General features: G+C 36.9%; 2 pseudogenes; one reads left to right on the forward strand and one right to left on the reverse strand.

Annotated features, from left to right (window-relative positions):
- The first annotated feature begins 35,757 nt into the window (after positions 1 to 35,757).
- On the forward strand, positions 35,758 to 55,998 carry LOC100394013 (general transcription factor 3C polypeptide 6 pseudogene; annotated as a pseudogene).
- A 945-nt stretch (positions 55,999 to 56,943) lies between these two features.
- Positions 56,944 to 57,952, reverse strand: LOC100393291 (E3 ubiquitin-protein ligase RING2 pseudogene; annotated as a pseudogene).
- Between the last annotated feature and the right edge of the window lie 14,137 nt (positions 57,953 to 72,089).

The following is a 72,089-nucleotide window of genomic DNA, read 5'->3' on the forward strand; positions in this document are numbered from 1 at the left end:
TTTTAGTAATGACAAGGTTTCACCATATTGGTCAGGCTTCTCTCGAACTCCAGACCTTGGGATCCCCCAGCCTCAGCCTCCCAAAGAGCTGGGATTATAGGCGTGAGCCACCTCACCCTGCCTTGGAAATTTACAACACGAAACTCCTCTTTAGAATAGTAGAAAGGGAGAAAAGGAGGGAAAAGATGGCAGAATAGAAAACTCCATGGATCATCCCCCACCCAATCCCCAGCAAGGACACCAAGTTTACAATTAGCTGTCGAGAAAAAACACCTTCATAAGAAGCAAAAGTCAGGTGAGCATTCACTGTACCTGGTTTTAACTTCATATCACTGAAAGAGGCACTTAAGAGATAGAAAAAACAGTCCTGAGTCTCTGAATCCACCCCTCCCTTCCCCTCATCTGTAGCAGGGTGGTCCAGAGAACATCTCTAGGTGCTGGGGGAGGGTAACACAGCAATTGTGAGGCATTGAGCTCACTGCTCTTTTATTAGAGCAGAGAGAAAAACTGGACAAAACTCAGCTGACACTCGTCCTTGGAGAAAGCACTTAAACCAGACCTGGTCAGAGGGGAATCACCAATCTTAGCGGTCAGAATTTCAGTGCCTGCAAACTTTGCCAAGGAAGATTACAGTACTCTGTATCTTCAAGTAAACTTGAAAAGCAGTTTAGACCATAACAAATGCAATTCTTAGGGAAGTTCTACGGCTGAACTCAGCCCAGAAGCAGTGGACTGGGAAGACATGCAACCTACTAAGAAACCAGTTGAGACAGCCAAGGGAATGCTGGAATCACCCCTCCACACTGCAGATTGCACAGCTGACTCCTCTGAAAAAGACAACTTTTCAACTTGAGGAGAGGATAAGGAAAAGTGGGGTGGACTTTGTCTTCTTTTTTTTTTTTTTTAATTTTTTATTGGATTATAGGTTTTGGGGTACATGAGCAGAGCATGCAAGACAGTTGCGTAGGTACACACATGGCAGTGTGCTTTGCTTTTCTTCTCCCCTTCACCCACATTTGGCATTTCTCCCCAGGCTATCCCTCCCCACCTCCCCCTCCCACTGGCCCTCCCCTTTTCCCCCCAATAGACCCCACTGTTTAGTACTCCCCTTTCTGTGTCCATGTGTTCTCATTTTTCATCACCCACCTATGAGTGAGAATATGCGGTGTTTCATTTTCTGTTCTTGTGTCAGTTTGCTGAGGATGATGTTTTCCAGATTCATCCATGTCCCTACAAACGACACAAACTCATCATTTCTGATTGCTGCATAATATTCCATGGTGTATATGTGCCACATTTTTCCAATCCAGTCTATCATCAATGGGCATTTGGGCTGATTCCAGGTCTTTGCTATTGTAAACAGTGCTGCAATGAACATTCGTGTACATGTGTCCTTATAGTAGAACGATTTATAGTCTTTTGGATATATACCCAGTAATGGGATTGCTGGGTCAAATGGAATTTCTATTTCTAAGGCCTTGAGGAATAGCCACACCGTCTTCCACAATGGTTGAACTAATTTACACTCCCACCAACAGTGTAAAAGTGTTCCTTTTTCTCCACATCCTCTCCAGCATCTGTTGTCTCCAGATTTTTTAATGATCGCCATTCTAACTGGCGTGAGATGGTATCTCAATGTGGTTTTGATTTGCATCTCTCTGATGACCAGTGACGATGAGCATTTTTTCATATGATTGTTGGCCTCATATATGTCTTCTTTCGTAAAGTAGCTGTTCATATCCTTTGCCCACTTTTGAATGGGCTTGTTTGTTTTTTTCCTGTAAATCTGCTTGAGTTGTTTGTAAATTCTGGATATCAGCCCTTTGTCAGATGGGTAGACTGCGAAAATTTTTTCCCATTCTGTTGGTTGCCGATCCACTCTAGTGACTGTTTCTTTTTCCGTGCAGAAGCTGTGGAGTTTCATTAGGTCCCATTTGTCTATTTTGGCTTTTGTTGCCAATGCTCTTGGTGTTTTGTTCATGAAGTCCTTGCCTACTCCTATGTCCTGGATAGTTTTGCCTAGATTTCCTTCTAGGGTTTTTATGGTGCCAGGTCTTATGTTTAAGTCTTTAATCCATCTGGAGTTAATTTTAGTGTAAGGTGTCAGGAAGGGGTCCAGTTTCTGCTTTCTGCACATGGCTAGCCAGTTTTCCCAACACCATTTGTTAAACATGGAATCCTTGCCCCATTGCTTGTTTTTGTCAGGTTTATCAAAGATTGTATAGTTGTATGTATGTTGTGTTGCCTCCGGTGCCTCTGTTTTGTTCCATTGGTCTATATCTCTGTTTTGGTACCAGTACCATGCTGTTTTGATTACTGTAGCCTTGTAGTATAGTTTGAAATCCGGTAGTGTGATGCCCCCCGCTGTGTTCTTTTTGCTTAGAATTGACTTGGCTATGCGGGCTCTCTTTTGGTTTCATATGAAGTTCATGGTGGTTTTTTCCAGTTCTGTGAAGAAAGTCAATGGTAGCTTGATGGGGATAGCGTTGATTCTGTAAATTACTTTGAACAGTATAGCCATTTTCACGATATTAATTCTTCCTAACCATGAACATGGAATGTTTCTCCATCTGTTTGTGTCCTCTCTGATTTCGTTGAGCAGTGGTTTGTAGTTCTCCTTGAAGAGGTCCCTTACGTTCCTTGTGAGTTGTATTCCAAGGTATTTTATTCTTTTTGTAGCAATTGCGAATGGCAGTTCGCTCTTGATTTGGCTTTCTTTAAGTCTGTTATTGGTGTAGACGAATGCTTCTGATTTTTGCACATTGATTTTATATCCTGAGACTTTGCTGAAGTTGTTTATCAGTTTCAGGAGTTTTTGGGCTGAGGCAATGGGGTCTTCTAGGTATACTATCATGTCGTCTGCAAATAGAGACAATTTGGCTTCCACCTTTCCAATTTGAATACCCTTTATTTCTTTTTCTTGCCTGATTGCTCTGGCTAGAACTTCCAGTACTATATTGAATAGGAGTGGTGAGAGAGGGCATCCTTGTCTAGTACCAGATTTCAAAGGGAATGCTTCCAGTTTTTGCCCATTCAGTATGATATTGGCTGTTGGTTTGTCATAAATAGCTTTTATTACTTTGAGATACGTTCCATCGATACCGAGTTTATTGAGGGTTTTTAGCATAAAGGGCTGTTGAATTTTGTCAAATGCCTTCTCTGCGTCAATTGAGATAATCATGTGGTTTTTGTTTTTGGTTCTGTTTATGTGGTGAATTACGTTGATAGACTTGCGTATGTTGAACCAGCCTTGCATCCCTGGGATGAATCCTACTTGATCATGATGAATAAGTTTTTTGATTTGCTGTTGCAATCGGCTTGCCAATATTTTATTGAAGATTTTTGCATCTATGTTCATCATGGATATTGGCCTGAAGTTTTCTTTTCTCGTTGGGTCTTTGCCGGGTTTTGGTATCAGGATGATGTTGGTCTCATAAAATGATTTGGGAAGGATTTCCTCTTTTTGGATTGTTTGAAATAGTTTTAGAAGGAATGGTACCAGCTCCTCCTTGTGTGTCTGGTAGAATTCGGCTGTGAACCCATCTGGACCTGGGCTTTTTTTGTGAGGTAGGCTCTTAATTGCTGCCTCCACTTCAGACCTTGTTATTGGTCTATTCATAGTTTCAGCTTCCTCCTGGTTTAGGCTTGGGAAGACACAGGAGTCCAGGAATTTATCCATTTCTTCCAGGTTTACTAGTTTATGTGCATAGAGTTGTTTGTAATATTCTCTGATGATGGTCTGAATTTCTGTGGAATCTGTGGTGATTTCCCCTTTATCATTTTTTATTGCATCTATTTGGTTGTTCTCTCTTTTATTTTTAATCAATCTGGCTAGTGGTCTGTCTATTTTGTTGATCTTTTCAAAAAACCAGCTCTTGGATTTATTGATTTTTTGAAGGGTTTTTCGTGTCTCAATCTCCTTCAGCTCAGCTCTGATCTTAGTAATTTCTTGTCTTCTGCTGGGTTTTGAGTTTTTTTGATCTTGCTCCTCTAGCTCTTTCAATTTTGACGATAGGGTGTCAATTTTGGATCTCTCCATTCTCCTCATATGGGCACTTATTGCTATATACTTTCCTCTAGAGACTGCTTTAAATGTGTCCCAGAGGTTCTGGCACATTGTGTCTTCATTCTCATTGGTTTCGAAGAACTTCTTTATTTCTGCCTTCATTTCGTTGTTTACCCAGTCAACATTCAAGAGCCAGTTGTTCAGTTTCCATGAAGTTGTGCGGTTCTGGGTCGGTTTCTGAATTCTGAGTTCTAACTTGATTGCACTATGGTCTGAGAGGCTGTTTGTTATGATTTCAGTTGTTTTGCATTTGTTGAGCAGTGCTTTACTTCCAATTATGTGGTCAATTTTAGAGTAGGTGTGATGTGGTGCTGAGAAGAATGTGTATTCTGTGGATTTGGGGTGGAGAGTTCTGTAAATGTCTATCAGGTTTGCTTGCTCCAGGTCTGAGTTCAAGCCCTGGGTATCCTTGTTGATTTTCTGTCTGGTTGATCTGTCTAGTATTGACAGTGGAGTGTTAAAGTCTCCCACTATTATTGTGTGGGAGTCTAAGTCCTTCTGTAAGTCATTAAGAACTTGCCTTATGTATCTGGGTGCTCCTGTGTTGGGTCCATATATGTTTAGGATCGTTAGCTCTTCTTGTTTTATCGATCCTTTTACCATTATGTAATGGCCTTCTTTGTCTCTTTTGATCTTTGTTGCTTTAAAGTCTATTTTATCAGAGATGAGAATTGCAACTCCTGCTTTTTTTTGCTTTCCATTAGCTTGGTAAATCTTCCTCCATCCCTTTATTTTGAGCCTTTGTGTATCCTTGCATGTGACATGGGTTTCCTGGATACAGCACACTGATGGGTTTTGGATTTTTATCCAATTTGCCAGTCTGTGTCTTTTGATTGGTGCATTTAGTCCATTTACATTTAGGGTTAGTATTGTTATGTGTGAATTTGATACTGCCATTTTGATTCTAAGTGGCTGTTTTGCCTGTTAGTTGTTGTAGATTCTTCATTATGTTGAAGCTCTTTAGCATTCAGTGTGATTTTGGAATGGCTGGTACTGATTGATCCTTTCTATGTGTAGTGCCTCTTTTAGGAGCTCTTGTAAAGCAGGCCTGGTGGTGACAAAATCTCTGAGTACTTGCTTGTTCGCAAAGGATTTTATTCTTCCTTCACTTCTGAAGCTCAGTTTGGCTGGATATGAAATTCTGGGTTGAAAGTTCTTTTCTTTAAGAATGTTGAATATTGGCCCCCACTCTCTTCTGGCTTGTAGTGTTTCTGCCGAGAGATCTGCTGTGAGTCTGATGGGCTTCCCTTTGTGGGTGACCCGACCTTTCTCTCTGGCTGCCCTTAGTATTCTCTCCTTTATTTCAACCCTGTTGAATCTGACGATTATGTGCCTTGGGGTTGCTCTTCTTGCGGAATATCTTTGTGGTGTTCTCTGTATTTCCTGCAATTGAGTGTTGGCTTGTCTTGCTAGGTGGGGGAAATTTTCCTGGATGATGTCCTGAAGAGTATTTTCCAGCTGGGATTCATTCTCTTCGTCCCCTTCTGGTACACCTATCAAACGTAGGTTAGGTCTTTTCACATAGTCCCACATTTCTTGGAGACTTTGTTCATTCCTTTTTGCGCTTTTTTCTCTGATCTTGGTTTCTCGTTTTATTTCATTGAGTTGATCTTCGACTTCAGATATTCTTTCTTCTGCTTGGTCAATTCGGCTATTGAAACTTGTGTTTGCTTCGCGAAGTTCTCGTATTGTGTTTTTCAGCTCCTTTAATTCATTCATATTCCTCTCTAAGGTATCCATTCTTGTTATCATTTCCTCGAATCTTTTTTCAAATCTTTTTTCAAGGTTCTTAGTTTCTTTGCATTGATTTAATACATGATCTTTTAGCTCACAAAAGTTTCTCATTATCCATCTTCTGAAGTCTAATTCTGTCATTTCGTCACAGTCATTCTCCGTCCAGCTTTGGTCCCTTGCTGGTGAGGAGTCTTGGTCCTTTCTAGGAGGCGATGTGTTCCGGTTTCGGGTGTTTTCCTCCTTTTTGCACTGGTTTCTTCCCATCTTTGTTGATTTGTCCGCTGGTCGTCTGCGTAGTTGCTGACTTTTCGTTTGGGTCTCTGAGTGGACACCCAGAATGTTGATGATGAAGTATTTCTGTTGCTTGGTTTTCCTTCTACCAGTCTAGCCCCTTCGCTGTACGACTGTTGAGGTCCGCTCCAGACCCTGCTTGTCTGGGGTGCACCTCTAGTAGCCGTGGCACAGCGAGGGATGCTACCAGTTTCTTTTTCTGCTCTCTTTGTCCCAGGATGATGCCTGCCTAATGACAGTCTTTTGGATATAGAGGGGTCAGGGAGCTGCTTGAGGAGACAGTTTGTACTTTATAGGGGTTTAATTGCTGAGCTGTGTACTCTGTTGTTCATTCAGGGCTGTTAGGCTGCTATGTTTGATTCTGCTGCAACACAGCTCATTAAACAACCCTTTTTTTTTTTCTCAAATGCTCTGTGTTGAGGGGTTTGGGCTTTATTTTTGGATGTCCGATCAGGTGTCCTGCCCAGCTCGAAGGCAGACTAGCCACTGTTTGGCTGCCGAGGCTCCGCCCTGCTGTTGTGTGATTCGCGCTGTTCCTGCCGGCTCTGCTGTTGTCTCTGCCTCGCCCTGCGGCGGAGTCTCTTCGTTGTAGCGTGTTGCCTCAGCAACGGCAGGCTGCGTCAGCAGTGGGCGTGTATTTCAGTAGGGACGGGTTGCCTCGGCAATGGCTGGCTGCGTCAGCAGTGGGCGTGTATCTCAGTTGGGGCGGGTTGCCTCGGCAACGGCTGGCTGCCTCAGCAGTGGGCGTGTATATCAGTTGGGGCAGGTTGCCTCCGTAGTGGTGGACGCCCCTCCCCCACAGAGCGTCTCGGACCGTCTGCCCGGGATAGTTTGAAATCGCGGTTTTGTTCGTCCCACTGGGTATCCCAAGCGATCTGTCCCTGCAATCCCCTGGGCTGGGCTACTGTGCAAGTCTCGTTCAGTCTCAAGTCCAGCCCTCTCAAGTCTCAGGTTGCCGGTTCAACAAGGCACCCGGACAAGCGCGCCCTGTGGGGATTGCTGGGTAGGGCCGGCCGCCGCCGCCCCGGCTGCCGGCTTCGCCAGGCAGACCTACTGCCTGGCGTCCCGTGTCTTTTTATACTTGGGAGTTTCCCCGTTCTGTGGGCAACAAAGATCAGTCTGGAAATGTAGCACTGACTCACCGTTTGCGAATTCAACGCGGGCTCCAATCCTGGGTTGTTCTCACAGCGCCATCTTGAGTCCCCTCTCGGACTTTGTCTTCTATATTAAATACCAGCTTGACCACAGCATGATAGGATACCAGCCAGAGTAGTGAGACACCTGTCCCAGGACTTAGCTCCCAGATGACATTTGTAGACACACCCTGGGCTAGAGGGGAACCTGCTGCCTTGAGGAAAGGTCCTAGTCATGGCAGCATTCATCACCTGCTAACTAAAGATCCTTTGGGCTCTGAATAATCATCAGTGATACCTAGGTACTACATTGATGCCCTTGGCTGAGCCTCTGAGACTTGCCAGCTTTAGGTGAGACTCAGTACATTACCAGCTGTGGTGGCTACAGGAAGAAACTTTATCTGCTTGAGAAAAGCAGAGGGAAAAGTAAAGGGGACTTTGTCTTGTACCTTAGGTACAAGCGTGGCCACAGAAGGTTAGAGCATCAAAAGAACCCTTGGAGTTTCTGATTCCAGAACTCGATACTTGGCATTTTGGGACCTTCCCTGGGCCAGAGGGGAGCCCACTGCCCTGAAGCGTTAGCCCCAGAACAGGCAACATTTACTACAGGCTGACTTAAGAGACCTTAACCGTTAAGGGAACATTGGTAGTCTGGCAGTATTCCTCATAACATGGAGTGGCAGTAGTTATATAGTGAGACTCCTCTCCTTTTGGAGAAGACAGAAGAGTGGGAAGGCATGCCTCTTGGGTTTTGTATGTCAGCTCAGCCTGAATACAATAGAATGCCATGTAGACTTCTATGGTTTTTTTTAATCTTGTCCCTGACGTTCAGACAATACATTTGGACTCATCTAGGTCCTGAGAAACCTTGCCATACTGAAGGGAAAGACACAAGCCTGGCTGGCTCTGCCACATGCTGATTGTAAAGCCACAGGGCCTTGAGTGAACATAGGCAATAACCAGTAAGTGGTTATAACAAGCCTTGGGTGAGACCCAGTGCTATGCTACCTTCAGGTCTGACCCAGTGCTGTCACAGTGGTGGGTTACACACCACAGGGGTGCTTGTGTAGCTCCACCCCCAGCTTTAGGTGGGAGAAAGTAAGGGAAGAAAAAAAGAGCCTCTGTCTGGTAATCCAAGGAATTATTCCAGATTGTATTCAAGACTATCAAGTCAATACCTCTGCAAGTCTGCAAGAAACAAAACATTACTGGGCTTGGAGTAGTAAAGCAGATGCACCTTGTATCACAACAACCAAGTCTTTTCAAATATCTGGAAAGCCTTCCAACTTGGGTGGGTAAAAACAAGCCCAGACAGTGAAGACTACAATAAATACCAAACTCTCCAATGATGAGACTCAGACAAACATCAACACGTATCAAGATAAGCCAGGAAAACATGACCTCATCAAATGAACTAAATAAGCCCCCAGAGACAAACCCTCGAGAAACAGAAACATATTATCTTTTAAACAGAGATTTCAAAATAGCTATGTAGAGAAAATTCAAAGAAATTCAAGATAACACAGAGAAGGAATTCATACTTCTATCAGATACATTTAACAAAGAGATTAAAATAATTAAAAAGAATCAAGCAAAAACTCTGGAGTTGAAAAATTCAGTAGGTATATTAAAGAATAAATCAGAGGATTTCCATAGCAGAATGTATTAAGCAGAAGAAAGCAAGGGTGAGCTTCAAAAGAGGCTACTTGAAAACACAGTGTCAGAGGAGAAAAAATAAAAAAAGAATAAAAAAATAAAGCACACAAAAAAGTGTCTAGAGAAAAGCCTTAAAGGGGCAGATCTAAAAGTTAATTGGCCTTAAAGAGGAAGTAGAGAAAGAGATAGGGTTAGAAAATGTATTTGACTAAAATCAACTCCAGATGGATTAAAGACTTCAACATAAGACCTAACACCATAAAAACCCTAGAAGAAAATCTTGGCAAAACCATTCAGGACATAGGAGAAGGCAAGGACTTCATGACCAAAACATCAAAAGCATTGGCAACAAAAGCCAAAATAGATAAATGGGACCTAATCAAACTCCACAGCTTCTGCATGGCAAAAGAAACAGTCATTAGAGTGAATCAGCAACAAACAGAATGGGAAAAAATTTTCGCAGTTTACCCATCTGACAAAGGGCTGATATCCAGAATTTACAAAGAACTCAAACAGATTTACAAAAAAAAAAAACAAACAAGCCCATTCAAACGTGGGCAAAGGATATGAACAGACACTTTACAAAAGAAGACATACATCAGGCCATCATCACTGGTCATTAGAGAAATGCAAATCAAAACTACATTGAGATACCATCTCACGCCAGTTAGAATGGTGATCATTAAAAAATCTGGAGACAACAGATGCTGGAGAGGATGTGGAGAAATAGGAACAATTTTACATTGCTGGTGGGAGTGTAAATTAGTTCCACTGTTGTGGAAGACAGTGTGGCGATTCCTCAAGGACCTAGAAATAGAAATTCCATTTGACCCAGCAATCCCATTACTGGGTATATATCCAAAGGACTATAAATCGTTCTACTATAAGGACACATGCACACAAATGTTCATTGCAGCACTGTTTACAATAGCAAAGACATGGAATCAACCCAAATGCCCATCGATGATAGGCTGGACAGGGAAAATGTGGCACATATACATCATGGAATATTATGCAACAATCAAAAATGATGCGTTCGTGTCCTTTGTAGGGACATGGATGAACCTGGAGAACATCATTCTCAGCAAACTGATACAAGAACAGAAAATGAAATACCACATGTTCTCACTCATAGGTGGGTGTTGAACAATGAGAACACATGGAAACAGAGAGGGGGGCACTACACACTGGGGTCTCTTGGGGGGAATAGGGGAGGCACAGTGGGGGGTGGGGAGTTAGGGAGAGATAGCATGGGGAGAAATGCCAGATATAGGTGAAGGGGAGGAAGGCAGCAAATCACACTGCCATGTGTGTACCTATGCAACTATCTTGCATGTTTTCTACCTGTACCCCAAAACCTAAAATCTCATAAAAATAAATAAATAAATATAAAAAAAGAAAATGTATTTCAAAGGGATAATAACAAAGAACGTCCCAAACTGAGAGAACAATGTCAATTTCCATGTACAAGAAGGTTATTGAACACTAAGCAGATTTAACCAAAAGAAAACTACCTTAAGGAATTCAATAATTAAAATTCCAAAAGTCAAGAATAAAGAAAGAATCCTAAGAGTGGAAAGAGAAAAGAAACAAATAACATAAAATGGAGCTCCAAAACATCTGGCAGCAGGCTTTTCAGCAGAAACCTTACAGGCCAGGTGAGAGGGGCATGACATATTAAAGTGCTGAAGGAAATATCTTTTACCCTAGAATAGTATATCTGGTGAAAATATTCTTCAAACATGAAGGAGAAGTTGCAGACAAACAAAAGCTGAGGAATTTCATCAATACCAGATCTGTCCTACCAGGAATGCTAAATGAGAACTTCAATCAGACAGAAAAGGATATTAATGAGCAATAAATAATCAGCCAAATGTACAAAACTCACTGGTAATAGTAAGTACACAGAAAGACACAGAATATTTTAACACTGTAACTGTGGTGTGTAAACTACTTTTATCCTAATTAGAAAGACTAAATAATTTAACAATCAAAAATAATAACTGTTTTCAAAACAAAATCAGTACAATAAGAAAAAATATCAACAACAAAATTAAAAAGGGAAAAGAAGCTAAGGCATAGATTTTATTAGTTTTCATTTTGCTTGTTTGCTTGTTTACATAAATTGTGTTAAGTTGTTATCAGGTTAAAATGATGGGTTATAATATAGTTATTTGCAATCCTTATTGAAACTTCACACCAAAATCATACAATCACTATAAAAAAAATAAAAAGCAATAAATGAAATCATATAGCCAGAAAAAATAATCTTCACTAGAGGAAGATAGACAGAAAGGAAAGAAAGAAGGAAGAGAAGACTACAAAACAACCAGAAAACAAACAGCAAAATGACAGGAGTAAGTCCTTATCAATATTAACATTGAATGTAACTGAAGCAAACTCTCCAATCAAAAGGCATAGACTGGCTGAAAGAATGAAAAAACAATTTAGATCTTTTGTCTAAAAAAAAAAGTTCACCTACAAAGACACATATAGACTGAAAACAAAGATATAAAAAAGATATTCAATGCCAGTGAACCAAAAAGGAGCAGAAGTCACTAAACTTTTGTCAGACAAAATATATGTTTAAAAATCTTTAAAAAGAAACAAAGAAGGTCACTATATCATGATAAAGGTGTCAAGTCAGAAAGAGACTTCAACGATTTTAAGTATGAATGCACTCAACACTAAAGCACCTATATAAAGCAAATATTATTAGAGGTAAAGAGAGATAGGATCCAATACAATAATAGCTGGAGAAGTCAACACCCCCTTCACTCCCATTTCAACAATGGACAGATCTTCCAGATAGAAAATCAGCAAACATCACACTTAATCTGCACTATAGACCAACTAAACCTAATAGATATTAAAGAACATTTACATTGTTTTCCCCAGAATACACATTCTTTTCCTCAGCACATAAATCCTCCTCAAGAATACACCATATGTTATGTCACAAAACAAGTCTGAAAACATTCAAAAACAGTTGATATAATATCAAGAGTATTTCCTGATCATTATGAAATAAAAATAGAAATTAGTAACAAGAGAAATATTGGACACTATACAAATACAGGAAAATTAAATGATATTCTCCAGAATATTATAATGGAAACACAACATAACAAAACCTATAGGATACAGCAAAAGCAGTAGTAAAAAAGAAGTTTATAGCTATAATCACCTATATCAAGAACAACAACAAATTCAAATAAACAATTTAATGATATAGCTTTAAAAATTTGATAAAGCAGGAGGAAAAAAAACCCAAAATTAGAAGATAAATTATAAATATCAGGGAAGAAATAAATGAAGAAAACAATACAAAAGATCAATAAAACCAAAAGTTTGTTTTTTGAAAAGTTAAACAAAATCGATAAAATTTTAGCCTAATTAAGAAACAAGATAAAAGATCCAAATAAAATTAGAAATGAAAAAGGAGATAAGTGATACTGCAGAAATCAAGGGATCATTAGTAGCTACTATGAGCAAGTATATGCCAATAATTTGGAAAATCTAGAAAAAAAATTGAGAAATTCCTAGACACATACAGCCTATCAAGATTGAGCCAGGAAAAGATCTCAAACCTGTACAGGCCAATAACAAACATAAAGATCAAAGTCATAATAAAATGTCTTCAGGTAAAGAAAGGCCTGGAACCTGATGGCTTCACTGCTAAATTCTACCAAAGATGTAAAGTACTTATACCAATTCTACTGAAACTATTTCACAAAATAGAGGAGGAGGAAATACTTCCAAGCTCATTCTATGCTGCCACTATTACCATGACACCAAAAACACACACACCAAAAAAAGAAAACTACAGGACAATATTTCTGATAAACCTTGATGCAGAAATCCTCAACAAAATACTAGCAAATCAAATTCAACCACACATTAGAAAGCTTATTCACATTACCAAGAGGGATTTATCCCTGGAATGTGAGGATGCTTCAGCTCAACATATGAAAATCAATTAATGTGATACATCATATGAACATAATGAAGGATAAAAACCATATGATTATTTTAATTGACACTGAAAAAGCATTTCATAAAATTCAAAATTCCTTCATGATATAAACTCTTAGAAAATTGGATTTAGGAGAACCATACCTCAACATAATAAAAGCCATATACAACAGATCCATAGCTAGTATTATACTGAATGGCTAAAAACTGAAAGCCTTTACTCTAAGATCTGGAACATGACAATGATGCCTACTGTTACTACTGTAATTTAACATAGTACTAGAGGTTCTAGCCAGAGCAATCAGAAAAAAACAAAGACATAAGGGGCATTTAAATTTGAAAGAAATAAGTCAAATTATCCTTGTTTGCAGATGGTATAATCTTATATTTAGTATAACGTAAGAGCTCCATGAATAAACCATTAGAACTAATGAACAATTTCAGTAAATTTGCAGAATATAGAATCAACAAAAAAATTTGTATATACCAACAGTGATCAATGTGAAAAAAAGTAATCCCATTTACAATAGCCACACATAAAATTAAATACCTAATAAATTGAATAGAACACAGAAAATAAAAACAAATTCTATGTTCATGGATTGGAATAATCAATATTAGTAAAATGTCCGTCCATTCTGCCTATAGAAATCTACTGGTTCAATGCAATCCTTATCAAAATACCAATGAAATTCTTTACATAAGAAGAAAACACAATCTTAAAATATATTTGGAACTACATGAGACCCAGAATAGCCAAAGCTATCCTAAGCAAAAAGAACAAAACGGGAGTAATTACATTACCTGATTTCAAATTGTACTACAGAGACATAGTTGCGAAAACAGCATGGTACTGGCACAAAAACACATAGATGAATGGAACAGAATAAAGAAACCAGAAACAAATCCACACATCTACAGTGAATTTGTTTTTGAGAAAGGTACCAAGAACATACACTGGAGAAAAGACAATCTCTTCAATAAATGATGCTGGGAAAACTGGATACTCATATGCAGAAGAATGAAACTAAACCCCTATCTTTTGCCATCTACAAACATTAAATCAAAGTGGATTAAGAACTTAAATCTAGGAGCTCAAATTCTGAAACTAATACAAGAAAACATATTGGAAAATCTTCAGGACATTGGCAAAAATTTCTTGAGCAATAACCCACAAACTCAGGCAACCAAAAAAAAAATTGTGACAAAAGAGGTCACGTAAAGTTTAAAAACTTATGCACAACAAAGAATACAATCAAAGACATGAAGAAATGACCCACAGAATGGGAGAAAATATTTGCAAACTACCCATTTGAAAAGTGATTTATAATACGACTATATAAGGAGCTTAAATAAGTGTAGGAAAAACATCTAATGATCTGATCAAAACATGAGCAAAATATTTGAATAGACATTTCTTGAAAGAAGACATACAAATGTCAAGCAGGCATATGAAAATGTGCTCAACCCCATGGATCATCAATAAAATGCAAGTCAGAACTATAATGAGATATCATCTCATCGCAGTTAAAATTACTTATATGCCAAAGACAGCAATAATAAATACTGGTGAGGATGCATAAAAAAGGAAACACTTGTACACTGTTGATGGGAATGTAAATTAGTACAACCACTATGGAAAAGAGTTTGGAGTTTCCTCATAAACTAAAAATTGAGCTACCTTATGATCTAGCACTTCCTCTGTTGGGTATATACCCAAAACAATGGAATTCAGTATATGAAAGTGATATCTGCCCTCCCATGTTTGTTGCAGCACTGTTTACAATAGCTAAGATTTGGAAGCAACCTAAGTGACCATCAACAGATAAATCGATAAAGAAAATGAAATATATATACATATTGGAGTATTGGACAGCCATAAAATGGAATGCTATCGTCATTTGCAATGGCATGAATGAAACCGGAGATTATTTTGTTAAGTAAAATAAGCCAGGCACAGAAAGACAAACACCGCATTTTTTTTCATTATTTGTAAGTTCTAAAATTGAAAACGAACTCATGGGCATGAATGGTAGAAGGATGGTTACCAGAAGTTGGGAAGGGTAGTCAGGGGCTGGGGAGATAGAGGTGGGGATGGTTAATTGGTACAATAAGTAGTTAAATAGAATGAATAAAATCTACTATTTGATAGCACAATAGGATAATAGTGGATAATAATAGTACATTCAAAAAATAAAGAGTATAATTGGATTGTTCTTAACTCAAATGATAAATGCTTGAGGAGACGAATACCCCATTCTCTATGATGTGCTTATTTCACATTGCATTCCTGTATCAAAACATCTCATTTACCCCATAAATATATATACCCACTATGCAGCCACAAAAATTAAAAATTAACAAAAAAATAGAAAATAAAAAAAATAGTAGAAAAATTGTAAACTAAAGACTTTACCTTCTACTTTTGGAAACTAGAAAAAGAAGAGGAAATTAAACCTAAAATAAAGCAAGAAAGAAAATAGTAAAGATCAAAACAGGAAGCAACAGAATAGATACCAGAGAAAGATTTTTTTAAAATTTCCATTAAGAAGACCAATAAAATTGATAAAAGTCAAGTATAACATGACTAAGTGGTATTTACCCCAAGAATGCAAGGCTGCTTTAATATTAGAAAAACATATTACCATATTAAAGAAAACAAAATAATGTTATTACTTCAATAGACTCAGAAAAAGCTTTTGAAAATATCAGTAACCACTAGTCATTTTTTAAAAAAAGACTTTTCAGCCAATTGAGGAAAAAAAAAAAAAAGAAACTTCTTCAACATGATGAAGAAAGGCCTCATACAAAAAAAAATTGCAGCTAACATTGCATTTAATGGTTACAGATTAATAATTTCATTCTAAGACCAGGAATGAGACAATATGCCTGCTCTCCTACTTCTATTCAATATTGTACTGGATGTTCTTGCCAGAAAAAAAAAAGGCAAGAAAAAGAAATAAAAATAATACAATATGAGAAAAGAAGAAGCAAATCAATTTTTCTTTGAAGATCATATGGACGTCTCTGCAGAAAAGCTGGCATTCACACAAAAGTAGCTACTAGAACCAATAAACTAACTTAGTAAGGGTGCAATGTAAAAAAACAATCTATTGTGATCAATTGCCAGACTGTTGGAGTGAGAAGTACAGCATACAATAAACAACAATTTAACTGGAGAAAATGATTTTAAAATTATTTAATATTTCCAAAAAATTGTCCTAAGAGCTACACCAGATGGAGAAACATGCATTCAAGAAAATATACTAGATCGTAGTAAAATAGTGAGAATTTTTGCATTTTAGCCATGGACAATCCATTACCTCCACCTCCGTGTCCATGTTATAGACACTGTACCCCATGTTTTCGTAGCCAAGAAGATGGGGCTCACTCTCCTTCTCTTCCCGGGTCTAAGGCTATATTTTCTCTTAGGAGGATGTAGGTTATTGGCATTTCCCACCTTCTGGTTACCTGTTGTAGAAGCTCTATTCCAGGCAAACCCAAATAAGAGGTCTGAGGGTTTCTTCTTCCACACAAACTTCACTTGGAGGGTGAGAAGCTCTGCCTCAAGGCACAGCAGATAGACAGTACTGGGCTTTAATTACCCCAACCCCAGATCTCTGACAGGGTTGAGGTTTTATGCTGGGAGAGTCAAGACAAGAAGACCAAGGTTTACCACAACTCCCAGCATCTGATCAAACAGCAGAGTGACACTTTAGCAGAATTAGGCTTCTGTCCCCACCCCCAGCTCTGGTTCAGTGGAGCAGAGATTCTTCCTAGGATGAAAAATAGGCCATAAGGAAAAAGAACTCTGCAGTTATGTCTGAGAGGACTGACTTTATATGGAACGAGGAAGAACTTCATGCCTAATGGCATAATAAAAAACAATGCAGATCTTGGTGGAGAGCAGTTACAAGGGCAATCCTATCTCCATTATACTAGCAGCAACAAGTCAAATATCAGATGAGTAAGAAGTTTAACAGAGGGACTAATAAAAAAAACAGCCAAGAAAGCCCCTCCTGGGACCACAGGCAATGCTGGGAGTCAGAAAGTCTGTGCACAAGTGATACCTAGGCTACGCCCACTAAGGGCCAATAGAAAAATTATGTAGGCAGACTTGAAATTATTTCCCAAGTCATACATAGATCAATCAAAGAAGGTTGAAAAATCTCCCTGGCACTAGGCACTTAAGCCACAATCATTTATCAAACAGTGCCTGAACAATAAGCTCCTTGAATTCAGAAGCAACTTCAAGAAATCCAAATAAAAATATGAAATCAGATGCATCCTGGGCTGTTTGGAAAACTATGTGATGCCTGAAGTTGCATCCTTTCATGAAAAAATAATTTATTGGTCTATTACGGAACATGGGGCAAAAACCAAAAACTCCCTTAATAGCATTCTCCAACCCGCTCACATACCCAATGGTAAAAGACAAAAATATGACCAGAAAGGCAGCTTAAGCACAACCTTTGACCAGTGAGAGGCTGATGGCAACACAGGGCTTAGATAACCAGGATATAATATAAAAACACAAAAAAAATTTTGAACATGGTTGTCAGAGGTCATACACACTGTGAAGTAAATTGATTTCACAACATTAGTTCTACCAAGTCATAAAACAAATAAATAAATATCCAATCAAACAATAACAACACTCCCCAGTGGGGAATGGGATGGACCGATATTCAAGTTGCTAAAATATCCAGTATTAAACAAAAAAAGTATGAGGCATGAAAAAGAAACAGGAAAGTATGGCCCATACAGAGGGAAAAAAAAAAAACCTTTAGTAGAAATTGCCCAATGAGGAAGCCTAGACATCGGGCTTAGAAGACAAAGACAGCTATCGGGTGTCATAAATATATTCAGTAAACTACAGGAAACTATGTCTAAAGAATTATAGTATGAGAACAATGGCTCTGCAAATACAGGATATAGAGACAGAGATAATGCAAAACAATCAAATAGAAACTCTGCAGTTTAAAAACTAAATGAAAATTCACCAGGGGAGCTCAACAGGAGATGTAATTATACAGAAGAAAGAATCAATGAACCGCAGGCTGGGAAACGTGATAAGACCCTTTCTGTACAAAAAAAAAAAAATAGACAAGTGTAGTAGCATATGCCTGTGGTCTCAGCTACTGAGAGGCTGAGGCAGGAGACTCACTTGAGTCCCAGAAGTCAAGGCTGCAGTGATCTGCATTCATTGCTCTGCACTCCGACCTGTTTGACAGAGTGAGACCCTGATGGGTAAAAAAATAGAATCAATGAACGAGATGGATCAATTGATAGGCAAAAACAGAAGAAGTAGAATGAAATATAAAGAAACAATTCCATTGTCAAACTTTTGAAAACCTTATGTACAGTGTTAAACAAAATTATAGGATGTCATTGTTTTGGACTGAGCTCATATATTAGGCCAAAACAGACCAGATCACATCAAAATGAAGTAACTCATGTTAAATGTGACATAATCAAAGTGAACCTTTAAAAAAGCAGATAGGTACTAAAACAGACTAGGTTTTGTTTTTCTCATGTAAACAGAAGATTCTGACACAAGGAGGTCCTCTAACTCTTATTAAAGATTTATCTAATGTCTTTGTTCCCACCTTATAAAATCCATTGTTCTGCTATTTTTCAATCGACTTTGAAACAAAAAAATTTGAATTTGTCACAATGGTGACAGGGTGACAGAGTGACATCAATGTGTAAAAATTTGGTCAATATATAAAAACTGAGAGGATGACCAAAAGGGGACAACTTGTAAATTAAGTTGAGCTTAAGGTTGCCTCCTTACATAATCTAAATTCAGCCTAAAGGTTTCTTTCTGCATAGAGGAGGGTACCCTAATTGTATGTGTAAACAGACTGTAATTTACTCCTGTGCCAAGCACTGAGTTCTGCCAATCAGAGGCAGCTAGCTGTTCAAACCATGTTCAAATAAGACAAACAGCAGGCTGAAACCAATCCCGCTGTTTCTGTATTTTACTGCCATTTACTGTGCATCACTTTGTTTTTCTTGTCCATACATCTTCCACCACGTGGCTACACTGGAGATTCCCTGAGCCTACTCTGGTTCAATAGGCCACCAGATTCATGAATTGCTCTTTGCTCAATTAAATTCTGTTATATTTAATTTGCATAAGGCTTTCCTTTTAACATATTTCACATGGAGGAACACATTGGGTATTATAGTGATTCATTTGTAGGTGAATGAATGTACAGTCTTCTTGGTTAAAGGAGTATATCTAGCTCATTCTTTGATATGTTTTATTTTAGTTGTTTTGGTTCATGGAAACCTGAGCTAAGGAGGATACTTCAAATTCTTGGTATTATCCTCCTGATAGTCATAATAATAGTCTCCTTGGTGCACTGTATTCTCTCTAAAGTTTTGAATGTTTGCCTGCAGTCATCTCTAGAATGTTAAATGGTATCTCTTCAAATGGAATGACAAAAACTCAAAGAAATGTATGAGAACACTATAACGAATGAATTACCTGCTGAGACCAGAAACCCAAAATGATGGTAACTAAGAGTGGTATGAAGGCTCTAAGTTTGTTCACAGTCTCACCTAAGTGAGAACTTAAACAAGATGGGGAAATTGTTAAACAAATTATGAGAGGCCATTTTTTTGGATGAAGTTCATGTACTAGGCCCCAACATATCAGATCCAACTGAAATGGAATCACTCATGCTAAATGTGAAACAATCAAACTAAAATTTTGAAGAAGCAGATAGGTCCTAAAACCAACCAGGTTGTGTTTTCCTCCAATTTAGGTATGTAGCCCTGAGAAAATTTGACTTGAACCTTGAAGTTTATTTGAATTGCACATCTAAACAATTTCAGTACTGGATAATTCAGCATGAAAATCTGGGAAAGTATTTTGTTGATGTTCAAATACTTCGCCAGATTTTCATCTGGCTTTGGAGTTTTATAAACCAGTGAGTCTCTTCATAGGAGTTTCAGGAATCCTTAAACCATCCAAACAACATGATCTTAAAGTTATCAGAAACCTGTGTTTAAGAGTGCTTGTCAGGGTCCTTTTCATTCTTTTCGTGAACCTCATTGAAGACACAGTAATCTTAGCATTTTGCTTGCTTGTGAAGTTTTAAGAAATGGCATCGTAATAAGTAAGTAATAAGCAATTAACTGTGGAAATAATAAAATAGTCATAAAGGTAGAATTGACCAGGAAATTTGGTTATTTCTGTGGCCTATAATAATTTACCATGGTTCTGAGTGATAGCATATACCCAGACATATCAGAATTTTCAGAATCCTATACAATATTGGAAGATATATTAATAACATTTTCATTAAAATATAACTCAAAGAGGGTTTAATTTATTTGACAATGTTTCCCATAAAATCTAACATACTAAATAATCCTCTTTATCAATCTTTTGAATGCTGCAGGGGCACTCTGTAGCATTCCAAATTTAAAGGTCAATAAATGACTTAGTTTTAAAATTGAAATTTGATTTTGGGAATCCTGTCAAATACATTAAAGGTTTAAAACACTTGATGAAAATAGGATTGTAGGTAACCAAAAAGCAATAGTCATTCATTTAGCTAAATTGTTAATAAGATTTTTTTAAGAAAGAAAACCTTTACTCTTTGATAGAGGAGATACAGGTTTCCAAACAAAGCACCTAAGAAAGGCAGCATAAGACAGAAGATGTCTTTTTTTCTCTTTTTTATTTTTCTTTTTTGCAATTTACTCAGAAGGTGAGCAAAATATTTTACTTTTTTATTAGAAATGCATGAAATCTTTGTTCAAAAGATAAAACCAAATTTTATTTTGTATTAGTATATTATCAATACTAAATGTAATTTTAACAAAATCTTATAAATAAGTCTATCAAATCTGTCATCTTTTGACTACATGAGATTTCCATAAATCTTTTATACTCTCTCTAAATTTTTAAAATTCTCCTTTTTAAACTTTGTACATTTTAGGTTTATCTATAGCGTTTTTATTATTTGATTTGAAATAACCTTTAAGTAACTTCAAACTAGAGAAATTTTTTAACAAACAAACATTTTCATGACTTTATAATTTTCCTTACCAAAAGCATTTCTTACTTTGGTTTATACAGAATTTTCTTACATCTAGCAGTTTCAACTACATATATTAACTACATTAACTCTCAGTTACCATAATTTCTAGAGAAATTTCTAGAAAGTAATTTTGAACTGTTTTATATCAGTATTTGTAGAAGAAAACCATTTCAAAACTTATTTGAAATTTATTCTTACAAATTTTTATTTGTTAACAGATCTAAATATAATTACCTTTTATATATGATAATAAAATTACCTTTCAAGGTATATAAACTTAAACTCATGTTTCATAATTAATATTTTGGTGGGGCCCAATGGCTCATACCTGTAATCCCAGCACTTTGGGGGACCGAGGTGGGTCCTGAGGTCAGAAGTTTGAGACCAGACTGACCAACATGGAGAAACACCATCTCTACTAAAAGTACAAAATTGGCAGGGTGTGGTGGTGCATGCCTGTAATCCCAGCTACTAGGGAGGCTGAGGCACAAGAATTGCTTAAACCCAGGAGGCGGAGGTTGCAGTGAACCAATATGGTGCCATTGCACTCCAGCCTGGGCAACAAGAGCAAAATTCCATCTCAAAAAATAATATTTCAGTATTTTAACTTATAAATGACTCAGACATTTTATGATTATCTACTACTTGATTTTAGATAACATATCCTGACTTTATTATTTTAAATTACTGAAAATAATTTTGGAAAATATGATGCAATACCCTCCATAATATCTTCCCCAGTCATCCTGGGTTTTAAGTAGCCATGTGGCATCCAAGATGGCAGGATCTCTCTTAGCCCTGAATTTATATATCTGGTGTGGAGCTGATAACAGAAGGGAGAGCTGTGAAAATAATGCCTGGAAGATCAAACCTCTCTCAGAATAGCCAGGAAGCAAAGCTGGGGCAGTGAAGAAGGAACCACATTGGATTTGATTCTGACTTGTAACTGCTGGTCTAGCCACTGAGAACATATCTTCAGACCTTACCATGGTCACCTATACAGGCCCCTGAATCCAGAGGCTCAAGACACAAAACATAAGCTCACAGTCATATCAAGCAAGTATAAAATTATATTTAATTGATAATTTGAAGCTGTTGCTACTTTGCCAACAACTTAAAAATCTAGCTTTATATACCAAATACTATAAAATACACATAACATACATAGACATGCAAACACACAAACTGAAGCAGATCTTAATAGCTTTCATAAAGGATTCTCATTTGCCCACTCTTAAATAGTTTTTTTCCCCATTCAGACTATCAGTATTCCAATTACATGTTTAATTGATCTAAACAATAGTTAACTAAACAATCCTAAATTTACATTTCTGAAGAGACCATTCTTAGGTGAAACACGGTAGACAATTTACATCTCAAAAGCACAGAGGTAAGACCTCAGGCCTAAATATTGTATCATTTGGTCGACACAACTAGAAAATGGTGTAAGTAAAATTTTAGTTAAGACAAGATGGCCAAAAAAAATCACCTTAAACAATGTTATGACTAGATATGTAAATTTAAAACAATGATAAGAATTTCTAATACCCTTAATGGGTATTAGTTGGTAATGCCATCTAATTAATATTAGATCAATATTTAGTGGTATTACCATTAGGGTATTAGAAACTCTTAAGGGTAAGGGTATTAGATATATAGTAATTTACATCTATAAAGGATATCTCCACTTGTAAGGGTATTTAAATCCATTACAAGTGGAGATATCCTTTGCAGATTTAAATTTCTTTTGCAGAAGGGTTTAAAGATAGCCAGTTAAATACCAGAAAGGCGTATTTTTTTTGATAGATAGTCTTTTTAACTTTGCTACTGATTCTTAGCTAAAATTATTGAATTCAGAGTAGAGCCCATTAAAGAATAGGGCAAATAAAGCATTCTCTGTGTCAGCATGTAGCATGGACAGATCTGAAAAAGAAGCAAGCTTACTTTATCTGAGGGTCTATCTTTTATAAACACTTTATCTAGGATAGCTTTCTTTTCATCTTTGGGGAGGGATAATAATTAAGCCAAAAGATTAGTATTTAATTTTTCTTGTCAATTAGTCACTTAATCTTTTTATTTGCCTTTCATAAATTATTTTTTTAAAGTAGTAAAAATATTGAAATCTTTTTAGAAGCTTTTGCACATCTATAGGCATCCCTAAATGAAATAAATTCAGGGGCTTTTATTTTTAAATGCACTTTTTAAAGTGCAGTGTTGCTCATATGAAGTATTCCACTATAATTCTAAATTACATTTAGTAAGATTTTGCCATTTATGTAAGTATTTGCTGTTTCCAGGAACTAATACTTACACATGCATAAGCCAGAAGGTAGAGTACTCAGTTACTTAGAAATTAAGGATCTCATTTTTATTTGAATATTGACTTTGGTTCTCAGATCTCCTTGATCAACTTAGCTAATATATTTTTTCTCCCAACTTAAGCATGCAAGAAAAAGAAACAAGGGGGTAGAACACAAAAGTCTCTGTGAATTTCCAAAATGTGAAGTTTGTACCCCATGCAGGATTCTTATTTACTACCAGTTTCTGTCTGACCCTGTCAGATATTGGAAGCCTCTAACTAAATTCAAGCCAGTTAATTCCTGAATCAAATTTTCTCCTGGACTCAGTCCAGTTTCTAATGTAAATTTTAAACTCAGTTTGGATAAAAAATTTGCTCAAACAAACTCAGATACCTCAAACACAAATTGGTGGAGCTTCAGAATTTAAGATAATTAACCCGCAATCCTCCACTGCTACAAAAAAGTAAGGAATGCAATGGGCCTGGCAAGAATCTCATTTGATCACTCCATGATCTTGGTGATTGCTAGAATCTTTACTTCAAAACTCACTTCTGACACAATTTGTTAAAAGAAAAACCTTAAATGAATCAAATTTAACAGAGTTTAATTGGGCAAAGAATAATTCATGAATCAAGCAGCCCCGAAAATCAGAGTACGCTCATAGAGACTCCAGTGTAGCCACATGTTGGAAGAGGATTAATAGACAGAAAAAGGAAAGTGATGTACAGAAAATGGAAATGAGATACAGAAAAAGCAGAATTGGTTACAGACTGGTGTTTTCCTTATTTAAACATGGTTTGAACAGTTGGCTACCTTTGCTATGCCAAAATTTGGTGATTGGCAAATGAATAGGTTATAGTCTGTTTACACTTCTACTTCAGTTACAGTTCACTATGTACAGAGAAATCTTTAGGTAGAACTTAGAATATGTAAAGAGGCAGCTTCAGGCTAAATTTAGTCTAACAAGGGTAAACTTATAAGAGTAATAGCTGATCTCTCCTTAAAAACGATAGAGACCAGAGTAAGTTGGACAACATATTGAAAGTGCTGGAAACAGACCAAGAATATTATATCCAGAAAAATTATACTTCCAAAATAAAGGCAAAATAAAGACATTTCTAGATTAATAAAATCAAGAAAATTTTTCAGCAGCAAACCTAGCTTTAAAACATTACTGAGGGAAGATTTAAGTTTAGTGCAAGTGATGGCAACCATTTATCCAAATTCACACAAAAACAAAAAGCACCAGCAAAGGCAATTATGTAGGCAATTAAACAGATGCTATAATTGCATATTTATTCTTCTATCTTAACTGATTTAAAAAAGTAACTTCATAAACAACAGGCAGTAAATTTCATTAAAAAGATAAAAATATATAAAAATATATTTGACAATAAAATAACAAAGGAAGTAGGTAGCAGAACAGCTGTATTGAAAATTTTAAAAATAATACAATATAGTAACTCTATTCCACAGAGCTAGAAGGGTTAAATAAGAAGGTTAATGTAAAAAAACCTATAAATTTATACCTGTTTTCCTTTCTTCACTCAACTTTTTCAAATTACATATAAAGAAATTATGTAAAGTAATAATAAGATATTATTGGGTTTATGATATGTATAATTACATATAGATAGCAATAATAACATGAAAGGGGCAGTGAATAGAGCTATATGTTATTAAAGTTTCTATTTCATTGGCACTGTTAATATAAGTGTGAAGCAGTTTTTGACAAGTTAACGTGTATATTCTAAGTTTGAGAGCATTTACTAGGAATTAATTTTAAAATAAAATGTTACGCTAAAATATTTACTTAATACCAAAAAAAGTAGTAAAGAAGGAAGAGAAGAACAAAAAATGACATTAAATATATAGGGGAAAAATGATAGATATAAATCTGTGGGGAAAATCCCTCATAACAACAACCTGTCCAGAGGCTAAGGCATTAGAAGGGCTACTAAGAAAAGGACAAAGGAACTATCCAAGGGGCAGAGTATCAGAGAAGGACTTATGTGTTTATGTGTTTTAACTAAGCAGCATAGCAGGAGTCTCTGTGTCAGTTCTGAAGGGCAACAGCCTCTTGGGAGTCTTCATGTCCTGGGGCTTATCTTATCTGCTGCTAGCAGAATGTTGGGTGCAATTTTGTGGGCTATACAGAGCAGACAGTCTCTAAAGGGCTAAAAATGTGTTAATTTAGACTGTGTTTAAAAATCACTGATTTGTAAAAAATTGTTTGGTGCCAGTTGGGTTTTGAGCTAAAAGCTAACATGTCTCAGCCTTCAGTGAATAAACAACCTAGAAGCCAATGCACAGAAACCACCTTTGATTCACTTATATAACAATAATTTATTCAAAAGGAAGAAATTATCAGAATGGATTTTTTTTTTTAAAAAAGACAAGATTCAACTATGTATTATTTAGAGGAGACATTCTCTAGATTCAGACATACAAACACTTTGAGAGTAAAAGTGAGTAAAAGTAAATTCCATGCAAACAGCAATCATAACAGAGCTAGAGTGATTATAACAATATAAGACAATACAGCTTTTAAGACAAAATTATTACTATAGATGATAAAAGAATCAACCCATCCACAGAAAAAAAAATGATAAACATATCCACGTAACCACAGAACCCCAGAATGCCTGAAGCAAAAATGAACAGAATTGATGGGATAAATAGACAATGCAGCAATTCCAGCTAGAGTTGGAGACTTTATTCCTCCACTTACAGTAATGGGTAAAACAACTAAATGGAAGATCAGCAAGAAAATAGAAGACTTGAATGACACCATAATTCAAGTAGATCTAATGGATATTTATAGGACACTGCACCCAATAACAGCAGAAGACATATTCTTCACAAGTGCAAATGACTATATTGTAGACCAGAAAATAAGCCACAATTAATTTAAAAGAATCGAAATCAATAACAGAAAGAAAATTTGGAAAATTCACAAATATATGAAGGTTAAATAACATATTTGTAAATGACAAATGAGTCAAAAAAATTACAAGAAATTACAAAGTACTTTGAGATTAATGGAAATAATGGAAATAATGTTGTGTTTACAACATACCAAAACTTACAGGTTGCATCTGAAGTGAAGTTTATAGAAAGATTTATAGCTGAAAATGCCTATATTAAAATAGAATGCAGATATCAAATACATAACTTTCAACCTTAACACATCAGAAATGGAGCAAACTGAACTTAATGCAATGAAAAGGAAGAAGAAAATGTACAAATGCAGAAAAAAAGAGACAATATAAATAGAGAAAAATCAAGAAAACCAAAAGAAAGTTTTGACAAAATCAACAAAATTGACAAACCCATAAAATATTAATGAACTTCAAAAATATTATGCCAAGAGAAAGAAGACAGACACAAAAATAACATAGTACATGATTTCATTTATGTAAAATATTCAGATTATGTGAATTTATAAAAAATAAACCATAATAATACTTGCTTGGGTGTATGGGGAAGGAGGAGTGGAGAATGACTACTTAATGGGTGTTGGGTTGTATTTTGGAGTGATTAAAATATTTTGGAACCATATAGAAGAGGTTTTTTTTATAACATTGTGAATGTACTCAATGCCAGTGAATTGATTACTTTAAAATGGGTAAGTTTATTTTGAATTTCATCTCAAATTTTTTAAAAAAGGAAGAAACACTAAGATATAGTGTTTGGATAGGCTGACAAGAAGAAAAAACTATCAAATTCACACAAATCACAAATGAAAGAGGGAACATTACTACCAACCTTACAGAAATAAAAAAAAAGATTATAAGGAAATATAAATATTATGAACAACAAAATATATGCAGACAAATTAGATTAATTAAATGGACAAATTCCAAAAAGAACAAACTAACGAAGGAATAGAAAATCTATATAAATCTATAATAAGTAGAGAGATGAGTTTTGTAATTTTTAAAAGCATCTTAGAAATAAAACACAAACCTAGATATATTTACAGGTTACATCCACAAAACATTTAAAGAATAATTAATACTAAACTTTCACAAAGTTTTTTTAAAAAAAATAGAAACGGAAAGATTGCTACTCAAATCATTTTATGAAGCCATTAAAATCATTTTATGAAGCCACCCCAAAACCGGAAGCAGATAAATATATAAAAAAAGTAAAACTAAAGACCAATATGTCTTATGAATATAAACACAAAACATTCAACAAAATGGTAAGAAAAGTAATGAGCAACATTATCAATATGATTATACACCATGTCCAAGGAGAACATTCACATTTCCAGATTTCAGCAGGTACTACACAGCTGCAATATTTAAGAGAGTGTGGTACTGGCATATTGATAGACATATAGATAAATAAAATAGAATTGAGAGTCCAAAAATAAATTTCATGTGTCTATCTATGATCAGCTGATTTGTCTATTTTTGACAGAGTTGCTAAAACAATTTAATGGAGAAAATAGTGAAAGTAGCCTTTTCAACAAATGATGATGGGGCCACTAGATATCCATATGCAAAAGAATAAGCTTAAACCTTTTCTTTATACCATACTAAAAATTAACTTAAAATGTATTATACACCTAATGTAAAAGTTAAAACTATTAAACTCCTAGAAGAAAACATAAAAGTAAATCTTCACAACCTTGGATTAGGTAATAGTTTCTTAAATAGGACACCAAAAGCATAAAAAACAAAGGAAAAAGAGATAAATTGAGTTACATAATAATTATTAATAAAAAGTTCAGCACTGGAAATTATTGATAGAATTAAGCAAGTGATATTACAACATACAGAATGACATGAAATATTTGCAAATCATATACCTGATAAGAAACTAATATTCAGAATATAAAGTATTCTTATAACTCAAAAATAAAAATATAACAAATAGAGTAAAAAGATGGCAACCAGAGGCTGGGAAGGGTAATAGAGGATGGCAGGGTAAGGATGGCTAATAGGAAAAATAAATAGAAAGAAAGACTAAGGCTACAGTAATCAAAACAGCATGGTACTGGTACCAAAACAGAGATATAGACCAATGGAACAAAACAGAGGCACCGGAGGCAACACAACATACATACAACTATACAATCTTTGATAAACCTGACAAAAACAAGCAATGGGGCAAGGATTCCATGTTTAACAAATGGTGTTGGGAAAACTGGCTAGCCATGTGCAGAAAGCAGAAACTGGACCCCTTCCTGACACCTTACACTAAAATTAACTCCAGATGGATTAAAGACTTAAACATAAGACCTGGCACCATAAAAACCCTAGAAGGAAATCTAGGCAAAACTATCCAGGACATAGGAGTAGGCAAGGACTTCATGAACAAAACACCAAGAGCATTGGCAACAAAAGCCAAAATAGACAAATGGGACCTAATGAAACTCCACAGCTTCTGCACGGAAAAAGAAACAGTCACTAGAGTGGATCGGCAACCAACAGAATGGGAAAAAATTTTCGCAGTCTACCCATCTGACAAAGGGCTGATATCCAGAATTTACAAACAACTCAAGCAGATTTACAGGAAAAAAACAAACAAGCCCATTCAAAAGTGGGCAAAGGATATGAACAGCTACTTTACGAAAGAAGACATATATGAGGCCAACAATCATATGAAAAAATGCTCATCGTCACTGGTCATCAGAGAGATGCAAATCAAAACCACATTGAGATACCATCTCACGCCAGTTAGAATGGCGATCATTAAAAAATCTGGAGACAACAGATGCTGGAGAGGATGTGGAGAAAAAGGAACACTTTTACACTGTTGGTGGGAGTGTAAATTAGTTCAACCATTGTGGAAGACAGTGTGGCGATTCCTCAAGGCCTTAGAAATAGAAATTCCATTTGACCCAGCAATCCCATTACTGGGTATATATCCAAAAGACTATAAATCGTTCTACTATAAGGACACATGTACACGAATGTTCATTGCAGCACTGTTTACAATAGCAAAGACCTGGAATCAACCCAAATGCCCATTGATAATAGACTGGATTGGAAAAATGTGGCACATATACACCATGGAATATTATGCAGCAATCAGAAATGATGAGTTCGTGTCGTTTGTAGGGACATGGATGAATCTGGAGAACATCATCCTCAGCAAACTGACACAAGAACAGAAAATGAAACACCGCATATTCTCACTCATAGGTGGGTGATGAAAAAATGAGAACACATGGACACAGAAAGGGGAGTACTAAACACTGGGGTCTATTGGGGAGAAAAGGGGAGGGCCAGTGGGAGGGGGAGGTGGGGAGGGATAGCCTGGGGAGAAATGCCAAATGTGGGTGAAGGGGAGAAGAAAAGCAAAGCACACTGCCATGTGTGTACCTACGCAACTGTCTTGCATGCTCTGCTCATGTACCCCAAAACCTATAATCCAATAAAAAATTAAAAAAAAACAAAAAAAAACAAAAAAAAAACAAAAAAAAAAAGAAAGAAAGACTAAGTCTTATTATTTGATAGCACAATAGGGTGACTATAGTTAATAATAACTTCATTGTATATTTTTAAATAAAAAATATAATTGGATTTTTTGAAACTCCAAGGATAAATGCTTGAGAAAATGGCTAAGCATTCTCCATAATGTGCTTATTTTACACTGCATGTCTATGTCAAAACATATCACATACCCAATAAATATATATACTTACTGTATACCTACTATGCACAAAAATTTTAAAACTAAAAAAAAATCAAAAACAAATACAAATGGGCTAATGTTCTAAATACACATTTCTGTACAGAAGATATATTGATAGCAAATAAGCATATAAAGGTTGCTTAATATCATTATTAGTCATTTGATAAATGCAAATTAAATCTATAATAGGATGCCACTTTACACCCACTGAGATGGCTTTAATGAAAAAAATATGGAAAATAAAATTTTGCCAGAATGTGGAGAAAGTGGAGCCCTCATACATTCCTGGTGATATTGTAAAAAGGTGTATCCAATGTGGAAAACAATTCTACTGTTACTGAAGAAATTAAGTATAGAGTTACTTATGACCCAGCAAGTTCACTCTTAGGTTTATACACAAGAGAATTTAAAACATATGTCCATGCAAAAACTTGTACACTTACACATAAATGATCATAATAGCCAAAAGTAGAAACAACACAAATATGAATCAATTGACTAGTGGAAAAATAAAATGTGGTGAATCTACACAATGGAATATTATTCATCTATAAAAGTGAATGAAGTACTAATACATGTGAATACATGAATTTACCCTGAAAACATTATGCTAAGTGAAAAATAGCCCCTCACAAAAGACAGTATGATTCCTTATATATGAAATGTCCACAATAGGTAAATCCATAAAGAAAGAAAAATTAGTGGTTGCCAGGAGTTGGAGGGAGATGAGAATGGAAATGACTGGTAAGGAGTACAGAATTTCTTCTTAGGGCAATTTAAAAATAAAGAAAGAAAAAAATAAATTATTAGTATAAATTTTGCTTTTCATCTTTATATTTGCCAATGCCTATTTCAAATGCAAATTGGAGAGTATTTAAGTGATGTTCAACATTACTGAGCTAAAACAATTCACATTTCATAGCATGTATATGTATATATATTTTGTTCTTACGAGAACAGCGGAAATGCTGCAAGAAACTGACTCAACTCTGTATTTCATGTATTAATATGCACACTTTTTCCAAACACTCTCCACCTTTAGCATACTAATTAATAAGGGGGACTAAAAGGAAAATAAACTATGGATTTTCCCATTTTTTTCCTTCTACGTAATCATCTTAAGAATGGTTGGCTAATACAGAGAAATAACATGAGTATGAAAGAATATAATAGGATTCCTTGGTCTTTAGTGTTTCTTGCAATTGCATTGCCTTCTTGTGTTGGAAGCATTTTCTGAGCTGGGCACAGTGGCTCATGCCTGCAATTCGAACACATTGAGAGGCTGAAGGGGGATAATTGCTTAAGGTCAGGAGGTTAAGACCAGCCTAGACAACATGGCAAGTCCCTGTCTCAACAATTTTTTTTATTTAAATAAGTAATTTCTGAATCAAAAAGAAAATATGGCTTATTGGAATTGTCTGTGCTGTCATTTTTTTTCAGTCATAGATGTAAATGTGCATACTTTCTCAATCTCGGTAAGGGTTCCCCAAAGAAACAGAACCAGTGAGATCCAACAGAACTCAGGCAGGAGTTAATGCTTCAGTCTTGAGAGAGAAATTCTTCTTCTCCAGGATATCTCAGTTTTTGCTTTTAAGGCCTTCAATTGATTAGATGAGGCCCACCCAAACTATTCAGAATATGTTGATTTGCTTAAAGTCAACTGGTTGTGAGAGTTCACTATTTCTACAAAATATCTTTATAGAAACACCTAGAATAGTGTTTGACTAAATAATTGGGTACTCTAGCCAAATTGACACAGAAAATTAACCATCAAGACCACCTATTGTCAAGTTAGTGTTTATACCTGTATCTTTATACCATAGTTACTCTCCAAAAATATACAATGACAAAATCATATTACCACTTAAACTGATACATCTATCCTGTGCACTAACCCTTTCTCCAAAAAGAGGAATCCAAGTCTTTTAGTGATGGTCACACTTCGCTCTTGATATCCTATAATTTAAATACTATGGTGTAAAACTACTGTTAATATACTAATGTTATATGACCAGGGGGTAAGAAAGAGCAAAGATATTTGCAGAGAAACGTGCTTAATAACAAACTAAAGAAGAAATATCCATCACAATTGCAGTCCTCATTTCTGCAAATGATAATATGGTCATATCTGATATTTATAACTACCTTCTCACACTACCCATTCCATATTCCCTTTTCCCTCATCAACTGCCTCAGCTGGTTTTACTTCTTTGCATGGAGGGGTGAACCAAATCTTCATCTCTGAAGACTCTGGGCCATTGGTAATCTTGCTTGGATTATTTTGTTTTAGTTTTCTAATAAATTTAATAACAGAATATGGTAATACTAAGAGATTTCCTAAGGGATACCCTGAATTCCAGACATACTCTTCCTTACTTCCATCGTGTAGCGGCAGACCAATTATCCACTGGTGATCAGATTGTACAACCCCAGCCTATACAGTAGCTCCCTTTAATTATTGATTCAAATTCATTAAGACCCCAAAGTGGCTGAGTTTTAGTCTTAACTTGTACTCAAATTGAATCTTTGTTGAATGTTTCCTGGTGGACGTATTCTTCACTTTTTATCTTAAACTTATAAGCCAGCAAATAATAAAATCATTGGGGCAGAAAACAAACATTTTACTAATGAATCACTAGGGATAATAGAAGTGCCACTACCATTTCCATCCTTTGATTCCTGGACCTACAAATCCTGACTAGAGGAGAAACAGCACAGTATTTTGGATACAGATTTAGAGGTTAAACAACCTCCTGAGGACCATTTCCCCAGCTCTGCAAGGTATTGCCAGTTAGCTTGCACTATAAGTAGTTAAAATGTCATTCCATCATTCTATAAGCCAGATACTTCAGGACAACAGGGAACATGGGAAGATCAGTGAAGCCATGAGCATGGACTCATTGTTGAACTTCATTTTCAGTAACGTGATTTCCTTGATCAGAAATAATGACCTTTGAAATGTCATTTTTTGGGGAAAAGCATCCTATAGGTCCACAGATGGTAGTTTTGAAGCACTGTATGCAGGACAGGCAAATATATATCTATAGTAAACAGCTATTTCAGTAAGAACAAAACACTGCCCTTTTTTCATAATGGACGTGGTCAAATGTAATCAAGTTGGCAACAGGTAGCTGACCGATGACTCTCAGGAATGATGCCGTGCTGCTGTCAGATTGGGAATTCAGCAGAGGCCTTAACCAGGACAGCCTTGGTGGGTGGGTGTCAATGCTGCTAAGCCCATGTATAACCTCCTCTCCTGTCACCATGGTCATTTTGTTTATGAGCACATTAGACAATAATAGGAATGGCTGGAAAAAGAGGCTGACTGTTATCCATAGACTGGGTCCATGGTCATTGAGGTATCCACTTAATTATTAAAATCCTCTTCTGCAGAGGTCACCTATTGGTTAGCATTCACACGAGACACATCTATATTTACATCATTTTCTCTATTCAGAGAGATCTAGCTACATACCTATTTCCCAGACTTTCTTGTCATCTAACTAAACCATTGGTCACAACCCATGAATAAATATATTATAATGCTTCTGGCCATTTCTCCTCTCAAGAAAAACGACCAGCCAAATGCAGTGCCCAAAATACTACCTACTAGGAAGATTTTCCTTCACCACTGCCCTTCAGGAATATCCCAGACAGGTGCTAGAGTGCTGTAGCTGTTCACTTTTGCACGATGTTCTTGTATCATGCTAAACTATCTGTAAATCAGACTCAAGTTTTCTATTCCTCGGTCAACTGGTCATAGAGAATTCTCCATGAGGCTGTAGATGTGAGCTTGCAGAAAGAAGGTAATGTAGCAGGAATTGGCGCCATGGGCATTTGAGCCACTTTCTCATGTAACTTACTTAAACTTTGAGGTTCTGCTCCAGCCTGATCTCATATATTCTACTTCCATTTGATGATAGGTTACTATGCATATTAGACTTTATGGCTTACTGGGTCAGAACACACCCAGTTTTTTAGGGGAAGCTCAGTTTACATGGTAACTTGGTGGTCCATGATTGAGCATTCTATTTACTACAGCCTAAAGGGAAGCCAAAAGCTGTTTTTAAAAAGTAAATAGTTATCCACAGAGAATAGCAAGCAGGGATTTATTTCAAAATCCTAAGGTTCTGCATTGTGGGTCACTTGTAGGAACCTAACATAAGCTCTGAATATCCGTGTCTGTGACTGATACCTCAAGCACCATTGGATCTGCTAAGTCATATGCCCAAGTGGCAGAACAATATACATGGAAGCCTGAAACCATTGCAGAGCTTTCTCTTATTCTGGGCTCTAATAAAAAGTAGCAACCTTCAGATCACTTGGTAAATGGAGCAGAGTAGCATACCCACATGATGAGTATGTTGCCTCAAAATCCAAACAGGCATGTTAAACATTGTTTTGCTTTTTTATTTACTGAAAGTATCAGATGCAACATCTTATCCTTCATGTTAGTAGGAATATCTAGACATCCTATATGCCACTGAAACACTAGAAATTTCACTAAAATGGAAGTCCTCTTAATTTTGGTCAAATTTATTTTCCACCTTCTGACATCCAAATGTCTTAACAATAAGTCTAGTATGTTTCTATTTCTTGCTATTTAGGTCTCTTCAGCACAACTTATTCAACATATGGGCCAATGTAATGTCTTGGGGAAAAAAGAAAAGGTGATCAAAGACTGTGCAGATTAAATTATTACATAAGGCTAGAGAGTTTATACACTCCAGAGGTACGGAAGTCAAGGTGTATTGCCAGCCTTGCTGGACTTGACAGCTGAAAGCAAACCACTTCTGGTGTTCTTTACTAACAGATAACAAAAGAAAACTATCTGCCAGATTAATAGATGCATAGTAGGTGGCATGAAATGTGTTAATTTGCCTAATCGATGAAATTACATCTAGAATATTAGCTGAAAATGGAATCACCCACCTGGCTTAGTTTATAATGTTCCACTGTCATTCTACAAGATCTATCTCTTTTCTGCACAAGCCAAATAGGCACGTGAATGGGGATGTGATAAAAATCACCAGCTTTGTATTATTCAAGTTTGTAATCGTGGCACTAATGTCTGTATTCCCTCCAAAAATATGGTATGGCTTTTGGTTTACTATTTTGCTAGGGTGAGGCATTTCTAGTTGCTTCCACTTGGACTTTTCCATCATTACTAGACCTTATACCACACATATCAGGAAAGCAACATGGGGATTTTGCCAGTTGCTAAGCAAATTTATTATAATTATATATTGTGGAACTGAGAAAATAACCAAAGGATGTCTTGGTGGACCCATTGAACCCACTATGAGACAAATGTGAATTAAAACTCCATTGATCATCTGACCTCCATAAGTGCCTACTCTTTCTGTGACATTTTGATAATTAGTATCAGTTTTGAGCAATTGTCCAATATTTCCCCAAAAAAGTATACTTTTTCCCCCAGAGCTCAATCTTGTTGGTAAAAGTTCATGTGTTTCTTTGGGGAAGACTGGGAGAAAGATTAAGAGTATAAAATTTTGGTAGTGTAACTGGTTCTTCTTCGAGAGGACCAGGCACCCTCTTCGTATAAGGGGTTCTGTATTGGTAAATAGGCTCACATCTTCAAATTGACTGAAGGGTCATAATTCTCTGCTTTTATGATTCAAGTGATACTTTTACTCACTTGACCTAGGGCTTTTCTATTTATACAGATCATGTAAGAATTTAGTAGACTTCTCATCTAATTCCCTTCTAGGAAAACCATGAAAAGCTAATCAATGTCATAGCTCTCTAAAAGTTAGATACTTTGATCACTGCTTTAATTCTACCATTTATTAGAATAACTGTGCCCACTTTGTTTTGTGTGATTGGATGGGTATTCTCTGGTCTTTGCACCATAAGATGTGATTATCCCTATGGCATTTAAGGATACCCGTTTGATGGTAAGTCTTCTTAGTGTAAATCAACATATACGGAGGAGTGACTATAGAACTCTTCAAAGTTGCTGGGGCTTCCTTCACAAATTTGTTTTTCACAGTTAGGGTAAAACATGTAAACTCCAGGGTAAACGAATAGGTCTTAATGATAAATCTGCTTTAACATTCCTGTCTCCTTATGCCTTTGTATATCTTCTTCTAAACATAGCAGTGCAGTTCTGGCAATACAATTTTATTTAGTATAAGCCACCTTTTGATTGATATTCCAGCCTGCCAACTGTACAAACTAACCTTTCTATCCCTTCAAGCTACAACAATAAATTAACATTTTTTTCTTATAGGTACCATATTTTAAAAATTGGCCTGATTGAACTTTATGTTCCTTTCATCATTATCTCTAATATCACTTTAATAATAATCCCTAAATATATTACCCAAATTTATGCCTGTATAATTTGGAAAAATCTTGCAGTTCTTTTGATATGTGACATACCTCCTCATGGGTCATACTTTGTACCTCACCCTGTGGGACCTGCTGGGATTTGAGCCTAGTGATAGATTTAGTAACAATGACAGGTGGCAAAAGTAGACCCTAAGGAAAATTAATAGAGCCTTGCAAGGGGAAGTCATTACAAGTTTTTCAGGGAAAGCAGGGATAATCTCCTCAGATAGGGATGGAAGAGCTTCTTCTGTTAGAAATGAAGACTTAGCAGAATTTAGAGATTTCATGTCCCAGCTTTATTGACATCATCCTACATATCCCCATTCCAAATTTCTGGATTACACTCTTTCTCAATCAATGCCCTTATTGTAAGAGAAGTCACCTGCGATGTTGGTTATTAAATTTGCATTGTAATTTAGTTACTTGCAAAATATTATCATGTGTTTGGATCTCAGATTTTTTAGCCTTGCAGATACACGATATAAGAATTTTCTTTGGGGACATAGAAAAATTCACATCATTTTTGTGACACATTATTATGTAATTCGAAGCCATAAGTTCAAATTGTGAAGGCTTTCTTTCCCACAGTGTCTTTATTGCAGTTAGGAACAACCAACCAATCTTATTATACTCCTTAGTTTGACTAAAATATTCTAAGGTATCAAACCATCATATTCAGAACCTTACTTTTTGTAAATATTTGATTCAAAGCATCCCATAGTAATATTTGTATATTCTTATTGCCATACCAGACCATGGACTCCAGTGTCCTCTTTACCACTGCAGATACTGAAGGCAGCTTTTAGGGCCTTCAAATCTAATCAGATTACAGAACAAACTCCAAAAAACTTATTAACAAGTTTGAAATTCATCCTTCAGATTCTATCCTCTAGAATCACTCTCAGTACTAAAATCTGTATCATCCAGGGTTCTCCAGAGAAACAAACCCAATAGTACATACATACACACACACACACACACACACACTCACAGGTATGTATACATACCCCCCCCACACACACACCCAAACACACACAGAGACTGTTTTTAAGAAATTGCCCCGTGTGTGATTATGTGGGCTTCCAAGTCCAAAATCTATGGCAGGACAGCCTGCTTAAAACTCAGTCAGGAATTGATGCTGCAGTCCTGAGACAGAATTTCTTCTCAAAGAAACCCCAATTTTTGCTCTTAAGGCCTTCAACTAACTGAATGAAGGCAACCTAAATTATTGAGAGTAATTTCCTTTACTTAAATTTAACCACATCTACACAACCTAACTGCAAAACTTAGTGCTTTATTAAATTACTGGTACTACAGCTTAGATAAATTGACACATAAAATGTGTCATATACCATGACACATACTTTGTACTCTCTTTGGTTCTTGCTGATCCCCCCAACATTGTGAATCAACCATAATTCTATGAATATTGAGTATCCTGAATGATCTATCCAAACAGCAGCAAAGAATGGCAAAACATATATTGCATCTATCTCATGCTCTATTGTCTCATCAGAATTCATTTACAAAACAATTTCAAAAAATTATTAAAGGTTTCAATACAGTGACAAGCCAAGCATGAGGCTTTTCTGGCACAGGGCCTTGTGCAACCGCACAGGTTGTATTTTCATGAAGCTGATGCAGGGCAGGCGAGCTAAGTAGTTGGGGCTTAGCCTGGGTGGGTCTTGACTTGGTCTAGGAAATAATTTAAGGGTGAGCCAGTGATATTACATAGCAATTTTTATTGAAGTGGCAGTGTACAGCAGCAGCAGAGGACTATTCCTTGCTTAGCAGGGCTACCTCATAGGCAGTATGACCAGAGTATCAGCTCAGAGGCAGTTCTGCAGTCATATTTATATCCACATTTAATTACATGAAAATTATTGGTATATGATGTAGAAATTTCTAGAGAAACAGTGGTGACTTTCAGGTAGTCAGGTCATTACCATGAAAAGAAACAGTAACTTCTAGGTCTTGCCATGGCAATGGTAAACTTAAAATGGTAAGCATGACATGCACGCTGGTGGGCATGTCATGGAAAGTAGTTTCTGCTCCATTCCTGTTTTAGCTAGTCCTCAATTTGTTCTGGTGTCTGAGACCTACCTCCCAAATCAAATCCCACCTCCTACCTTATTTTCCCCGCAGAGCTGAAATATTCCTCCTTAATCTTAAGGGTACTGCAGAAGAATAAGAGTCCATCTTCTGTAATTGCTTCCTGCTGATTTTATGTACATAGACCCATCTTACCACCAGAAGCATAAAAATCTCTGGATGCCTGACCTAAGGGGCCCAGAGGCAGGATGCTTTCATTCTTTAGGTCAGTAAGTGGGATGAATTAGAAGCCTTGGACCAGGATTGTCTTTGCCTGGAATGACTATAATCTGGAATACACAAACTTTATTAAGAAGCTAAAAAAAAAAAACAAAAAAACGAGGAGAAAAGATTAATCTTAACAAGACAGATATCAATCATCCTAAGAGGTAAAAAGCAAGTAAGACTTGGGAAGGCACTTTTGATAGTTGACCAGATATAGTTGGGATCAGTGCCCTGGTTGTGTCCGTGTAACCAGTAGCTTGCTCATAGATCATTTGAATATTAATCTCAACATGTCCATAGTCGTTAATATATGTGCAGCAGGTTTTATTAATAACTGCATAGATTCTACCTCATTCAGCTAGTAAACAATCCAAAATTACTCTATTATTGAGAACTACATTTGCCAAACAGTATAGAGACTCTTGGATTCCCTACGCCTGACCTGTGTTAGTAGCTAAGAATTCTAGGGTTCTGAGTCAAGGTCTTTAGGCTTAACTTATGGAAAGCAAAGCTGCGCCAAGGTGCTACTGCTGCTCTGATTTCAACCACAATTAATTCTATTGCTCAGTTACTTCTGGAGTTCTTGGGTCATATTGGGTTATAGACTGTGACCCCTGGAGGGACAAGGGTAGCTGATATACATTCACTTCCTGTTACAAGTTTTTGATATACAAGAGAAAGCTACTGCTGAAAGAACAGGTAACTCCCTGGGAGTTAGGAGTGATTATGGGGTGTGAATTATTTTCACTGATGGTTGCAAACAAAAATGGGTCCAGTTGAGGCATAGACAGAAGATCTAAGGGATGTGATGCTTATCCTTTACTGACAAACTGGGTTTATAGAGGTAATTTTCCCCTGTTCTAATGGTAGTGGTTGAACAATCTTTGTTTTCAAAAAGGGGGTGATACTCCCACCTTCCCAGAATTGTTTTTCCCCTGTATTTTCTGATCAAGTTAAAGGCACCATAAATGGTTCACAAGTGGAATCCCACTTACCTCACTGCAGTCTTTGGAACTTAGCAACTAAAATTTATCAGAGCATCACAGGGAAACTTTAAATTTTCTGTCATTAACACAACTGTGAGTGCAAAACTATAATGATGAGTGCACTGGAGGTATAGATACCCAAATTCCCAGGTCCAGGTAATAGTGGTGGGGGTGTTCAGGTGGAATCTGGTAAGTGGGGGAGAGTTCTACTTAGCAAATAGGAGTTTGGGTGCTTTAAGATTATTATGGTTAGTTAGGGTATCTGGATAGGCCAGAAGCTGGAACTCTGTATCCTGGGGATGTTGATGACAAATCTAACAACTATAAAGATAACTCTCTGATTCTATAATTTTTGAAATATTTACTATAAAGTTTTAGTCCCACCCACACTGGATCAGGAAAATTGGGAGAGAAAACAGGATTAACAGTGGAAGCATAGTGTCTGGTTGGGCCTTAGAGTGGCCTTCACACCCAATAAGAACAAAAGAGATGTTTCCCAGGAGGAGGTAGCTAAAGCAGTAGGAAAAAAGTATTAAAGTCAAAAAGAAAAGAAAATTTAATGCTCCTATTTTCACCCACAGGATCATGTTACTACTTCTGGCTGACTGCTGACTATTTCAAATAGGTAGCAGAGGTCCTCTGAAGAATTGAAGAATTGTAGACATAGGTCATAGTGTCCTTTCTTTGTGCCTATGACTCATAAGAAAGAGGTTTAATCCTTTATAAGAGCACCCAAGTAGTGATTTCCTGAAGATTAATAGCAGTGGCAGTGCTTAACAATTCCTGATAAAGGCCCTCCCATTTTGGTTGAAATTAATCCTCATGGGATTCTTCTTTTTATGTTTTTAGTAAGACTAAGTCTTCTGGTAGAATAGGGAAGCTATTTTTTTTCCACTGTGGAAAAGGGAAATATTTTATTTTTATATTGAAGGGCCTTTTGTATATGGCCTAAATTCTAAAGGGAGGAGGAAGTGTTTATATAGTATAGCTAATTACTATTAACCAAGATCAGAGCATCTGAACACACACAATTCATTAAGTCAATTTTACAACTTTATTTCTTGGCTCCTAGTCTTTGGTTCCCACACAGTTCAAAAGGCATTGAAGGGCCAGTGAGTGCCACCCACCTCCACTCTATTCCAGCCCAGAATATCCAAGTGGCTACAAGTTCCCTGATTACAAGTCCCCACAAGTTCCCTGATTACAAGTCCCCAGGGCACAGGGACATAGTGGACCTGGGACAAGCAGAACACCACCACAGCATTGGCACAGGACAAAATAAAAGCTTAAGCATCACCACTGCTTTGAGCACACCCTGAAAAAATGCAGAAACACAAACAAAAGAATCAAAATCCATAGCCCTCCAACAGACTGAATGAATGTCCTCCTTCCTGGCCTAAGGGAATGGAGTTGGGCAAGCACTCAGCAGTCCCCAAAACTCTTCTAAGTGATAGAAGAGTAAAAAACCAAAAGACAAAATAAGGTTACAAATCAAGAAAAAAAACAAGATCATAGAATTAGGCTATATTGGAGGAAAACACTGCTCCCACAGACCTCTAAGACAAAACACTTTAGCATCAGAACACAGCTTTCAGAATTGAAGGAGAAAACTCACAGGAGCTGACAAAAACGCTAAAGGAGAGAGTGACATGAATCTGAGAAGATTTTAAAAGAAATAGATTACACAATTGAAAAGCAAAATTTCTGGTAATTTAGCAAATTAATATCTTAAAAATGTGATTTTAACATGTAGCTCATTCTTTAGAAAATCTCTTATAAACCATTTCCTTTTAATTACAGCTAGCTTAATTACACATGAAATTCCTTTCATAAATTCCCCTTTACAACCTTTTGACCAGTTACACTGATCATCTACAATATGCTTGAACTTTGTGACTTGCCCTGTGCTACCACTTTCTTAAATAAATCATTCTACTGTAGGAGACGAATTTACTGTACAAGATCTCTCATTTTATAAAATTAACTATTTGTTTATATCCTTCCTTGGAAACATACAATTTCTATCCATAACTATTCATGGTTTCCCTCATATTTTGAACTTCCATTTTAATAATCTCCAAATATGGCAAAAATATTTTTTCCAGTGAAGAATACATTTCTTTGGCACATTTTACACAAACCTAGAATGCAAGAAATCCTGAACTGCCTACTAGACGTTGGAATTCTATACATGAGAACCATTCTACCATTTTAAGGTTTTAAACTACACAAAAAGCTCATTATTTAAGCATTTAGTCTATTCACATATATTTAACATCTTTTACTTGGAACAGTTTTATCTGGGTCACCTCCAAGAACCAAGATACTAAGCAAAGCTAATTCCCATTTAAAGCCATTTTAAGCATTTTAAAGCCTATGAATCTCACTGATTTACCTAGGTTAAAAATCTTAAAATTAAATTTTAGAAAACAGAATATTCTCTTCAAACTAATAAGCTTGGACTAGTCTTGTTTACAAGTGCTCTTTTATGTATAATGTAGTTTGATAGCAAGCTACACACAATACATATCACAATACCTGTATATACAACTAAACAAACACATTAAGTAAAACAACCTAAATTTGACAACTGGATTCCAGTTATTTACAGAATTAGGACTCATCTACCTGGCCAAATTTTGTTTGCTCCAATAGGTATGGAAAGCAGGATGAGGCAGGGAATGGGATTCCATAACATCAAATAAGGGAAGGAACAAGCAAAGTGTGCTGCTCAGGAGACCTCAGAGTCCCTGAGCCACCAGAAAGCTCACCCAGCAGTGGAGACACTGAAGAAAAATGTTCAAGTGGCCACTTGGCTGCCACTGTGGGAAGCTGTCTGCTGATTCATGGGTCTGAGACTCACAGTAAATGTACTTGAGCAATGCAGCTCATTGGAACTAGTGGAAGAAGGTTAGCTCCAGTATTGATGTGGAGCTCTCTCTCTCTCTCTCCCTCTCTCTCTCTTTCTCTTTGTTTCTCTCTCTCTGTTGTTAGGACATTCTCATTGTCAAAAGCCCTTTTGTGTATAGTAGGCACACTAATTCTGACCCAGGGACTAGCAAGTTAGGGGCCCTTTTCTGGGTATCCCAGATGCTGATCTAGCTACACTTTCTTGGAATGGGTAATTCTGAGGTGTCAGGGGACTTAAAGCATCTGTTAAGAACCTTGGGAGTTTTTTGGGGGGGAGTTTTTACCTCTTTTTTCCTGTCCCTATTTTTAACATTAAAGGTGATGTGTAAGAGTTGACTCACAGGGTTTTGAGGTCTCATTTCTGCTTTTTGTAGCCTTCTCCCAATTTCAGGGGCACATTGAGTAATAAAATTGATACCCTAGAGGGCCTGTTCTTCTGGGAAGTTTGGGTTTGCATTAGTCTACTTATTGAATGCCTCAACTAAATGACCCTGAAACAGTGAAATCTTTTATCTTTTTTCCTAAGTTATTTTTCTAACTTTGTCATAATTGACTGGCTTAACCACACACTTTTTCCTCCATTTTTTTTCTCATGGAACAGCAAGCAGATGACAATACTTTTGAGTCATGATAAGTTAAATATCTATTTAAGAATATAATTAACTTAACAAATTCCTGTATAGTCTTTTCTGGATTCTCTAAAAACTGGCCATGTCTTTCCTCATACAAAGTCAAATCAGACACAGAAAATGACATCTGTACTATCAATGTTCCCCCATTTCCATTAGCTACCTCCTGCAGTGGACACAGGTTTTCCTTTAGGGACTGATGTGGGAACTCACTGCTGCTGGAATTGATTGGGCTTACCCTCTTGGGGAGTGGAGGGTATATGCTGGGGATAATTGGATAAGAGGGAGAGGTGCCTGATGACTCTGGGATGGAAATCTTCATTAGAAAACTGGTGGAACCCCCCATCAGAATTGGGGGACTGAGGAGAATCCAGGGAACTTGTGGGCCTTCTAGAGGGAACAACTAGGAGAGACTCCCTTAGGTATGTTTTCCTGGTGACTAGAAGTAACAGCAGCCAGTAAAGAATCATGAAAGCCTGTACATAAGGGACTATTTGCCATTTTCTTTCTTTTTTACATAATAACGCTAATTGCAAAATGCTCCTATAATGTACAGACCATGTTTTGGCCATATCTGTTGGTTTACTAATTTGTATTGAGCCCAAATGGTGTTGCAATAGAAAATGAATTTATTTTTCTTTAAGCAAAATTTGAATTTGTTCCAGTCGCCTTGAAAACATCCTAGTGGTGAGTCTTTTGGTATGCTCACCACTGTCCCTGTGAAAAACAAGGATATTTTTCTGTACACAGAAGTCTTTTTAAGTATAGCAAGAGGGACATAAACTAAGCACCTTGTTTGTTTTTTGTTTTTTCCTTTTGGAGTCCTGCTTCCTGCAGAGAAGTTGTAAGTATAGGGAGCAAGGCATTACAAAAGTGGATTATGAGCTACAAATGAGTACTAGCACAGTAATACTAAATTCCACAGAAAGCAGCAGTTGGGCAGAGAAAGGGGCTAAAAAATGGTGACTGTGGAAGGGAAGCAGTCAAACAGCATTGCCGAAAGGTAGATCTCCGAGGGCCCTGACTTGCCAGTAGTGGAAACAAGAAAAAAATGTTTATGGGGCCACTTTTCTACCCGGTCATCTGTCAGGCCAGGGGCCTGGAAACCCCTAGTTTCTTCCAATGAGGATTGAGCAAAACAGTTATAGGTCAGCACACAGGGATGATACTGTGACTGGTAAATAATAACTTCTATCTTCAGGGCAGAAAAAGATGAGACCAATATTCTCTTAGGGGGAGGGACTATAACTCACAATCCTAGAGGAACTGCCAATGCTGAAAACCCCAGAGCATGTGGCAAGTGGCCAAAAATACCAATGCTGAACACCTAGAATGCCTGAGTTTCAACCAATAAGGGTCCCCTCACAGAATGCCAAAATCCTTGGGGCACCTAGTGGGCAGCCAACAGTGTACCCAAGACCATGTTGGCATCACAGAACGATGTAACTCTGGTGTCCCTGAATCAACACAATGAGACACTTCTCACAATTAAGTCTCCTGTCTTAATCAATTCTCTAAACATAGAATACAGTTAACAGAAACTCAAAAGCAAACATAAGACTAAAAATGAAGCACACATTTTATGATTAAAAATAAAACGATTGGTTGTTAAAATAAAATGGATTCAGAAGAGAAAGAACTGGGAGAAGGGCTGACAAGGATGTGCTTCAGGCCACCCATATGACGGGAATTTTAACTGACCAGTTAGCCAAAGGCTTTTATTTTATTTTCTAGTTCTCCCAATATTAATAAAGAAGCAGAAGACACTCATCTATCCACAGGAGCCAAAATGGCACCAGCCAGTCTTTCACATGGGACCCAAGTGAGGATCGCTCTAGGTTCCCTCAGCTTAGGTAGACTTGGCTGTTGTGCAGAGGGGCCAGCACAGAGACTGCTAACTCACTGGCCTGCTGGTTGGAGCAGTGGGTCTTACACAAATTAGTGGTACTATGGCCACTTGCCCATCTGCTTGGCTCTGCCACCTGCTAGAGTAAATAACGGCTCTGAAAAGAGCCTTTGGTTAGTGTTACATTTCTGTATTGTTAGCAGCTCTTTATTGTTAACAGCCTTAGTGTTACAGCTCTTGCAGCCTCTATCACAGACTGCTTTGCCATCTCTCTGCTCTTTGTCTCACTGAACTCCCACTGTCTGGCCTACTGCCATCTCTTGTCATCTTTCACCAATCGCCACCTCTCTGCTGATCATTGAATGCCACCATCTCTGCTGTCTTGCCTCTCTGCTGATTATTGTCTTTGCTGTCTTTGTTCCTTGGTTAGTTGGCATATGATGCAGGGCAGGTGAGCCCTGATATTGGGACATAGTCCAGGAGGGTTCTTTGCTTGACCCAGGAAAAATTCAAGGGCAAGCCAGTGGTGTTACACTGCAACTTTTGTTTAATCGGCAGTGTATAGCAACAAGGTACTGCTTGCAGGGCAGAGCTACTCCATAGGTAGTGTGCCCAGAGTAACAGCTCACAGACAGTTCTGTAGTCATATTCATACCTACATTTAACTATATGCAAATTAAGGGGCAGCCTATGCAGAAATTTATAGGGAAAGTATGGTAAATTCAAATTTGTCAGGTCATTGCCCTGAAAAGGGGTTTTAACTTTTGGGTCTTGCCATGGTAATGGTAACCTGACATGGCACACGTGGAAAGTTGTTTCTGCCCTGTCCCTGTTTTAGTTAGTTAGTACTCAATTTGGTCTGGTGTCCAAGCCCGGCCTCTGAAATCAAGTCCTACTACCTCCTATCTCAAAGCCAGACCTGGCTAGAGATCCTTGAGTTTGAGAATGTGTTTCCCTAGAACTACACAGCTTTGTAGTTCAATTCTTCAGGCTTCATTTTGATGTTTTCCTTTCATCTTAGCCTCTAACTTGTGATAATTTAGAACAATAGCCTTGGGTGGACAAGTGCCAAAAATTTGCTAAATGCTTGTGGCCGCATCTCAGGTACTTCTTCACTGTAAGTCAGGGGTCCCAATCCCTAGGCCATGGTCTGGTACTGATCCATGGCCTCTTAGGAACTGGGCTGTATATCCAGCAGCTTGGACTCTGTTCATGGAAAAGTCACAGGTACTCAGCTCCAACCTGTGAGAGCAGATGTGGTGGCCATACACTGCAAACACGCAAAGGCAGAGGTCTTCAAGTCCTCGAGAGCCAAACCCTTGCAGCTGTGTGCCTGGACGTGGAACACAGAGTGAAATAAGATTATTTTGGAAATTTAAGATTTAATGACTGCACTGCTGGGTTTCAGACTTGCATGGAGTTTGTAGCTCCTTTCTTTTGACCCATTTGTCCTTTTTAAAACGGGACCATTTAACAAATGCCTACCCGTCCATTGTATCTTGGAAGTAAATAACTTACTTTCTATTTTACAGACTTATAGGTGGAAGGGTATTGCCTTGTCTCAAATAAGACTATGGTCTGTGAACTTTTGATTTAATGCTGGAATAAGTTGAGACTTTTGGGCGACTTTTAGCAGAGGACGATTGTATTTTACAGTGTGAGGAAAACATGAGATTTGAGAAGGCAGGGGAAAAATGATATAGTTTGGATATTTTTCCCTCAAAACCTCATATTGAATTATAATCCCCATTGTTGGAGGTTGGGCCTGATAGGAGCTAATTGAATCATAACAACAGATCCTTCGCAAATGGCTTAATGCCATCCTCTTGGTGAGTAATTTTACATGAGATCTGGTTGTTTAAAAATATGTGGCACCTCTCCCTTCTCCTTTTTGTTGCTCCCATTTTTGCTGTGGAACCCTGGCTCCCCCTTCATCTTCTGCCATGATTTCAAACTTCCCGAGGTCTCACCAGAAACTGAGAAGATGCCAGTGTAATGCTTCTTGTAGTGCCTGCACAACTGTGAGACAATGAAACCTCTTTTCTTCATAAATTACTCAGTTGTAGGTATTTCTTTATAGCAATGTAAAAGCAGGCTAAGACAGAAAGCATTCTACCATCCTATGATTAGGTTAAGTGAGCCTGTGCTCCTAGACTATGAACTTTACAAGAAGTTTTCATCACCTCCCTCACTCAGGTGGGACAGGATGTCTGGAGGGTGCTGGAATTGTGTATTTCTTTCCCTCATGTGAAAGGCAAGGACTGGTTAGAGATGGGTATTTCCTTTTTTCCAGGTTGGTTAGGCTATGATAAAACTCCAGCCAGTTAGGCTCTTGTAAAATAATTTTTCCTAAAGGCAAGCCACTTTAAGAACAGAATGGTCTGGCATATTTCAAAATGTTTCCCTTTTTTTTTCTTCTGCTGGAAGCACCAGGGGATTTTTCTCGGATATCCACTGTGGGGACCTGGTCAAAATCCTGTAGGTAAAACTCACATTAAGTGTAGGGCCCCCCCTATGACTGGGTCTTCCTGGCATTTTTAACTCAGGGTTATTTACAGCAAGCCTGCAAAGATTTATCAATTACTGTTCAGGATTTCCTACACCAGCACTAGTTTCCTGGATGTAACTGCTCCAGTAATTGTGATTCTCTGTGTCGGCCTATCTGTCTCTTTATTCATAAAGGAAGTGTTTTGTCCTGAAACTACACTTCTTTAACAGATCTAAGAAAAAATGGGTGTTTTTTTCTTTTTAAGTTTGCTCAGCTTTTTACTTGTTAGGATGAAGCGGTGACTTCTAAGCTCCTTACACGCTACACTGAAAATCAAAAGTCTATAGATTTCTTTGGCATACATTTTGTATACAGAATATAAAAATGATATATACATAAAAGATTTTAGATGTACAGAAAAGTTGCTAAGTCATAACACAGGGTTCATGTATGCTTCAGTCCTAATATTACCTGTTATGAACATCTTACATTACTATTGTAGGTTATCACAACTAGTGAAACATTACTGATGGACTATTATTATATAAACTTTGAGCTTTGTACAAGCACCCTTAACGTTTACCTAGTGTTCTTTTTATATTCCAGAATCTCATTCAGGGACCACATTACATTTAGTAATCATGTCTTCTTAGGCTTTCTTCTTGCTGGGAGAAATTTCTCAGGCTTTCCTTTTTGTTGTTTTTTTGTTTGTTTGTTTGTTTGTTTTTTATGACCTTGGCAATTTTAGGGTGTTTTTATCACTAATTTTGTGGAAAGATCTTCAGCTGGGGTTTGTCTTATGTTTTTCTCAACATATTTTTTGGGAAGAATGGCACAGAGGTAATGTGCTGTTCTCGTCAAATCATATCAGGGATGCATGATATTAACCTGACTTCCACTGATGTTAACCATGATCCTCTGCCCCAGATATTGTTCTTCAGATTTATTGGCCAGGACCCTTTTTCATACTCCGTTCTTTGGAAGCAAGACCACATCAAATGGGGGACAGGAGGTTAAGCCCCACCTTCTGGAAAGGAGAGTATCTGCATAAATTATTTGGAGTTTTACTGTAAGGAAGGTCTGCCTGTTCTTCCTCATTTCATTCATTCATTCATTCATTCATTCATTCATTTGTCTACATCAGTATAAACACATGAAGATTTATTCTTTGGGTTACAACCCAATGCTATATATTTTTTTGTTATAAAACTTGTTCCAAATTTGATTATTGGAAGATATTTCAGGTTGGCTCCTGTGTTCCTTTGTAGTGCCTCCATCTTTTTAGTTTCTGAGCAATACTTTTTTTTTTTTCTCAGCCTAAAAGATGTTTCAGGAATATCTTGCTTATTTTATACCACAGCTCTAATATCAACCATTTCTTCTAAGATTTCTGTTTTATTTTGTTTGTTTGTTTTAAATTGGGAAATGGTACCTAGAAGCCTAGATATGTGTACTGGAGTGATGAATACTACTAGAGTCATTGCTTTCAAGTCCTCTCAATTGACACAGTTAGAAAAATATATGTAAGGATACTAACCCACATATATGCACATATCTATCCAGTCAAATCACCATTTTTCAGCATTACTTAATTACTTATATCAACTTTTTTTTTTGCCTTCAACCCATTCAGTAAGGTCATACTATTGCAATAATCTGTATTGCAATAGATTATTACAATAATCTGTATTGCAACAGTATTATCTATTTCATCCTTAGATTCCAAATCTACTGGTTGATTTTTTATGTTTTGCATACACTGAAGTTCATTCTTTATTATGTAAAGTTCTGAGTTTTGACAAAGGCATAGCCACAGATATTTATCACTTCAGTGTCACAAAGAAAGTTACATTAGCCCAACAATTATCCTAGGCCTCCCTTTGTTGTCAACCCTTCCCTCTGAAAAATGGGGAGAAAAAAACATGATTTTTTCTGACCGCATATTTTTGCCTTTTCTAAAATGTCATATAAATGAAATAATTCAATATGTGGAATTTTAGTCTTTTTTCTTAATTTGGCAAAATGCATTTAAATTTCAATCACATTGTTGCATACATTAATACTTGGTTCACTTTTATCATCAAATAATAAGTTCTTTTATGGATGTCACACAATTTGTTTTACCATTCACCTGTTAGAGGACTCTGTTGCTTCTAATTTTAGGTGATTATGAATAAAAGTGTTATAAACACTTTCATACAGGTTTTTATGTGAACATGAGTTTTCAGTTAATTGTGGTAAATACCTAGGGCTGTTATTAACAGGTCCTTTAATAATTCTATGTTTGCTTGTTTTTCTTTATAAGTAACTACCAAACTGTCTTCAAAGAGTCTGTATTATTTTACATTCCTATCCATGAATGAAATATCCTGTTATTTCACAAAATTGCAAGCATTTGGTGTTGCCAGTTTTATTTTTTAATTTGCATTGGCTTAATAACACATGATGTTGAGTATCTTTTCATATTCTTTTCTTCCATCAGTCTATCTCTGGTGAAGTTTCTGTTTGGATTTGTTATCCACTGTTTTATTTTTCCCCCTTATTGCTGAGTTTTAAGTGTTCCTTGTATACTCTGGATACAACTTTGATTTGTCTGATATATGACGTGAGTATATTTTCTCTTACTCTGCATCTAATCTTGTCATTCTTTTAACAATGTATTTTTAGGTTTCATAAAGTTTAATGTGTATGTGTGCGTGTGTGTGTGTGTGCGTTTCAGGGATAATGCTTTTGATGTTGGGTCTACAAGCTCATTGTCAAACACGCAGTCATGCAGAATTTATCTTATAATTTCTTCTAAAGGTATTACAGTTTTTCATTTTGGCAATTGGGTTTATGAACCATTTTGAATTAATTCTTGTGTAAGGTGTGAGATATAGGAAAAGAATGTTTTTCATATAGTTATCAAAAATTTTTAGCACTATTTGGTAAAAATGTTATCCCTTTTTATTAAATTTTTAACACATTTCAAAAATCATTTCATTATATGAGTTTGTTTCTGAGATCTTTATTCTCTTGTGCTGATTTATGTATATTATTTCACCAATACCACACTGTTTTAATTATTGTAGATTTATAATAAGTCTTAAAATTGGATCATGTGAGTGAACAAACTTATTTCTTATTATTTTGCAATTATTTTACTACCTTGGAACCTTTGAATTCTCATGAAAATTTTAGGATTACTTTGTCAATATCTCCAAAAAAAAGCATGCTAATATTTTGTTAGAAATGTGTGGAATTTGGCTGGGCACAGTGGCTCATGTCTGTAATCCCAGCACTTTGGGAGGCAAAGGTGGGCAGATTGCATGAGGCCAAGAGCTTGAGACCAGCCTGGGCACATGGTAAAACACTGTTTGTACTAAAGTTAGCCAGGCAGGGTGATGAACGCATGTAATCACAGCTACTTGGGAGGCTGAGGCACAAGAAACTCTTGGACCCAGGAGGTGGAGGTTGCAGTCAGCTAAGATCACACCATTGCACTCCAGCCTGAGTGACAGAGTAAAATTTCATCCCAAGGAAAAAAAAAGAAAGAAATAAAGTAAAAGAAAAAAAAGAAATGTGTGAAATCTGTAAAGGAATTGGGGAGAATTGATATCTTAACTATATAGTTGACAGTCAACTCATTTTTGAGAAAGTAGCCAAGAACACACAATGGGGAAAGAGTCTTTTCTGTAAATAGTTTTGGGAAAACTGGATGTGGGCATGCAGAAAAATGAACTTGGACCATCATCTCACACCATATACAAATATCAACTCAAAATGAATTAAAGAGTTCAACATAAGACAGGGAAGTATAAAACTACTGGAAGAAAACAGAAAAAATTCTCTTTCCATTGGTCGGAGCAATGATTTCTTTTGGATATGCCACCAAAAGCACAGATAACAAAAGCCAAAATAGACAAAATATATTGCATCAAACTAAAAACCTTTTTCCCAGCAAAGGCAATAATCCACAGGGTGAAAAGATAGCCTATGAAATTGGAGAAAATATTTAGAAACCACATAGGTGATAAGGAAATAATATATCAGACCTCAAACAAATCAATAGCAAGAAAACAAATATTCCAATTGAAAAGTAGGCAAGAAACCTAAATAGACATTTCTTAAAAGAATTACATCCCAATGGCCAACAGATGTGAAAGAAAAGTAAATATTGGGACCCCCAAATTACTAAGCCAAATACAAAAGTTAATCTGGGAACTGAGTCAGACAAAAGTGCCTCCCATTTTATTCCTAAATAAAATAACTACAAAGATTAAAAAGCTACATACGTCCCTCACAATTTGCCCACAGGAAAATTTCTTATGGGACTCTAGATATTTATGCTAAGACAGTTCTGTTGAATTTCACCCTGGCAATGAAATTGACAGCTTATATTCACAGCTACAGGACAAAGGGCAAAACTCAAAGTCATCCCTGTGCTCATCTGAGAAAAATGCATATCTCATTACCATCTCTACCCTATGGTTTATGTAAAATGCAGATTCACTGAGCCACACTGAGGCCTAAGTGACTATTTCTCTACCTCCCTCTCACATAAATTGTGTGCTTAGTGAAAGGCTGATAAAAGACTTAAAAGAATACAACTGTTTGTCTATCTACCTATGACCTGGAAGCCCCCACTTTGAGTTGTTCTACCTTTCCAGATCAAACCAATGTGCATCCTATACATATTAACTGATGTCTCATATCTCTGTAAAATGTATAAAAGCAAGTTGTACCACAACCACCTTAGGCAAATGTCATCAGCACCTCCCGAAGCTGTCATGGGTGTATTCTTAACCTTGGAAAAGTAAACTTTCTAAATTAATAGAGATATGTCTCAGATACTTTTGTTTCACACGGGTATATGAAAAAATGCTCAATGTCACTATGCATTAGTGAAATGCAGAATTTGTTTTAAAAAATTACAATGTGATATCACCTAACACCTGTTAGAAAGGTTCTTATTTTAAAAAAAGATAAAATATCATCAAGGGTATGTAGAAAGGTGAACTCTTGTACACTTGGTTAGAATTCAAATTGATATCATCATTAAGAAAAACAATATGGAAGTTTCTCAAAAAAAAGAGAACTAATATACGGTACAGCAATTTCACTCCTGTGGATACATATATCCAAAGGAAATGAAATCCGTCTCTTAAAGAGATATTTGCACTCTTGTATTTATTGCAGCATTACTCACAGTAGCCAAAATATAGAATCAACTTAAGTGTCCATCGATGGATTAATGGATAAAGAAAATGTGATATACATACATATATATATATGCACGTATATTATATATAATATATATGTGTATACACACACATGAGCACACATATACAATGGAAAATTATTTAGCCTTTGAAAAGAAGGAAATTCTGTCATTTGTGACAATGTGGATGAACCTGGAGAATACTAGGCTAAGTAACACATGCCAGCACCAAAATACTGATACCGTATGATCTCACTTATATGTGGAATCTCAAAACGTTGAACTCATAAAACCAGAGAGATGAGTGATGGCTGCCAGAAGCTGGGGATGGTGGGTAAAGGTGGTTGGGAGATATTGCTCAAGAACACAAAGTTTCAGTTAAACAGGAGGAAGAAGTTCTGGAGATCTGATATATAGCAGGACAATTAATTGACAATAATGTATTGCACACTTGAAAATTGCTAAGAGAGTAGATCTTAAATGTCCACACCACAAAACAATGATAAATATGTAAGGTAAAGGTATGTTAATTAGCTTTATTTAATCATTTCTCATTGGGTATATATATCAAAATATCATGTTGTATACCATTTTAACAATAAATTATATTGATTGTAAGAGATAGAGTGGTCTACAGCCATACCACCCTAAATATGCCCAATCTCATCTGATTTTGGAATCTAAGCAGGGTTGGGCCTGGTTATTATTAGTTGGATGGGAGATAGAATGTGTTCATAAAATAACCTATGAAAAAAATCTACATGCCAAGAACCCAGGAAAATACATTGACTAGACTGTCGTTGGTGCGGGGAGAGGGGTGAGAACCAAGGCAGCTACGCAGTATGGCTACACTCTCTCCTCTGCCCTTCTACACTCTCCTTGCTTGCCCTTCTCTTTCCTTCCCATATCTTTTTCTCTAACTTTCTTGTTAACTTTCTTCCTTCCAGTTGGCTTTTTGTACAGATGCCACCTTCTTTCCCTCATTTTTTGCATTTGCATATGCTTCATCCTCACCCTGGATTGTTAAACTCCTCTACTTATCTTGGATAGATTCTGTCTGCTTTTTTTAGAGTCTCCTCATGTGCAGCCTTTTCCAGGTAGTTTCCTTAGATCGTCCAAGCCTGAGATAAATGACCAACCTGTGAGCTCCCACGATAGCTAGTGCTAACCATTCCATCTCAAGTCTTTTCGCTCTGTATTGTAATTGCCTGGACATTTAACCCTTTTCTCCATTGCATTGTGATCCCATTAAAGGCAGGGACTGTTTCTTTTACCTCCAGTGCTTTACACACAGCACAAAAAAAAAAAAAAAAAAAAAAAAAAAAAAATATGGACTTTTCTATTCAACGTGGTATATTTTCTATTTCTTTAGATTTTTCAAATCTTTTCCTTCAGTTTTTTTTATTTTTCACATACAGATCCTGCACATTTATGTTAGATATATGCATATTTTTTCCCATGCTATTGAAGATGGTGTTTCTTCTTTCCTTATTTCAAATTCAAATTGTTCATTGTTAGCATATAGGAAATCAATTAACTTTTAAAATATTGACCTTGCTTCCTAAAAACATGTTAATCTCTTTTTAAAATTTATTTCCAGGAGTGTTTGACAGATGATTTAAAAGTTTTCACATAAGTCATGTTGTCTATGAATAAATGTCTATGCCTGTTAGATTTTTTCCCTCATATGTATCTAGATTGGACTTTCAATACAGGATTGAGTAGTAGTGGTAAGATAAAACATCCCTGCCTCAATCTCTCACTCATCTTTTATTAGATTAAGGAAGGTCTTACGTATCCCTAGTTTTTGGAAAGGTAAGTTTTCTTATTGTTGTTTATTTTGTTCTGTTTTATTTTTCTTTAAAATGAATGAGTATTCATTCATCCAGTATTGTAACTACGTTTTTTTTTAATTAAGCTACTTTCTATAGATAAATTGAAAAGGATTTAGGATATTGAAAACTTTCTTAAATTTATTCTTAAAAGTGCTTTTAGAATTTCACAAATGTCTTTGTAGTTCCCTAGTTAGTGTGTATGGCAAAAATTATTTGCTTTTTAACATCCTATTTAAAAAATTCAATTAATAAAAATAAGAAGCTTGTTCTTTCAAGCAATTTCCTTCCACTAACATACTCAGGTGCTTACTTTGTGTCTCCTATAAGAGAAGTCGCAATACCAGTTGGAAGCGCATTTTACCAAATATGTAGTTTTTAGGGCTACTATTTTATAAATGTTATAAAGTTATTCTCTTTGAGCACAAATAAATGAAGTGAGTAGCATAACTACTCAGATTCTACCTATTTTAACTCGTCAAGAATTGTTAACACCTGACACACACAAATGTGACTACATTACTTGTTTTAAATTTAAGTAGATTGCATCAGAATAATGAAATAGACACCCAAGAGCTAGTTCCCACAGATCCCAGAATAAGATTTAGCTTTACCTTCACAGTCTCCACAGGAATAACACAGAACAAAACTCACTGAATATTAATTCACTGACTAGCTGAATATTATTTTTAACTTTTAATTTCATTAAACCTGTAACACATATATACAACCCTCACACACTCAAAAATATGTGTATAACTTTTGGCTCTGTAAAAATTTTACTAATAGCTTATTATTGACCAGCAGCCTTAGAAATAATATAAACATTTAATTAATATATATTTTGCATGTTATATAAATTACATACTGTTATTCTTAAAGTAAGCTAGAGAAAGGAAAATCTTATTAAGAAAATAATAAGGGGCATAAGCACTGGGTTGGGGTGGCTAATGACTTGGTACACACCGAGGAGTTGTGGGACCATGGTGGCCACCAAGTAGTGGAGTCCAGACAATGGGGAAGAGGAGGAATAGGAGGCAGAGAAGGTAATTCCAGTAGAATTGTCAGGATTTTCTCAAAGTGTGAAAATAAATGCAAGATTTTGAGAGTTGACAAAAAGAGGCTCATTCTGCAAGTGGACAGCTATGTCTTTGCTGGGGTGTATGAAGGGACCTGTGTTACGTTTGAAGAAAATTGTTGAAAATATACATGCAGAAGGCAATAATAAAACAGTGCTAAAATATAAATGTCATAAAATGAAGAAGCTCAGCATGATAACTCTTCTGACAGAAAAGAAGGAAGGAGAAGAAAACATAGGTGGAATGGAATGACTGATAATCAGGAAAATGATTTCTTCTATAGACCCAAAATGAGTTGTAGCCTTCTACATAAAGATGAAGATGAAGAAGTAGGTAGCTTCAACTCCAGATAAACTTTTAGAGGTGGAAGAACAACAGATTCAAATGGAAGAGAGTTCAAATCTGAGCTATGAACAGGAGAAACCACTGCACTTGGAAATAAATGTTTCTGGTTATATTATTGATATCTCTTCTGGTTTTATGGAAACTTAAAATCCTGCCTTAAAAAACACTCCTAAATAAAATAGTTCCCATAATAACTAGTCATGACATTTTTGAAATTTTTATATAAAAATGATTGGCTGTGTAGCTTTCAATTGTAACTATTTTGTCATTTTTGTTGACTAAACACACATTCCCAGTTATAGCACAACTTAACATGCCAGAATCATTCAGAATCAAACAGGAATTGAACTTTTAAAAAAAAAATTACTATCGATTTAATTTTCCTTTCTTCAGCAAAATCTGTCAGTGAACCAAGTTCTCATAGAACTTAAGATTTTCTTTCATTCTTTCCAGGACCAGAAATTCCAAAATTACAGGGGAAAAATAATGGAAAAAAATAACACTGCATGACAATGGACACTAAGTTCATAAAAAATTTCTTTTTAAAATGAAATATCATGGAAGAAAATACCATGAAAAGAATAATCCTGTAAGAATTGTTTCTAAGGACAGTAAATTTGAGCCTTGGGTCTTCATGAAGGTACTACGATTTATATAGAAAACTATAAATATACAAGACTCCGGGGAGAAAAAGTCAGAATACATAATATTTAATATTCTGTATAACTAAAAATCTTTTGGGGGGAGTGGAAAAAGGACAGCCAACTGAATCTTTAAGAATACAGTAACTATGAAAAATTCCTGGGTCAAAAGGATGCTCCCAGTGGAACCACACTTTGTGGGGGGAAAAAAAACAAGAAACTTCAGACATTTTTTAAAGGAAAGAAAAAGGTACTGAATAAATGCAGTTCTATCCGAAAAGGAAATCTTAAATTAAGGGGAAAAGATCTGAATAATGTAAACGAGTCTGGCTCAGAAAGGAAACTGAACAACATATCCAAGATCTGTCCATAAAAGTAATGCCAGTACATCTTTAATATTAAAGAAATAGGCTATAAAAAAAGTTCAATCTCAGAATTGGTTTTTAAAATCTCATTTGTGCTCCTTTGTAGGTGCGTGGTAAAGTTCCATAGGTTTGTTCACTTTCCAGTATTTCTCACTCACCAATTCAAAAGAAAAAGAGCCATTTAATATAGTGAACTGGTCACTGGCTGTTGCCATATAAATGGTATAGTGCTTCTCACTGGCTGTATCAAGGTTCAACTGGTTTGATTCACCTTTGCTTTGAAGTTCTTCTAAAGCTAACCTCACAGTCAGATACTTGGATAAGTGATCAACAGTGGCGTTATCTGAAGTCTTTATGTACCTTGTCTGTATACTCTCATCTTTGTCCGTAAGGGCAGGGTGAGGCCTGAATACTAATTCAGTTTCACCAGCACCATCCATTACTGGATCAATTGCCACTGCTGCATTGTTATGATCAATATCAAGCTCAGAATCATCAGATATTTTGGTCCGTTGTTACTAGGGCCTGCTTCCTGATTGCTGTGTGTGGAGGCATTACTACAGTGTGAACTGTCACCATTATCTTCTGCTCCACTGCCATTTTCAATCTGTTGTTTCTTGCCTCGCTGCAGTCTATTCATGCCCTGTATCATCAGTCCTTCCCCAATGCTGTGACTGAGTGCTTGCTGATTATCGTGCTTGTTGATACTGGCTAATACTCTCTCTTGATGAGCTTCATACTCATCATGACGTGGATAAATTTTGCTGATGAGTGTATCAAAGTTCGGGTCTGGCCTTAGTGATTTTTTGGAAACTAGTTTTTTTCCGACAGGTGGGACATTCTTTGTTGCCACTTCTAAGGGCTGTGATGATGCAGTCTGCACAAAAACGATGCACTCCTTTGTAGTCATTCATAGTATTCTTCAACGTATCCAAACAAATTGGGCACATAGATTCACTGTGTAGACTTCGACGTGACACCACAATTTCTAAAGCATCTGTTATTGCCTCCTGAGGTGTTCGTTGTAATTCATATAAACTGAGTTCCCATGTTTTAAAATGGTTGAGCTCCGTTTGTTTGCACAGCCTGAGACATTGCGGCTCCTGACCCAGCCAGAGGCTCCGCTGGCTGTTGTCAGAGCAAGACTTGGGTGCCAGCCACCACGGCCGCCAGTGCTGCACGATATGGCGAGCCTCGGCTTCCACAGTGGAGCTCGGTAAATTCAACATGGGCCACTCAATATTCATGAGAGACTGAGGGGAAGCCCGCTTGGCTGTGGGGAGGGCGGGAAGGAACGAGCGAGCAAGGGACGGAGGTGCGGGACTAGCATGTGCACGGCGAGGGGAGGCCGGTGGCACGAGGGGCAGAATTGAACTTTTAAAAATATGGTTTAAATGACTTTAGGGACCCTTCTTTGATAACTCCTTTAAATTTGAGGTTTTACTAAGGTAAATCTATATATTATCTATTCTAACTGTTACAAATCACCACAAAATCAGTGTCTTAAAACAGCACAGATATATCATCTTAAAGTTTAATAGGTCAGAAGTATAACATGAGTCTCATCTGAGCTAAAATAAAAGTATTTTCAGGACTGCTTTCCTGTTTGGAGGCTCTGCTGGCATGGGTAAAAGGATGAATCCATTTTTTTGCTTATCAGTTGTTGGCAGATTTCAATTATTTGCAGTTGAAGGATCAAGGTCCCCCTTCCTTGCTGTCAGCTGAGTGACATTTCTAGTTTCTAGAGGCTGTCCACATTTCTTGGCTTTTGGCCCCTTGTTTTTAGAACCAGCAATAGTAGGTCAAGTCTCTGTCCCGTATTGAATCTTTCTTGTTACTTTGTCCATCATCCATCTCTCTGACCTAGCCCTCTGTCGTCAACTTCCACTTTTAAGGGTCCGTCTGATTACATTGGGCTCACTCAGATAATCTCCCTATTTTAGGATCTGTAAACTTAATTCCATCTTCAAATTTTCATTTGCCATTTAACCTAACATAAGCAGGCATAAAACCAGGATTAGGGCTTGGAAATCTTTTGGGTGCCATTTTTCAGTCTACCACAATAAGTATTTTATCTAGGAAGAGAAAAAGAATTTTAAAGTGCTTAAAGATAAAGGTGCAATTCTCAATATGTCAGTTGCGATTTCACTCCTTTCTCACTTAATGAAGATTATTGGAACTAAACTGTAATAGTTATTTTATTATGACGGTAACCTAAATCTGTGCTAATTTGTATTTTTAAGTAAATCATTCACAAGCTGTGATGCTTTGGAATAGATTAGGTTGTAGAAAATTGCCAATATGCAATTGTTTCTGATGACAAAACCCACCAATTTCATATAGTTTAACCTAGAACTAATAAGTTAAAATGCATCTTATACTAATTACATCTCACAATTGATGGAGATATAATTATTTTACAGGTTAGAGAATTAATGTTCTAGAATGATAATTTCTTTATTTGAAAAGTTTTACTGTTTAATCGGAAAACAGCTTGACAAAAAGCATTTTCAAATCATAAGCACATGTATTTTCCCAGTTTTTATGACTTTTTAAGTCTTACCTTTTTAATCAAAAGCTCATTTTTCCCACCATGTGCAGGTGTAGGAGAGATTTCTAATTGCTTGACCCAATATCTGTTCTTTCTTTATCTCTTTGTAACAGAATCTGTGAATTTATTAAGGTTAGCAATATAGCTGACCTTTCTTGCAGATACCTGTGACCATATGACTAAGTTTTGGGCATCAGCATGGACTTAGAAGTGTTGAGTGATGCTTCCGGGAAGTTTCCTACAGCTTCTCTTTGTTCCTTATGGAACATGATTATGGTGGCTAGAGGTCTAGCAGGATTCTTGGACTTTAAAGAAATCCTGGAAACAGAAGCCATTAGTGGCAGAGTAACAAGACAGAAGATTGGGTCCTGACACTGTGAGACTGACCAGGACTGCTATTAGTAAAAGGTTAGCAAACCCTTTCACTTTCTACCTGGTTAAAATGACTTTGAGTTTGCCTTTCAGCACTATTTCTCTAGATGCCTGCTAAGCAATATAACAATGAAATGTCAGCTGTGATACTAAGCAATATTGTTTATGTTAGAAAATGACCCTTAATGGGTAAATGTATCTGGACCAGGAAAACTGTGACAAGTACTACACATGCCCGTTGGAAAACATGGGTTTTGGAATTCCTTAAACGTGTTGTTGCTTATTGCAAAGATCCCTAGAAGCTAAACTTATTGGCTGTTTCAAAAGATAGGTGTTCTTATACAACATGAATCTTCTAAATCAGGTGGTTTCTGTACCAGTCTAGATGATCTAGTTTACTTATACCTGAGCTCATGCTTGGAAAAACGTAGTAAAGAATCCTGCTGAAACAACCTCAGGCTACCATGTTGTTGTGCTCTTTCTTGTTTGTATTCTGCAAGATTAAGTGAGCCTGGTGAAAAGTTGGGTTCCTTAGGCTCATTGGGTCTTATGAGCATGAACGGCATTCCAAACCTGTAACTACGGCTGCTGTTCAGAGAGAAGACATTGCTTCTGCCTATCTCTGGCCTTCTTTTACGTGACAGCGAAATAAAGTTCTCTCCTGTTTAAATCACTTAGCAGCACCACTTAATCCTAATTGATATGTATGTATTTTAGAAAACATGAAAAATGTAAAAACATGTACAAAGTAGAAGATTTTTGAGATTTGTAATGTTGCAAAATAAACTGATCTAGATTATGATGTAGTTCTTCTACATTAAATTGAAGAGAAAAATAAAGTCTTAAATTCAGAAAAAACAGAAAATCATAAGAAAGAGAAACATATTTACTATTCATTAGGTGGAAGTGGATTATCATAATTGTCTTCGTCTTCATTGTCTTCGCCTTGAGTAGGCTGAGGAGGAGGCAGAAGAGAAAGGGTTGGTCTTGCTGGTCTCAAGGTGGTAGAGGTGGAAGAAAATTCATGTGTAAATAGGCCTGCGCAGTTCAAGTCTGTTATTCATTTTTTTCTCTTCCACCCACTTCTATAAGATTCTTAAAAAGTAGACAAAATAAACAACATAAATCTTTTTTTTTGTAGACAATTCATGAGCAAAACATCAGATCTTCTGGTTCTAAAATGTTCGTTCTCTCAATAATTTATTTTAAATATAAGTAGAAGAGTAGATGCTCAACAAAGGAAAATTGGATATAATTAATCTTTTTTTTTTACATTTATTTATTTTTATTTATTTTTTTTTTAATTTTTTATTGGATTTTAGGTTTTGGGGTACATGAGCAGAGCATGCAAGACAGTTGCGTAGGAACACACATGGCAGTGTGCTTTTCTTTCCTTCTCCCCTTCACCCACATTTGGCATTTCTCCCCAGGCTATCCCTCCCCACCTCCCCCTCCCACTGGCCCTCCCCTTTTCCCCCCAATAGACCCCAGTGTTTAGTACTCCCCTTTCTATGTCCATGTGTTCTCATTTTTCATCACCCGCCTATGAGTGAGAATATGCGGTGTTTCATTTTCTGTTCTTGTGTCAGTTTGCTGAGGATGACGTTCTCCAGATTCATCCATGTCCCTACAAATGACACAAACTCATCATTTCTGATTGCTGCATAATATTCCATGGTGTATATGTGCCACATTTTTCCAATCCAGTCTATTATCAATGGGCATTTGGGTTGATTCCAGGTCTTTGCTATTGTAAACAGTGCTGCAATGAACATTCGTGTACATGTGTCCTTATAGTAGAACGATTTATAGTCTTTTGGATATATACCCAGTAATGGGATTGCTGGGTCAAATGGAATTTCTATTTCTAAGGCCTTGAGAATTCGCCACACTGTCTTCCACAATGGTTGAACTAATTTACACTCCCACCAACAGTGTAAAAGTGTTCCTTTTTCTCCACATCCTCTCCAGCATCTGTTGTCTCCAGATATTTTAATGATCGCCATTCTAACTGGCGTGAGATGGTATCTCAATGTGGTTTTGATTTTCATCTCTCTGATGACCAGTGACGATGAGCATTTTTTCATATGATTGTTGGCCTCATATATGTCTTCTTTCGTAAAGTAGCTGTTCATATCCTTTGCCCACTTTTGAATGGGCTTGTTTGTTTTTTTCCTGTAAATCCGTTTGAGTTCTTTGTAAATTCTGGATATCAGCCCTTTGTCAGATGGGTAGACTGCGAAAATTTTTTCCCATTCTGTTGGTTGCCGATTCACTCTAGTAACTGTTTCTTTTGCCGTGCAGAAGCTGTGGAGTTTGATTAGGTCCCATTTGTCTATTTTGGCTTTTGTTGCCAATGCTTTTGGTGTTTTGTTCATGAAGTCCTTGCCTACGCCTATGTCCTGGATAGTTTTGCCTAGATTTCCTTGTAGGATTTTTATCGTGCCAGGTCTTATGTTTAAGTCTTTAATCCATCTGGAGTTAATTTTAGTGTAAGGTGTCAGGAAGGGGTCCAGTTTCTGCTTTCTGCACATGGCTAGCCAGTTTTCCCAACACCATTTGTTAAACAAAGAATCCTTTCCCCCTTGCTTGTTTTTGTCAGGTTTATCAAAGATTGTCTAGTTGTAGATATGTTGTGTTGCCTCCAGTGCCTCTGTTTTGTTCCATTGGTCTATATCTCTGTTTTGGTACCAGTACCATGCTGTTTTGATTACTGTAGCCTTGTAGTATAGTTTGAAATCCAGTAGTGTGATGCCCCGCACTGTGTTCTTTTTGCTTAGAATTGATTTGGCTATGCGGGCTCTCTTTTGGTTCCATATGAAGTTCATGGTGGTTTTTTCCAGTTCTGTGAAGAAAGTCAATGGTAGCTTGATGGGGATAGTGTTGATTCTGTAAATTACTTTGGGTAGTATAGCCATTTTCACAATGTTAATTCTTCCTAACCATGAACATGGAATGTTTCTCCATCTGTTTGTGTCCTCTCTGATTTCGTTGAGCAGTGGTTTGTAGTTCTCCTTGAAGAGGTCCCTTACGTTCCTTGTGAGTTGTATTCCAAGATATTTTATTCTTTTTGTAGCAATTGTGAATGGCAGTTCGTTCTTGATTTGGCTTTCTTTAAGTCTGTTATTGGTGTAGACAAATGCTTGTGATTTTTGCACATTGATTTTATATCCTGAGACTTTGATGAAGTTGCTTATCAGTTTCAGGAGTTTTTGGGCTGAGGTGATGGGGTCTTCTAGGTATACTATCATGTCGTCTGCAAATAGAGACAATTTGGCTTCCTCCTTTCCTATTTGAATACCCTTTGTTTCTTTTTCTTGCCTGATTGCTCTGGTTAGAACTTCCAGAACTATATTGAATAGGAGTGGTGAGAGAGGGCATCCTTGTCTAGTGCCAGATTTCAAAGGGAATGCTTCCAGTTTTTGCCCATTCAGTATGATATTGGCTGTTGGTTTGTCATAAATAGCTTTTATTACTTTGAGATATGTTCCATCGATACCGAGTTTATTGAGGGTTTTTAGCATAAAGGGCTGTTGAATTTTGTCAAATGCCTTCTCTGTGTCAATTGAGATAATCATGTGGTTTTTGTTTTTGGTTCTGTTTATGTGGTGAATTACGTTGATAGACTTGCGTATGTTGAACCAGCCTTGCATCCCCGGGATGAATCCTACTTGATCATGATGAATAAGTTTTTTGATTTGCTGTTGCATTCAGCTTGCCAATATTTTATTGAAGATTTTTGCATCTATGTTCATCATGGATATTGGCCTGAAGTTTTCTTTTCTTGTTGGGTCTCTGCCGGGTTTTGGTATCAGGATGATGTTGGTCTCATAAAATGATTTTTGAAGTATTCCCTCTTTTTGGATTGTTTGAAATAGTTTTAGAAGGAATTGTACCAGCTCCTCTTTGTGTGTCTGGTAGAATTCGGCTGTGAACCCGTCTGGACCTGGGCTTTTTTTGTGTGGTAGGCTCTTAATTGCTGCCTCGACTTCTGACCTTGTTATTGGTCTATTCATAGTTTCAGCTTCCTCCTGGTTTAGGCTTGGGAGGATGCAGGAGTCCAGAAATTTATCCATTTCTTCCATGTTTACTAGTTTATGTGCATAGAGTTGTTTGTAATATTCTCTGATGATGGTTTGAATTTCTGTGGAATCTGTGGTGATTTCCCCTTTATCATTTTTTATTGCATCTATTTGGTTGTTCTCTCTTTTATTTTTAATCAATCTGGCTAGTGGTCTGTCTATTTTGTTGATCTTTTCAAAAAACCAGCTCTTGGATTTATTGATTTTTTGAAGGGTTTTTCCTGTCGCAATCTCCTTCAGTTCAGCTCTGATCTTAATTTCTTGTCTTCTGCTGGGTTTTGAGTTTTTTTGATCTTGCTCCTCTAGCTCTTTCAATTTTGACGATAGGGTGTCAATTTTGGATCTCTCCATTCTCCTCATATGGGCACTTATTGCTATATACTTTCCTCTAGAGACTGCTTTAAATGTGTCCCAGAGGTTCTGGCATGTTGTGTCTTCGTTTTAATTGGTTTCGAAGAACTTCTTTATTTCTGACTTCATTTCATTGTTTACCCAGTCAACATTCAAGAGCCAGTTGTTCAGTTTCCATGAAGCTGTGAGGTTCTGGGTTGGTTTCTGTATTCTGAGTTCTAACTCGATTGCACTATGGTCTGAGAGGCTGTTTGTTATGATTTCAGTTGTTTTGCATTTGTTGAGCAGTGCTTTACTTCCAATTATGTGGTCAATTTTTGAGTAGGTGTGATGTGGTGCTGAGAAGAATGTATATTCTGTGGATTTGGGGTGGAGAGTTCTGTAAATGTCTATCAGGTTTGCTTGCTCCAGGTCTGAGTTCAAGCCATGGATATCCTTGTTGATTTTCTGCCTGGTTGATCTGTCTAATATTGACAGTGGAGTGTTAAAGTCTCCCACTATTATTGTGTGGGAGTCTAAGTCTCTTTGTAAGTCATTAAGAACTTGCCTTATGTATCTGGGTGCTCCTGCATTGGGTCCATATATGTTTAGGATCGTTAGCTCTTCTTGTTTTATCGATCCTTTTACCATTATGTAATGGCCTTCTTTGTCTCTTTTGATCTTTGTTGCTTTAAAGTCTATTTTATCAGAGATGAGAATTGCAACTCCTGCTTTTTTTTGCTCTCCATTTGCTTGGTAAATATTCCTCCATCCCTTTATTTTGAGCCTTTGTGTATCCTTGCATGTGAGATGGGTTTCCTGGATACAGCACACTGATGGGTTTTGGATTTTTATCCAATTTGCCAGTCTGTGTCTTTTGATTGGTGCATTTAGTCCATTTACATTTAGGGTTAATATTGTTATGTGTGAATCTGATACTGCCATTTTGATGCTAAGTGGCTGTTTTTCCTGTTAGTTGTTGTAGATTCTTCATTCTGTTGATGCTGTTTAGCATTTAGTGTGATTTTGGAATGGCTGGTACTGGTTGTTCCTTTCTATGTGTAGTGCCTCTTTGAGGAGCTCTTGTAAAGCAGGCCTGGTGGTGACAAAATCTCTGAGTACTTGCTTGTTCGCAAAGGATTTTATTTTTCCTTCACTTCTGAAGCTCAGTTTCGCTGGATATGAAATTCTGGGTTGAAAGTTCTTTTTTTTAAGAATGTTGAATATTGGGCCCCACTCTCTTCTGGCTTGTAGTGTTTCTGCCGAGAGATCTGCTGTGAGTCTGATGGGCTTCCCTTTGTGGGTGACCCGACCTTTCTCTCTGGCTGCCCTTAGTATTTTCTCCTTTATTTCAACCTTGTTGAATCTGACGATTATGTGCCTTGGGGTTGCTCTTCTTGTGGAGTATCTTTGTGGTGTTCTCTGTATTTCCTGCATTTGAGTGTTGGCCTGTCTTGCTAGGTGAGGGAAATTTTCCTGGATGATGTCCTGAAGAGTATTTTCCAGCTTGGATTCATTCTCTTCGTCACATTCTGGTACACCTATCAAACGTAGGTTAGGTCTTTTCACATAGTCCCACATTTCTTGGAGACTTTGTTCATTCCTTTTTGCGCTTTTTTCTCTAATCTTGGTTTCTCGTTTAATTTCATTGAGTTGATCTTCGACTTCAGATATTCTTTCTTCTGCTTGGTCAATTCAGCTATTGAAACTTGTGCATGCTTCGCGAAGTTCTCGTATTGTGTTTTTCAGCTCCTTTAATTCATTCATATTCCTCTCTAAGTTATCCATTCTTGTTATCATTTCCTCATATCTTTTTTTAAGTTCCTTAGTTTCTTTGCATTGATTTAATACATGTTCTTTTAGCTCACAAAAGTTTCTCATTATCCACCTTCTGAAGTCTAATTCCATCATTTCGTCACAGTCATTCTCCGTCCAGCTTTGTTCTTTTGGTCTTTTCTAGGAGGCGAGGTGTTCTGGTTTCGGGTGTTTTCCTCCTTTCTTCGCTGGTTTCTTCCCATCTTTGTGGGTTTATCCGCTTGTCGTCTGCGTAGTTGCTGACTTTTCGATTGGGTCTCTGAGTGGACACCCAGATTATTGATGATGAAGTATTTCTGTTACTTGGTTTTCCTTCTACCAGTCTAGCCCCTTTGCTGTACAACTGCTGAGGTCCACTCCAGGCCCTGCTTGTCTGGGGTGCACCTCTAGCAGCTGTGGCACAGCGAGGGATGCTACCCGTTTCTTTTTCTGCTATCTTTGTCCCAGGGTGATGCCTGCCAAATGTCAGTCTTTTGGATATAGAGGGGTCAGGGAGCTGCTTGAGGAGACAGTCTGTTCTTTTTAGGAGCTCAATTTCTGAGCTGTGAGCTCTGTTGTTCATTCAGGGCTGGTAGGCTGCTATGTTTGATTCTGCTGCAACAGAGCTCACTAAAAAAACCCTTTTTTTCTCAAATGCTCTGTGTTGGGGGGTTCGGGCTTTATTTTTCAATGTCCTTTGAGGTGTCCTGACCAGCTAGGAAGCAGACTAGCCACTGTTTGCCTGCCGAGTCTCCGCCCTGCTGTTGTGTGATTCGCCCTGTTCCTGCAGGCTCTGCTTTGGTCTCCGCCACGCCCTGCGGCGGAGTCTCTTCATTGTAGCATGTTGCCTCAGCAACGGCAGGCTGCGTCAGCAGTGGGCATGTATCTCAGTAGGGACGGGTTGCCTCGGCAACGGCTTGCTGCGTCAGCAATGGGCGTGTATCTCAGTTGGGGCGGGTTGCCTCAGTAGTGGTGGACGCCCCTCCTCCACAGAGCGTCTCGGACCGTCTGCTCGGGATAGTTTGAAATCGCGGTTTTGTTCGTCCCACTGGGTATCCCAAACGGTCTGTCCCTGCAATCCCCTGGGCTGGCCTACTGTCCAAGTCTCGTTCAGTCTCAAGTCCAGCCCTCTCAAGTCTCAGGTTGCCGGTTCAACAGGGCACCCGGACAAGCGTGCCCTGTGGGGATTGCTGGGTAGGGCCAGCCGCAGCCACCCCGGCTGCCGGCTTCGCCAGGCAGACTTACTGCCTGGCATCTTGTGTCTTTTTTATACTTGGGAGTTTCCCCGTTCTGTGGGCAACCAAGTTCAGTCTGGAAATGCAGCTCGGACTCACCTCTTTGTGGATTCAACGAGAGCTCCAATCCTGGGTTGTTCTCACAGCGCCATCTTGAGTCCTCTCCTCGGATATAATTAATTTTTTAGGTTAATTCAACGTTAACTAATTTAAGTTTGAATGAGTGGCAAGTTTTTAGTTTTTTGAGATTCTTTTCCAAAAGTGCCCTCATTTGAAATTATTTCTAAAGTTTTGTTTCATTTCTTCTGAGCCTCTATTATAATATCTTTATATGCTTTGTCTCATATCCTCATATTTTCTCAGCCAGTCATTCCAAAATGATGTATTTGAAACCCATTATTAGTATTCCTGCTTGATTTTACAATTATTGCCATTATTAATTTCAGCAATATAAAATTTAGCATAAGAAATCGACAACCAATCAAGATGAAATGTTTCAGATTCTGGCACATTGAAAACCTTGAGTATATATTCATTTGGATATTACAGATTTAAGGTGTGCAACTTTCATTAATATCTGGTAATACCTTTTCTTATATTCCAGGTATTGGAGTTGACATCCATAACACAGGGTGATCTAGCCAAGCATCAAAAAACATAAGACAATTTAATTTACACACAAAGAGTTTTATTGTGTTCACCAGGTAGCTAATCAGGTTTGTTGTGTGACAAAGAGTTGGCAGTTGAAACTTTTATTATGTATTAACATGCATTTTTAAAACGTTATCTATTGTCGGAACTATTTCACAACATACCAAATATAATGGGAACCAGGCAGAACAGCTAGTTTTACCTATCTATAGTCAATGCAACTTGGGTCAGAAAGGCAACGGAGGCCAGAAGAATTTTTTTAATGATGCTTGTCCAATGCCTTAAATGCCACTAAAACCCTTATTGTAAGAAATTAAAGGCTCCATTTGTCTTTTAAGAATTCAAATATGTGCAACATGAGGTGAGTCTTAAAGGACTTAGAAAGTTTGAAACATTAAAGAGGTGTTTATTGCAACATAGTAAAGCTAAATTCTAAGCCATGGCCCCCTTTTTCATTTCCATGTCCCTACTAGCACTACTGAGAAGCACAGCTGGCCCTACATAGGAAGAAAAAAAAAAGATGTGACTTAGATATGATGAAAAGTTTTTAAGGGTGTCTCCATCTTTATCTGTGTTGGCTATCACTCATATATCTCTTATGTCCATGCTTCACCCTGCTCTATGTTCCAGAGACTGACTTATATGAATCATATAAAGTACCCCCATGTCCTCTGTCTTTGGATTGGTTTTGATTAATGGAAAGTGCTGGTAGGAGATCAGAAGGAGTGGGAAGAATGAGGATAGCAGATAGATTCTCTTGGTCTTCTCCCTGCAGACTTCCTGGATTGGCTGCATCCTTTGACTAAAGGTCATAGCTTCTATCAGGATGCTGTCCCCACACAAATCCTATTCTTCCTTTTATATCCATTAACCATTTCTTCCACTTGTCCATTCAGTTTTAAGGAAGTAACCTACTCTTTCACTTCGACCCCCATGTTACTAACCCCAGATTCTTGTATTATGTGGTTTTGCTACTACATGCTTGCTACTTTGTAAATAGCCCATTTATTAAGCTCCCTTCAAAATGTTTAATTTGAGTTAATCAGTTGCTTTCTGCTAGAACTCTGATATATTATTCTCTGATAGTCTCTGACATTCTGTCATGAGAGATTTATTCTTTTGGCTTTCACTCTACCACCAGAATAATACTGTTAGAAACTTCAAATAAATTATCAACCATTTACATATCCATATAAAACCTATTTTTTCTGATTTAACAAATCATCATGTCGGATGTCATTCAAAGAAGAGCTATAAAATAATTTATCAACAGTCTGTTGACAGAGCATATATATTATTCACTTTTATATTTTGTTGTTGGAGACAGTGTAGTGTAGTGGTTAAAAGTCATCATCTGGATTTTAATCCTGGTTCTATTGCTTATTAGTTATGTAACTTGGGATAATTATCTTACCATCCTGAATTTTAGTTGCATTATCTGGGAAATGAGAGTAATAACAGTACTTATCTACTGGGGCTTCTATGATGACTAAATAACTTATTCATTTAACATAGAGCCTGGTAATTTCAATACATGATAACTATTATTAACACTTAGCATATTTATAGCATATTAACTCACCTCAGAATTCATTCTTATATCCATTCGTTCAATAAATCTTTAGTTCTTATTATGTATTGGGCACCATATTTTGCCTTTATGCCTGAGATAAAATGTTGAAGAAAACTACAAAAGATTCGTATCTACATGTAACATAAGATTTAGATCTAGAGGCAAAACTACATGGAGAAAATAAATGTAATCACAGATTACAGTCACAAATAAATGTAAAACTGGGGATAAACACTATGCAGGAAAAATGGAGTATAGTGTCATATTACCAAATCATAGGGACTGCCTATCTCTGAAGGAAGAGTAGAAGCCAAATAAACAGGGGAGAGAGATCCAAACGGAGAGCAAAGCAAGTGCAAATACCATAGGGGAAAAAGAAAAGATGGCAAATCTGAGTAACTAAAAAAAAACCCAACTAGCTATAGAGAAGAGAAAAATCAAGGTAGAAATGCAGCTAAGGGGTTAAGAAGTATAGGGCCTTTCGTACAATGTTAATATTTTTGTTTTCATCTTGATAGGAATAGAAAGCTGCTGAAGGTTTTAAATATGTTTGTGTGAGTGTTTCCCTAACTACATTTTGGGGGAAAAATGCATTCTAATCAACTGCATTGTGGGGATGTGAGATGGATGTAGATAGACCAATTAGAAGGATATTGTAGTATTTCAGAAAAGAGACGGTGGTAACTTGGATTAGAGTGTTGGTAGTGGAGATTAAAAAAAGTGGAGAATTCAAAAGGTAAAAATAGCTGAACTTGGTGGTGGATTTGATACAGAGTAAATGTTTCAAGGATTACCCCAAGTTTCCTGATTTGTGGAATTGGGTGGATGGTTGCATATTCAAAGTTGGAGCACACTAAATAAGAACCAAGTTGGCAGTAGAGATGTCACATCCAATCATTCTTGTTTGGATATGTTTTGTGTTAATTAATTTGAAAAAATAAAGAAAATATATCAAGTTTCAAACATTCAACAGTTACTAGAGATTTACTGAAAATCCATATTTTGCATGGGGATAATGATCTTTATGGATTTCTTCCAAATATTTGGTTTAATCTTGGTTTCATCTCTCACTGAATATGTGTTCCGTTGCAAGACATTTACCTTTCTTAAGCTTTAGGTCTCTCAACTGCAAAATAAGAGGTTGAATTAGATGATCTACAAAAATAAAGTTCCAGCACCTCTAAAATGCTTTGATTTTTATAAAAGTTAATAAGCAAGCCAGGGACAAAAGCCACGTGTGATAGCTTTATATTCTAATCATAGAATTCTTCCTCATTTTATTCTCTAAGTGTATTATAATTCCTCTTTATATTCTAATCATACAATTCTACTTCCTCTTATTCTCTAAAAGTTAATTGCTATTAAATACTTCAAATTAAGAACAAAGTATAATAGCAACTTGAGTATGATAACCAGACATATTAAAACCAATAACTTTATTAATATAAATAAAATAGGTGGCAATTGTAGATCAAACTTTGGGAGCCTAAAGTTGTCTGTCTTGTGTGTTGCTTTTTATTAGCAGCAATAATTTTACTCAACTAATTATTCCAATTTTCCATTTCACTTCTCTTCAGATACTGTCATAACTATTATTATTAGTGTTACTATATCTATAGTTTTATTTATTATTTCCAAAGCTGACTTGAGGAAACTAACAATAAAAAGTGTATTGGTACAATATAATTTTTTTTAATGAAAGAAAATACGTATAGTAAGTATGGAGGAAAGGGTAGCACAAGTTTCAAACAGTTCCCTAAGTGAATATAGTTACCGTGAGTAAACATTAAGCTCCAGTGATTTTCTTGAAAAGCTACAACAGAGAAAAATGTGAGCAGTTAGATGATATTGTCTCATCAAAGGAAACATATCTGCATTCTAGGGACAAATGTTCTCTCTTGAACTAACTTTTTTTTTTTTTTGAGACAGAGTTTCGCTCTTGTTACCCAGGCTGGAGTACAATGGCGCGATCTTGGCTCACCGCAACCTCCACCTCCTGGGTTCAGGCAATTCTCCTGCCTCAGCCTCCCGAGTAGCTGGGATTACAGGCACCCGCCACCATGCCCAGCTAATTTTTTGTATTTTTAGTAGAAACGGGGTTTCACCATGTTGACCGGGATGGTCTCGATCTCTTGACCTCGTGATCCACCCGCCTGGGCCTCCCAAAGTGCTGGGATTACAGGCTTGAGCCACTGCGCCTCGACATTTGAACTAACTTTTAAAAGTAATGATTTGCATAGCTTCAGATTGTGCTCACTGAAAAACACCATAGTACTTTTCTGTATTTCTAGCAAATAAATATGTCCAAACATTAGAAACAGTGAAGCTATGGCGGGTGATGAAAAGTAACAGGATAGGTGTTATTGGGTGCAAACTAGGTCGCTGTACTATGTGCTTTATGTTTATCATCATATTTTATCTTCACCAATTTCCTATGAGATAGATATTTTTTCCAATTTAAATATGGGAGTCCTGAGGCTTGCAAATATTAAGTGTCCATTGCCAGCATTACAGGTATATACATTCCTTGGTGTGTTAAGTGTCAGATTTGAAAGTGTTGATTCATACTGATTTCTAGAGATTTCTGTTCATGATGCTAGTTTCATGCTCCTTGCAGGTCTTAGACTATACTGCCTCAATGCCA

This window comes from Callithrix jacchus, chromosome X (assembly GCF_049354715.1).
Source record: "Callithrix jacchus isolate 240 chromosome X, calJac240_pri, whole genome shotgun sequence".
Taxonomy (NCBI): Eukaryota; Metazoa; Chordata; class Mammalia; order Primates; family Cebidae; genus Callithrix; species Callithrix jacchus.